This window comes from Diabrotica virgifera, chromosome 8 (genome assembly GCF_917563875.1).
Source record: "Diabrotica virgifera virgifera chromosome 8, PGI_DIABVI_V3a".
Classification (NCBI taxonomy): Eukaryota; Metazoa; Arthropoda; class Insecta; order Coleoptera; family Chrysomelidae; genus Diabrotica; species Diabrotica virgifera.
In genome coordinates this window covers 51,732,497-51,797,904 of record NC_065450.1, presented here as the reverse complement: position 1 = coordinate 51,797,904, position 65,408 = coordinate 51,732,497, and the positions used below count along the sequence as shown (strand labels likewise).

At 33.5% G+C, this 65,408-nt stretch overlaps 1 protein-coding gene across 1 annotated transcript; it reads right to left on the bottom strand.

The window, feature by feature from the left end:
• Nucleotides 1–15,727: 15,727 nt before the first annotated feature.
• LOC114339805 (DDB1- and CUL4-associated factor 8) lies at nucleotides 15,728–63,351 on the bottom strand. The gene is made up of 8 exons (XM_050657779.1): nucleotides 63,219–63,351; nucleotides 57,168–57,420; nucleotides 50,114–50,681; nucleotides 47,693–47,868; nucleotides 40,016–40,184; nucleotides 35,270–35,569; nucleotides 27,736–27,969; nucleotides 15,728–15,946 (listed from the first exon to the last, which is right to left on the bottom strand). Exons 2-8 carry the CDS (start codon nucleotides 57,401–57,403, stop codon nucleotides 15,809–15,811), a joined length of 1,821 nt encoding a protein of 606 aa, XP_050513736.1. The 5' UTR covers nucleotides 57,404–57,420; nucleotides 63,219–63,351; the 3' UTR covers nucleotides 15,728–15,808.
• Between the last annotated feature and the right edge of the window lie 2,057 nt (nucleotides 63,352–65,408).

The window sequence follows — 65,408 nt, the reverse complement described above, 5'->3', positions numbered from 1 at the left end:
AAACAATCTCCACTGAGAAAAGAGGACATAGAACCAATTCTATCCATACACTGAGAGACAATCAAGGCCATATGATAATCGACGATAAAGAACTAACAGAAGAATGGAAAGGGTATTTCAGGGATCTTCTAAACATCATACAGGAAGAACAGCACAAAGAAGAGATCTATATAACAGCAGACATGTCCGTCGAAAATCCCTCTTTGGAGAAACCCGAAAGACCTTAAATAATCTGAAAAATCACAAAAGGTTTTAATGCAACCAGATCCACAATAGATCAACTATTCACGCTGAGACAGCTTCTAGAAAAGGGATGGGAGTATAACAGACCCATACACAATCTCTTCATAGGCTTTCGACAGGCATATGACAGCGTAGAAAGAAGCCAAGTATGGAATGCCATGGCGGAATTCTCAATACCAAAGAAACTCATTCGGATGAGTAAAGTCTGTATGGAGGGTGGAATATTAAAAGTACGTGTAAATAATAAACTGTCTGGCAGCTTCGAAATCAACAGTGGACTCAAACAGGGTGATGCGTTATCTCCACTACTTATTAACCTTGTATTAGAGAAAGCCATGCGGTCGGCCGAAATAAAAAAAAACAATATCGGTTCAAGGTCCCAAGTTATTACTAGCATACGCAGATGACATTGATCTCGTTGGAGACTCCATCCTATCCACAAAAGCCATTTTCAGCAAGGTGGAATGAGCAACAAGCGAAGTAGGGCTGAGGATTAATGAAGAGAAGACGACATATATGTGTATAAATAGAACGACACGAAGAGGCAGGATAGGACAAAATGTGACGGTCAACACCTTCAATTTCGAAAGAGTACAACGTTTTAAGTATCTGGGGGCCGTAATCACAGCTGACAACGATGTTACTGAAGAAATAAAAGACAGAATCCAATCAGCAAATCGTTGTTTATTCGCACTGGAAAAATCAAAAAATTTTACAAGAAGTTCCAAGATCAAAATCTATAAATCCATCGTCAGACCTGTACTAACATATGGTTGCGAAACGTGGACCATGACCAAATCAAACGAAGAAAAGCTCAGACGTTTTGAACGAAAAATACTTAGAAAAATTTTCGGACCTCACCACGACATTAACACAAACCAGTATAGAATCAGAACCAACTTCGAATTAAAATAACTACAATGACACCGATATTGTCCAAGAAATTAAATCACAGCGACTAAGATGGGCAGGCCACTTGCACAGACTTCATAACGAGAGACTTGTAAGACTGGTATGGGAGGAGATTCCTACAGGCAAAAGACCACTCGGGCGTCCCAGAATGCGATGGAGAGATAACATCCAAGTAGATCTCCAAAAAATGAACATCCCATTTCCCTAGGTTGATGGAAGACCAAACAAATTGAAAGAAAGTTGTACAGTCAGCCAGGACCCACCCAGGGTTGTAGCGCTACGTGATGATGATGATTAAATTAAAGGACGTTATTCACTTATTGTACGTCATATTGGACGACGAAAGAGCAAAAAATAATATCTCAACAGAGGAAGAAGTCATCAAAGCAATACAAAAATCTGACTGTAGTATAAGTAGGCTAGTAGAACTAATTTGGAAGCAGGTAAAATTACCTGAAAACTGAAACGTAAGGATAATTATTGTACCTATTCACAAGAAATAAGACCAGTTTCTGATAACTACAGAGGCATTACATTGCTAAGCGTGATCTACAAAATATTGGCCTACATTCTTTACGATCGACAGTCGGGATATTGTGAAAGCTTAATAGGCAAATACCAGTGTGGGTTTCGCAAAAAATGTCAACTAGATAGAGAGAATGATGAGGTAGATGGTATATGTGTGTAGGGAGCGTAGCGCAAAAAAAGTTCATTACCAAAAGTTGCAGCTGTTTGGGATCCAAATTTCGAAAATGTACGTTTCATATATAGTCTGGGCAGATTATCGGAGAATAGGCCATTTTTGGGAAAAGATATTTACCAGCAATTTTATTACTGGAATCGAATCTTATGATTATAATTATTAATAATATAGGTATGCAAAGTCCGCAGATGGTGTGCTACTTTTTTTATAAACAAAATGGCGCCCGAAAATCGTGTTTTTTTCAATTTTTGCTCTATAACTGCAAAGATTTTAACATTACACTAAAAAACCCAAATAAAAATTCACCGTAATTAAATTCTGCATAGAGACATGTTTTTCCCGATTTACTTCGACAAATATTTTGCCCAGAAAATGCGGGTTTTTCCAACAAAATCTTTAATTTTCAACTAAAATTTTAGATAAGTAATTATTGTTTATCAATAATAAAATAACTTGGTAATATAAAAGCTCTTTTCGTATAGATTATAATTCCAGAAGCCGATGGAAATTAAATGAAAAATTTAGCAACAACTGAATTGTTAATTAAAAATTTACGGTCGCTATAATAACCACAATAATTATGATACATAAGAATGACTATGATTTTTGTATAAAAAGACACCGTAAAAAACGGTATTGGAAAAAAAGCGGCAGGACGCTTCTTTTAAAAGAAAAAGAATGTGTGTGTACTTTGTACGCACGTAAGAAGTTATTCTTCTATTATATAATTTTAACGAAGTAAATATACTTAACAGGTTATTTGTATTCTATTTAAATATTAAACTAACTTTCTTATCTACCACTTTCAAAATTTTTTATTAAAACAACCAAAAATAAAAAAAAAATGAATCGTCCAGGATTGGAACCCGGGACCTTTCGATCTTTGACCGAACGCTCAACAACTAGACCACCGAGTCTCCTGTTATTGACACGTAAGTTTCGGATATAATTACACAACACGGTGACAAATAGATTGAGTGGTATCGCGATAAAAATGTTATACCTACATATTTTATTATCTTACTACAGAAGAAGAGAAATTCAAAGACACAAAAATTATAATAAATAATACATTTACTAAAAACACTAATATATTCTTTTAATGACTTATTTGCGCTGATACAGATACTATCTTGAAAGATTAGAAACGAACTACATACTGTGTGAGCATGCGCGTAGATTTATGAAAAATTTTACTCTCAATCGTGCCTAAAGAAGAATAACTTCAAAAACGTTTAAATGTTATGAGTGGTTCCTGAGATACAACCGGTCAAAGTTGACCGGCAAGATATAAACAATAGGATCATAATTTTCGAACTATCACCTTTTTATTTCGGTCTTCTTTCTCCACACCAATTTTCATGTCTTTAAAATACTCATAACATATATTATTATAATAAAAACTTTCGATATTACGAGGGAAAATTGCACAAAATAGCAAAATTCCAATCAAAAATTAGGTTGGAGAAAATGTAATCTCAAAGTTCAAAATCGGTATACGTTAAAAAAAATGCATTAACTCGGCTTCCCATGGAGTAATTTTTTTCATTATTTTTTTGTTTGCAAGTAACTCGAGTAGAGTCATCTAACTAACGCATTAATAAATGTCAAACTTGCTTTTGTTTTGTTATAATAGATTTATTTATTTATTATAACAAAAATGTTTAATTTGTTTAAATAAAGATTGTTTAAATAATTATACAGCTTGCAAATGAGAATATTTGTGTTTTTAACGTTAAAAAGGTACACTTGTAGTAAATTTATCTAAAAAGAGTCTACAACTGGAAAAAATATGTAGTTTTCTTTTCTTATAAATAAATTAATCTATTATAACAAAACAAAAGCAAGTTTGACATTTAATAATGGTTAGATGGCTCTACTCGAGTTACTTGGGAACAAAAAACAGAATGAAGAAAATTGCTCCATAGGAAGCCGAGAAAATGCATTTTTTTAAAGTATACCGATTTTGAACTTTCAGATTACATTTTCTCCAAGCTAACTTTTGATTTAGACAAGGCGAAAACGGCGGGTTCGTGGGAAAAACTCCCATGAGATTTTTTTGCGTCATCACATTGGTGAGACATCCTAGAATTAGGTTCAAGAAGTCGCCCAAGCAAAAAGTGGTCCAAATTTTTTTGAACAATTTTTTTTTGTTCAAATTGCAAAAACCAATATTTTTGGCCCGAACAATTTTTTTTAGATTTTTTGGACCATTCTGGACCAAAAAGATCTGTTATAGTTTTTCTCTAAAGTTGATCGTTTTCGAGTTATAGGCAATTTAAAATTGAAAAAAAAAACGAAAAATGGCATTTTCAAGGCTTAATAAATCGCTTAAAAGTTATTATTATGAATGTCAGAAAGTGACTAAATCAAAGTTTAAAGCCCCTGCTACAAGATCCTGAACAAATTTTTGTCATTAATTTATTACTAAGCTATTATTTTTAAGTAATAATAATGAGCGGTAAGATCGTATTGACGCGGCTGTAAATGTGAGTGCGAGTAAGATGCATGATTGGACTGCCGGAATGGCATCTCTTTCGCACTCAAAATTGACGGCCACCTAGTACGTGCATGGCGCTCATTATTATTACGTAAAAATAACAGCTTAGTAATAAAATAATGACAGAAATTTCTTCAGGATCTTGTAGGGGGGGCTTTAAACTTTGATTTAGTCACTTTCTGATTTTCATGATAATAACTTTTAACTGAGTTATTAAGCCTTGAAAATCGCCATTTTTCGTTTTTTTTTTCAATTTTAAATTGCTTATATCTCTAAAACGATCAAATTTAGAGAAAAATTATAAGAGATATTTTTTGTCCAGAATGGTCAAAAACCCTAAAAAAATTTGTCCGGGCCGAAAATATTGATTTTTCCAATTTGAACAAATAAAAATTATTCAAAAAAATTTGGACCACTTTTAGCGTGGGTGACTTCTTGAACCTTATTCTGGGATATCTCACGAATGTGATTATGCAAAAAATGTCATGGGAATATTTTTTCCAATGAACCCGCCGTTTTCGCCTTGTCCAATTGGAATATTTTTCACATTGGAATTTTTCACTCGTAATATCGATAGTTTTTATTATAATAATATATGTTATGAGTATTTTAAAGATAGGAAAATTTGTGTAGTAAAAGAGGACAAAAATAAAAAGGTGAAGGTTTGAAAATTATGATCCTATTGTTTATATCTTTGCCATACATGTCGGTCAAATTTGACCGGTTGTATCTCAGGAACCACTCATCGCAATTAAACTTTTGTTCTTTTAAAAGAAGTGTCCTGTCGCTTTTTTTCAATACCGTTTTCATGATTTAATTTAATTTAATATTTCCCGAGATATTCTATTTGTTTATAAGCCAAAAAATTGTTTATAATTTTAAAATATTCCTGAGGCCGCTTAAATAGTCCAATTTCAATTCTGTAAAGTACATTAGATAGGTACAGTGTCTTTTTATACAAAAATCATAGTTATTCTTATGTATCATAATTATTGTGGTTATTATAGCGACCGTAAAATTTTAATTAACAATTCAATTGTTGCTAAACTGTTCATTCAATTTACATCGGCTTATGGAATTATAATCTATACGAAAAGAGCTTTTATATTACCAAGTTATTTAATTATTGATAAACAATTACTTATCTAAAATTTTAGTTGAACATTCAAGATTTTGTTGGAAAAACCCGCGTCTTCCGGGCAAAATTTTTGTCAAAGTAAATCGGGAAAAACACGTCTTTATGCAGAATTTAATTACGGTGAATTTATATTTGGGTGTTTTTCGAAGGGGGGGGGGCGCTAGAAAGGTATTGTGTCAGCGAGAGTTAATCTCGCTACGCCACTGTTTGGGATTACAATTTAGGTAAATAAATGTAGTCGTTACAATATATTAGACTTTATTTCAACCAATTATTAGGCTTTGTACAAAATAACTAGCAATCTAAGGTATTTACAAATAATGTAACATAATCAATTCAACGGCTCACTTCAAACAGAAATCAACTTGTGTTACACCAGTTTGTTGCTTTAAAATGGGTAACATTTTCACTGACTATGACGCTACGAATACGAGCATCACAAGTGCGAAGAAAATAACTGACCACGATCGTCAGTGGCAGTGAAACTGTCAAAAATATACTATGTTTACTACAAAAACACGCTTATTCATTCAAGATTTCTAACTTCAGAGCATTGCCATAACATTAGAATATGACTTTTCATTATGGATATGTTTCTTGTACAGCGAGAAGTTATACATCATTACTTGTCAAAGATATTTCTATTTGTTCGTGTTTACTGTACAAATAATATCTATAATTCTTTATTCTAGTTAATGATGTAAATCGCTTTTCATTACTTGCCGAAATATATCAATTAACAACAATATTATAGTGGATAATTGATAAAAGAGATCATTTAATATTTTAAGACTAAAAATGACAGATACATGAACTGAATAGTATTTAATACGAATAAAATATTGTATTGGTGTTATGAATCACCTTAGCATAGGTGTAAGTAAGTTAGCAAGTCAGACTAGTAATGGATCTTAATATAAATTTAACAATTTAAATAAATCATTCCCATGACTTCTTCCCGCTAAGTGACGAATTTCAAAATCATAGGTCTGTAGTTTCTCCAGCCACCGAGCTATCTGGCCTTCAGGTGTCTTGAAATTGAGAATCCATTGCAAGGCAGAATGGTCAGTTCTTATCAAGAATTTTCTGCCATAGAGGAACGAATGGTAGTGTTCTACTGCTTTGACGACTGCCAATAACTCCTTTCTGGTGACACAGTAGTTTCTTTCTGCTTTTCCCAGAGTTTTGCAGAAGTATCCTATGACGCATTCGTCGCCCTCTTGTACTTGGGAAAGCACTGCCCCGATGCCATTTTGAGAAGCACCTGTATCAAGCACGAAAAGACCCTGTTCTGTTCGTTTTGTGCCGAGTGCCCTAGTGTAATATGACGGAAAGCTTTTATCAATTTCTTTTGTTACATTTGTTCTGCCCTTACTTTTAAAACGTTGTGGTTTAAATTTTATGTTCCGAAATTATTGCAAGCATTCGTAATTAATTTCCTTGCAAAATTTGCAATATTTATTTATCTACCAGTCATATCTACAAGGTCATATGGTTATGACAAATGTAGTTAGAAAGATTGTTTTTCGGAATCAATATTTTTTCGTTGGAAAATAAATCAGAAATTAAGAATGGCGGAGAGTCGACTACTCATAAAACGTCCTAGTCTCCTAGTTCCTCCTCCAAATTGTGCAATTTGCTTGGGTTCATTCTCAAATAAATGTGTATCTGATACTTGTTTACATCAATTCTGTTTCAAATGTCTTTTGGATGGTCAAAGATAAAAGTAGAATGTCCTCGTCTTCTCTTGGGCGCCAGTCAATTAGTTTTCTGGTCCATCTTGAGTCTTTCAGTCGAGCTATGTGACCTGCGCAATTCCATTTCAGCTTGGCTATACGTTCAACGACATCAGTGATACCTGTTCTTTTCTTTAAGTCTTGGTTCCTTATTTTGTCTTTTTTTGTCACGCCGAGAATCGATCTTTCCATGTGCCTTTGTGCTACTCACATTTTTATGCGAGTGGCAAAAATGCGCAGTGGCAAAAATGCTAATGGCCTTACTGCTGAGGAAATACATGTTGAGGAAATTAGGGAATATAATACTTTTTACCAAATGCTCTGCCACCAACGAGACATCACTTTCATTTTAGGACAACATTTCAGGCAAGCACCATTAACTCACAATAAACTAGGAGTTTAAATGCTACTAGGAGCAATCCAGAATCATAATTTACAATATATACATTTTGGAAATCATGATTTGGGATTTACAATGTATATACATTGTAAATTATGATTCGGGAGTGCTCCTAGTCTATTGCGAGTTAATGGTGCTTCCCTGAAATGTTGTCCTAAAATGAAAGTGATGTCTGGTGGGTGGCAGAGCATTTGGTAAAAAAGTATTATATTCCCTAACTTCCTCAACATGTATTTCCTCGGCAGTAAGGTCATTAGCAAGAATGTCCACCACATGTTCATCATATTCGCCATTGTTTTTAAGGTTATGAAGTATTCTGGTAAATGGCTGCTTGCAAAGAGGACATTCTGCTTTTATCTTTGACCATTCCAAAAGACATTTGAAACAGAATTGATATGAACCCAAGCAAATTGAACAATTTGGAGGAGGACTTGAGGAACTAGGACGTTTTATGAGCAGTCGACTCTCCGCCATTCATAATTTCTGATTTATTTTCCACCGAAAAAATATTGGTTCCGAAAAACAATCTTTCTAATTACATTTGTCATAACCATATGACCTTGTAGATATGACTGGTAGATAAATAAATATTGCAAATTTTGCAAGGAAATTAATTACGAATGCTTGTAATAATTTCGGAACATAAAATTTAAACTACAACGTTTTAAAAGCAAGGGCAGAACAAATGTAACAAAAGAAATTGATAAAAGCTTTCCGCCATATTACACTAGGGCACTCGGCAGAAAACGAACAGAACAGAGTCTTTTCGTGCTTGATACAGATGTTTCTCAAAATGGCATCGGGGCGGTGCTTTCTCAAGTACAAGAGGGCGAGGAACGCGTCATAGGATACTTCAGCAAAACTCTGGGAAAAGCAGAAAGAAACTACTGTGTCACCAGAAAGGAGTTATTGGCAGTTGTCAACGCAGTAGAACACTACCATTCGTTCCTCTATGGCAGAAAATTCTTATAAGAACCGACCATTCTGCCTTGCAATGGCTTCTCAATTTCAAGACACCTGAAGGCCAGATAGCTCGGTGGCTGGAGAAACTACAGAACTATGATTTTGAAATTCGTCACCGAGCGGGAAGAAGTTATGGGAATGATTAATTGTTAAATTTATATTAAGATCCATTACTAGTCTGACTTACTAACTTACTAAGGTGATTCATAACACCAATACAATATTTTATTCGTATTAAATACTATTCAGTTCATGCATCTGTCATCTTTAGTCTTAAAATATTAAATGATTTCTTTTATCGATTATCTACTATAATATTGTTGTTAATTAATATATTTCGGCAAGTAATGAGAAGCGATTTACATCATTAACTAGAATAAAGAATTATATCGCATGCGCACTATGCAAGGTATATTTACTATTAATATTAATAATTAGTTATTAATATTAATTAATAGTAAATATACCTTGTATATTTATCTATTAACGGTATTATTTATATTAGGTGTTAGGAGTTGTCAGCGACAAGTTGTCAAGGCTCTGCGAACGCAATTAATAACAAAGAAAAATATTTCTGACAAGTAGTGATGCCTAACTTTTCACTATACTCTTGTTCTCATGATCATTTTTCAGTGCGTCACAGTTTTTCGATTTCTCTCTAATGCATTAAGTTAGATGAGACGGAAAAAGCGGTAGCTCCGTGATTAAACACAAAAATAATGCAGCATTACAATGGTTATATACATAAGATGTCTATTCCTAACCTACGTTTGATTCGTTGATATTTAGAATGCGCGTTTTTTCTAGCCAATCAAATACACGTATTACGAACATTTGACGAAAACTTCGTTCATTTTGGCCATTTTTTAGAAGTGTCAAAGAGTCAAGTGACGGTTATTATGGTCAGTATTTTGTGTACCTGTCATTTTGAAATTTCGAATTCGACTTCCCTTGTGTTTCACAACGTCTTTGTGCATTTTTTTGTGTTTTGGTTTAGAATTTAGTTCGTTAAAAGTTAGTCATTGGCGTGAGGAGACTAGAGACATTTGAGATGTACCGAAGAGTGCTAAATATCTCATGAGTAGATAGAATAGCCAACGTGGAGGTAATGAGACTTACGCATAAGGAACGAGAAGAACTAACAAATAAGAAGAAAACTGAGATATATGGGACATGTGATGAGAGATGTATATCTAATACTCCAGGTCATTATGCAAGAAAAAGATCTATAGTAAGGAGACGTAACTCATGGCTGAAGAACCTTAGGAACTGGTTTGGATGTAATAACAATGAATTATTTAGAGCCGCGGTTTCAGAAATAAAGATCGCTCTGATGACTGCCAACTTTTGAAGCGGAGACAGCACCTAGAGAAGGAGATAAAAACACAATTAATGGATAGTTTTGTGTCATTTTTTAATGTTTCCATATTTATAAATTTAATTAACAATATTGTTTACTTTTTAATTTTATTCCCCTTTATAAAAAATACCTACATGTTAACATATTGTGTAAAAATCAAATATACTAAATTACTAATTAGTTTAATTCCACCAGCTTTTCACCTATGGCTAAGTACGATTCTAGCATCTGTCAGATTCGTCAATAATTACATGAAATAAGTCTCGACACACCCAATACAGTATATGACGTCATAATTAATGACACACTGAAAAATGATCATGAGAACAAGAATACAAGAAACATGGCCATGCTGAAAAGTTATATTCTAATGTTTTGACAATGCTCTGACGTCAGAAATCTTGAATGACGTAAGCGTATTTTTTTAGCAAAAATAGTAATATTAAGCACCAAAATTATCTTTTATTATGATTTGGTCTCTTTTGATCTATTTCGTGCACCTTAGAAGATTAAAAGTTATAGATCTATCGTACAATGCAAGAACTATGGTAGCATAAAGAACAAAACAGCATTCTACTCCAAAAAATGATGTACTCTAAGCTATAGAGTATGGAGTAGAAGAAAATACATTAGAAGTAATAAACAACATCACAGAATAACTCGAATAGTAACTAACAAAATAATAAATAATTTAAAAAAATGTTATATATTTCAGTTGTTTTCAGCGGTATTGGAAAATTCTGTTAATGAAATTAATTGAACTACTGTTCACAGAGAGTATGACTTAGAAGGGGATGAAATGTAAAAGCAGTGCCGATAACCATAAAAAACATTAAAATGAACGAGTATGAATGAAAGAAAAAAAGGAATGAAACAAGGGTAATCTCCAGTAGAAAAAAAACATGAAATACATAATGTACGGAAAGATGATTGAACCACATTTAGCACTTGAAATTTCTATGAACAATTATAACAAAAAAATGTGAATAAGATGAACGAAAATAAATTAATAAATTAAATGTGTTAAAAATTGATTTAAGTAATGAAAAAAATCCCAACAAAAATATCAAAGTAATCGAACACATCGAAAAATGAACAGAAATAGCAAAACTACGCGATCTCTGGGTGATGACTTGTTCCTCTTTTGTTAGTACACGTATTACTAAAACCCTACGTTACGTCAGCTTGTATGGAACATGGAGTCATTACTACACATTTGAAATCAAACAGTGGTAGAAGCTGGCTAACTCTAAAGAACATGAGGATTAAAAGACTAAAAATGTGAAATTAACGCTATGAATAGCCGTAATTCCAGCTATTATTAGCTGTAACATCCACCGTATTCGCCCGATTTGGCCCCTCCTCACTTTTATCTATTCTCAAAACTGAAAATCTGCATCACTACTCGGAGCTTTTCTTATAACCAAAAATCCGTTGCATGTGTAGAGGGAATAACAGCTGGACGAAATATATTGATATAAAAGATTGAAAGATATTGAAGAAAAAAACTTCTTTGAAAGCATAAACTGTTGTTTTCACTTTCGGACCAAAAGCTTTTCAGAACATCAACATATTATTTATAATTGCTAAATGTGAACATAACAGACAAAATCCAATGTCACCTAATGGTAATACTCAGTGAAATAGAAAACGATAAAATCTGTTACAGAATAGAGCAGATGCAAACATACAGGGTGGGGCATTAGTGGAACAAGGCCCAATTACTCGTTTGTCATAAGAGATACGAAAAAAAGTTATTTAGGTAAAAGTTGGGGCACACATAGTACCATAATCTAAAAATATTTTCAAATATACAGGGGAGTCCGTATTGACAGGGTGACACAAACTTATGTTTTTTTAAATGGAACACCCTGTATATTTTTACATTTTTGTATTCTCCTCAATGTTTCCTTTCTTAAAATATAGGGTTTTGTAATATTATACGGGGTATTAAATTTTCTATTTACGTTCAAACGATTTTTAATATAGTCTACTATTGTTAAACACTAACAGTATAGCGAAATGTTTAATTTTAGTATACAGGGTGGGTCGAAACTCGGAATGAGTATTTTCTGAGATTTCTTAAATGGAACACCCTGTATTTTAGTATTTTAATGAAATGATATTTTATGATACTTTTTTATTTCTTAAGCATTCCCTCTACCTAAGTGCTTTAATTTGTAAGTTATTCGTGATTCTTTAAGCCAAACATTAATTACAACAAAAATTACGTGAAATTTTATCACTTGGCCGTGAAAATATCCAATCAAAAATAATTTTTCGAAATAAAAATACATAATAATCTAGCCTGATCCTTAATTTATTAATATTGGAGAGATATCCAAATACAATCGTAGTTAATGTTGTTGGTGCGTAAAATATTAGTCAAACATACAAAATTCTCAATAGTTGGCTATGACACAAAATGTGCTTAAACATTTGACATTATACTATTTATATAGTTCCAGTTGATTTGTTACCATTACTAATATGAGTTTTTCTAATGAGGAACTGACTAAAATGGCTTTGTGCTAGGAGAGTATAACAAAAATGAGCAACTTGCAATAAAAATTTATCATCAGCAATTCCCTGAGAGACTACAACCAAGAAGAGAAACTTTTGAAAGTATACTAAAACGGTCTCAACAGACTAGATACTTACATTGCAAGAACGGTTGTACTAATATGCAGATCCTCAGTGACACTAAGGATTACATTTATTTCCTGTTTTCTTCATTTACAATAGTTTTTGTTCAATCAGATTTATCATAATCTAAGTGTCCAGTACGTTGAAACCGTTCTAGTTTATTTTCAAACGTTTCTCTTCTTGGTTGTCGTCTATCAGGGAATTTCTGATGAAAAATTCTTATTGCTGGTAGCACATTTTGGTTATACTGCACTAGCACAAAAACATCAGTTCCTCATTAGAAAACTTCACATTAGTAATGGTAACAAAGCAACTGGAACTATAAAAATAGTATAATATCAAATGTTTAAGCAAATTTAGTGTTATAGCGGACTAGGTAGAATATTGTATGTTTTTATTAATATTTTGCGCACCAGCAATCTTAACTACAAATTTATTTGGATATCTCATCCAATATTAATAAATTAAGGATCAGGCTAGATTATGATATATGTCTTTTCGAAAAATTATTTTTAATTGAATATTTTCACGGCCACGTAATAAAATTTCACGTAATTTTTGTTGCAATTAATGTTTGCACGAATAACTCACAAATTAAATCACTTAGGTATAGGAAATGCTTAAGAAATAAAAAAGTATCATAAAATATCATTGCATTGCAATACTAAAATACAGGGTGTTCCATTTAAGAAAACTCAGAAAATACTCATTCCGAGTTTCGACCCACCCTGTATACAAAAATTACACATTTCGCTATACTGTTAATGTTTAAGAATAATAGACTATATTTGACGAAAATTTGATGTCAAATCACTACAATTCTACAGGGTGTAAATATTGCTACAAAATTAACAAAAAACGTAATTGTCTTTTAAACTACCCCGTATAATATTACAAAACCCTATATTTTAAGAAAGGAAACATTGAGGAGAATCCAAAAATGTAAAAATATACAGGTTCATTTAAAAAAACATAGGTTTGTGTCACCCTGTCAATACGGACGGCCCCGTATATTTGAAAATATTTTTAAATTATGATACTATCTGTGCCCCAACTTTTACCTAAATAACTTTTTTTCGTATCTCTTATGACAAACGAGTAATTGAACTTTGTCACACTAATGCCCCACTCTGTATAGATATAACAAAAACAGAAATGATATGGAAATACAATGAAAACAAGACATTCAGAACACGCCCCTATGGCTCAGCCGTCATTGAACGTTAAGAAGTTAGGTAGCGAATTCTGGGGATATAGTCACGAAGGACTATGACGATTATTTTTTACTAACTAATACGAAATTTAAGATACAACGCAAACTCGACCTAGTTGACTGGCATGTGTTAATGAGCCTTTATTTTCAAAGGTTCTCTAGTACAAGTGTACAGAAATATCTCAAACAGTGAAGGTCGCTGAGGTAGCAAATCAACGAGAGGCGACTTCAGTTGAAGGTGTTGGTGGAAAGAGTAAACATCCATTTAAAATGCATTGTACACGAAATCAGTGATCTATTTCGAGCTAGTGAATAGAATAAGCTGGGTCAATGTAGTCGCCACTATCTCTAGAAGATAGGCGCCTTTAGAAGAGGATACACTGTTACTTATTACATCTAATATTTCGATTCATAATAAAAGTGTAAAAGCATTATAGAATTGGTATTAGTCCATGTGGTGAGACCGTTCCCGCCTGGAAAAATTTCTGATTCGGTTTCTTTGTGGATTCCTATTCAAAAATGTCCCCTTTAAACAAATCTGAAGGGTGCCGGGTGGAATTTTTGGGCAGAAATTGTTTAAACAATTTTTTTAAACACATACAAAAGATCACGTTTTTTTGCTACGGAACATATATTTTTAAGTTTTGTGGGTCATTCTAAACAAGAAAGGTATCTTGTAAATTTTCTCAAAAATTGACAGTTTTCCAGTTATAGGCGATTTAAAATCTGAAAAATGCTAAAATACTGATTTTCGATGCCTAAAAACTCATATTTAAATTAGTATTTTTGAGGTTTCCAGATACTTGAGTGAATTGAAGTTTAAACATTCAGCTTTAAGATTCTGAAAAGTGATTGCGTCTAACTTTAATTTAAACCGTTGTTTTTAATTGTTAAATATGCATGTCCATCCGATTTTATTGCCGGTGCGGCGCGCTCTTTCAAAAATCTCCAATTATTATCCTCCGAAAAATTTTTTTTCTAGCTTCTTTGGGATATTCTAAGTAAAATAAGTTTCTTGGCATTTTTCTCAAAAGTTAATAGTTTTAAAGTTATAAGCGATTTAAAATCCAAAAATGCGTTTTTTGGCATTTTTCTGATTTTAAATCGCTTATAACTTATATAAAATTATTAACTTTTGAGAAAAATGTTAAGAAACTTATTTTATTTAGAATATCCCAAAGAATCTAGGAAAAATATTTTTCGGAGAAAAATAGCAGATTTTTGAAATAGAGGACGCCGCACCGGCAAAAAAAATCGGATAAACACGCATATTTACCAATTAAAAACAACGGTATAAATTAAGGTTAGACGAGATCACTCTTCAGAATATTTAAGCTGAATGTTTAATCCTCAATATAAGTATATGGCAACCTCAAAAATATTAATTTAAATATGAGTTTTTAGGCCTCGAAAATGCGTATTTTCGCATTTTTCAGATTTTAAATCGCCTACAACTCGACCACTATCAATTTGTAAGAAAAATTACGAGATACCTGTCTTGTTTAGAATGACCCAAAAAAAAAAAGGTGATCTTTTGTATTTGTTTAAAAAAATTGTTTAAACAATTTCTGCCCAAAAATTCGGCCCGGCACCCTTCAGATTTGTTTAAAGAGGACATTTTTGAATGGGAATCCACAAAGAAACCGAATCAGAAATTTTTTCAGACGGGAGCGGTCTCACCATCAATTTTACTGTGAAACAAAAAATAAAAAACCGAAAACCTTTGAAATCCGATTGATCTGACAACGTCGCCTAACTTAAGTTTTTGATCGTTCTGACCTTGGCGGTTGCAGATATTTCTGTCGACCTGTACTTCCACAAATCACATAATCATAAAATTTTGGTAGAAGAAATGTTTTTGGATAATTGGAATCTAATTAACGTAATTACCGATTTCAATTATGCTCTAAATGTTTTAAAACTAAACTATAAAGTATATTTTTATACATATTACTTTTGCATTAATTAATATACATTGGTTTACTATGTATCCATTATGACGGAGAACATCCCGTAGGTATGTCGTCGCTGCCAAAATCGCTGGAACTGGAACTCATCGATGCCGAAGCGTCGTCAACGTCGAACACTATGGATCTGATTGAAATATCGGATGGTCCGATGGGAAAATCACGCTAAAAAATAAAAAATATAATGCTTCAAAGTTATTTCTCTATCTTCCGAATTTGTCTAAAGGTCGAATTTTCGATTTATCGATTTTATTTAAATCCCACTTCTGACATAAATGTTACGTTTATTTTTTCTTTAAGGTGATACAATAGCGATCAACAGGTAGCAACAAACACGGTCCAAGATTGCGAAAGTTCTGCCGAACTTTCAAAAGGGTCAATCCATGCCAAGTGGTCCAATATAAATTAAGTTGGTTGCTTGACTATTTTTAATATTTTTTATTTTTCTACCTTATAAACTTCAGTCCATAGAGACTACAGAATTCCAGTTATTTTATTTTTAAAAAATTTAGTTTGCCGATGACGGCCATTTTTGTTAAAGCGTATCGATCATTTTCACGGAAAACATGGCTTCGCTCTTTAGCCAGTATTTTCACTGAGATTTGTCCTAGAAAAATAAATAAAAAACCAAGCTTTTTAGAAAAGTATGCTCTAAAAAAACGGCCTATAGCATTATTTAATTTCAAACTACCCATAAGGCCTTAAATAAACCTCAAAATTTGAAAAGGTAAACTGATAAAATTCCATTTTCAGCATTTTTTTAACAGCATAAGGCAAGCCGATAATGGTTTGTAATTTTTTTCTGCAAAAGACATACGTACATACTTTAAGTAAAACAAGTTTGAGCTTTGAGACTTGAGTAAATTTTTTCAAAAAAAATCTCAAAAATGTAATTTTTTGAAAAATCTCAAAGTTTGACCCCTTATATCTCTGATGGGCACCGATGAAAAAATTTGAAATTTGGCTGAATGTTAGCCCCTAGCAAGTAGAATAAGGAGTACAATTTTGGAGTTGCAGACTTACCTCATATAGGAGTTACAGGCCTTGAAAAAATAAAATAGGCCTTGAAAAAATTCAAATAAATTGACTAATGAAATAAAAAAGAATGTGTGTGTACTTTGTACGCACGTAAGAAGTTATACTTCTATTATATAATTTCAACGAAATAAATATACTTAACAGTTACAATACAAAAAATTAACAATAATTACCAAAAATTAACCAAAACTTAACAATGCCAAATATTAAAAAAAAAAAAGAAAAAAGTATGAATCGTCCGGGATTTGAACCCGCGATCTCGCGGTCTCTCGATCTCTGGTCCAATGCTCTACCAACCAGGCCATCAAGGCGCATGTTACAGACGTTTCAGATATACATAATTACACATCACGGTGACAAGTGAAATATAAAAATAGATGTTTTATTATTTTACGCCCAAGGAAGACAAATTCAAAGACACAAAATTATAATAAATAATACATTTACTAAAAAACACTAATATATTATTTTAATGGCTTATTTGCGCTGATACATAATTTGAAAGATTAGCAACTAAACGTCATACTGTCTGTGTGCGCATGCGCGCAGATTTATGAAAAATTTTACTCTCAATCGCGCCTAAAGAAGTATAACTTCAAAAATTAATCTATTTTCACCAGATTTCACAATGAATACAAATTTATACAGGGTGGGTCAAAGAAAAGAGTTCACCTTGATATTTGGCAGTTATTATATTTTAAGGGAATGCCGAAACATGTAGATTTTTATTTTTAAATTACATTTTTTTATATATATTTCATACGTCTCCATGACGTGTCATCGTCAGTGACGTCATCCACCTGGGCGTGATGACGTAATCGATTATTGTTTTAAAGGTGATAGGGGTCGTATGTTATCTCATTTGAAAGAGTGTTCAATTCTCTGTTCAGTAGTATAAACAATAATATAATTAAAAATGAATAACCATTTTCAATTTCGTTGCAAAACGAAAACACAGCCGAACCATATTCTAGTCCAATCAGAGAGTGCTGCAAGCACCCCTACCGGTTTCGAAACTTATTAGTCTCTCATCAGGAGGCACATATGCTGCTCTCCCTGATTCAACCAAAACAAACCCCAGCGTGCAGTCCCGGATTGCAACGATGGATTGCAACGATAATATAATTATTTATACAGAGTGACTAAAAAATAATTTTTGAATTAAATTAATTGACACAAAAAGTAGAATGTATGTAATTTATTTAACTGAAAATACATTTTATGGCTGTCATAAAATAGAAAAAAATATTATTTGGCAAATAAACATTGCTTTTCGCTTAAATTAAATGTTCAAACTGTCACGAGGTAGGTGGCAAGCTGTTTGTGATTTAATTTAAGCGAAAAGAAATGTTTTTGTGAAATTTTGTGAACATTTTTTCTATTTTCTGATAGCAGTACAATGTATTTTTAGTTGCCACAAGACCCCTATTCCCATTTCAAAAATAATCGATTACGTCATCACGTTCTGATGGATGACGTCACGTAGTATGAAATATATCCCAAAAAATTGCAATATAATAAAAATAAAAATGGACCTATTTCAGCATTTCCTTAAAATCTAATAGGTAACTATTGCCAAATATCGAGGTGGACTCTTTTCTTTGGCCCATCCTGTAAAAATTTGTATCCATTGTGAAATCTGGTGAAAATGCATTAATTTTTATTTGATTAGACAGTTTATTTGAAATTTAATTACCCTGCCCGCAAACGCTCAAATTTTGACCATTTTGATTTTTGACCATTTTTTCAAGCCTGTAACTCCTATATGACGTAAGTCTGCAACTCCAAAATTGTACTCCTTATTCTACTTGCTAGGGGCTAACATTCAGCCAAATTTCAAATTGTTCCACCAGTGCCCATCAGAGATATAAGGGGTCAAACTTTGAGATTATTCAAAATTACATTTTTGAGATTTTTCTTGAAAAAATTTACTCAAGGCTCAAAGCTCAAACTTTTTTTATTTAAAGAATGTACGTATGTCTTTTCCAGAAAAAAATTACAAACCATTATCGGCTTGCCTTATGCTGTTAAAAAAATGCTGAAACTGGAATTTTATCAGTTTACCTTTTCAAACTTTGAGGTTCATTGCCTTAAGGGTAGTTTGAAATTAAATAATGCTCCAGGCAATTTTTTAGAGCATACTTTTCTAAAAAGTTTGGTTTTTGATCTATTGTTCTAGGACAAACCTCACTAAAAATATTGGCTAAAGAGCGAAGCCATGTTTTCCGTGCAAATGATTGACACGCTTTAACAAAAATGGCCGTCATCGGCAATCTAAATTTTTTATAAATAAAATTAATGTAATTTTGTACTCTCTATAGACTGAAGTTTAAAAGGTAGAAAAATAAAAAATATTAAAAATAGTCAAGCAACCACCTTTGGACCACTTGGCTTGGATTGACCCAAAAATGAGGCAACAGTGCGTCGGTAATTCGACACTGACAATGACGTTTATACTATCAAAAACAATAATTTTTATAAACATAGGAGCGAAATTTTGCCAAGTCAGTGACGTTCGATTTCTTGTTATAAAAAAAAACGATTTTTAGTAGTTCCAATGTGACACAAAATCTAGGCACGGGATAAAAAAGTTTATTTGAAGAAAGTGTATTTTTTTGTCTTTCCTAATGGCCGTACAGGCTCCTTTTTGCAATATTTTATTTAGTTATAGAGTAATTTCCACATACTAATATATTTCTGAAATTGGGCTCTGTACCGCCATTCTTTATTATATTGCTAATAAGTGTGCCAAATATCTCGACAAAATATTCAAAATTACAGCCGCAATCTTGGAACGCGTTTGTTGCTACCTGTTGATCGCTACTGTTTCCTCTTAAGACAAAATAGCGGCAGCAACTTTGTTTTTCAACGAAGCTATTTTATCGTCAAGAGAAGACATCTCAGAAGTGAGATCTCATCTTAGAGATTTCCAAAGATGTTAGCAGAAACTTTGCTTTTCAGAGAAGTAATAAGTTAGCAATAATATGGTTCCATGAAATCGCATTACTTGCCCGGCTGAATTACTGGCAATTAGAGAAACACTAAAATATAATAAAACTGTAGGTCCAAAGATGTCTGTATTCCTTTTTTAACCCTTTTTTCTATTCGATAGTTCGAATATAGACCTCTCCCATTTCCTTCCGCGTGCTTCTGTGTTCCATGTCAGAAGTTTCCATGCTGGTCCTGCAATACTTTTAATATCATGACTCCACCGCATGTTCTTCGGTATGTTCTGCCTGTTATGGACGTAAACATAGTCCGCGACCTCCAACACGCACATCCATGTATCTTCGGTATGTCCGTACCCTTAGCTTGCTACCCTTGCCAATCACTCTCAACATTTTATCCGGGCTTGGGACCGACTGTGGTAACCACAGAGCTACTCGTTCCATCCCGCAATTACCCCAGGCAAGATATCTCTAGAAGTCTAGAACGTAAAAACCGCCAATTTACAAATCATCGTTAATTTTTTTTAGATGCACTAAATGTATTTATACGTAATACCTTTCTCCAAGAAATTAACAAACCACCTTAAAAATGGGTCATTTTGATGTCTCGAATTTCCTAAACCTGTTGTCCGATTTAAGTGATTTTTGAAGATATTCTTCGTTAGCGGCGAATCGATTGAGGGTAAAATTTGATTGATCCCCGCGCATGCGCACACCGACAGTATGGTATTAGTGGTTATACGGGCTCTGATTGGGTGCTGAAATTTTGAAATGATCTGCCAATAATTGTTCAATATGGAGATTATCGGTAAACAAAAATATTGTATATTAGTTTTTATTGATAGTCCTGTCGCCAGGGGGGGTACAACGGCCTCCTTAATTCAGATGGACTTACCCAAGTTTTTTTTATATATTTTGACCCGCAGAATACGAATTTTTTGGGTAACAGTTAATCCGGATGTCGATAAGATTGTTATAGACAAAGAACTTGAGGAATTACATAACAGCGATTTCTCGCAAAACAAAACATCTTTTTGTATTTTTTGGGTCATTTCAAGCAAAAAATATGCCTACAAGTTTTTTCGTAAAATGCATAGTTTTCGAGATAACCGCGGTTGAAATTTCAAAAAATCGAAAAATTGTAATTTTTAACCCGAATAACTTTTGATTAAAAAATAAAGTAGCAATTCTGCTTACCGCATTTGAAAGTTTAAGTCAAATTATATCGGTTTTGATTATTTGCATTGCTAAAAATTTATTATTTTATTGTTAAACAAAGCTATAAACACCTAGTATGTGAGTGATGTTTTCAATGATGTCTCATGTCAAATCGAACGAGTAGGTAGAGTAGCTACAAGTGCAAGCGAGGCAATTTCTACGTAGCATGCGTTAAAACGCATGTATTAGGCACGGGAAACACTATGTGTTTATAGATTAGTTTAACAATAAAAAAATTAATTTTTAGCATTGCAAATAATCAAAACCGGTATAATTTGACTTAAACTTTCAAATGCGGTAAGCATAATTGCTACTTTATTTTTTAATCAAACGTAATTCAGGTTCAAAAATTGCAATTTTTCGATTTTTTGAAAGTTCAACCGCGGTTATCTCGAAAACTATGCATTCTACGAAAAAACTTGTAGGAATATTTTTTGCTTAAAATGACCCAAAAAATACAAAAAGATGTTTTGTTTTGCGAGAAATCGCTGTTATGTAATTCCTCAAGTTCTTTGTCTATAACAATCTTATCGACATCCGGATCAACTGTTACCCAAAAAATTCGTATTCTACGGGTCAAAATATATAAAAAAAACTTGGGTAAGTCCATCTGAATTAAGGAGGCCGTTGTACCCCCCCTGGCGACAGGACTATGATGTGTGGACAGAAATAAAATCAAATTTATAATTATAGTGACTTTTTAAATAGTTTTGAAAAGCCGCAGGTACGTAATTCTAAACGTTTCAGTTGGAAATACCTAATAGTTTCAATACCTATCTATTTGGAAAATGTAAACAAAATAATGTAGTTACCTATTAGTAGGCAATGCTTTAATTTACATAATTTGATTACGAACAAACTTTCTACAAATCTTCATCTCATATATTGTTTTCTTACTCTATATTTTGTTGTATTTTATTTCGACAAAAATCAAACTAATAATTTTATTAAATTCATATAAACGTTTAAACGTGTAAACGTTTAGTTTGTGTATATTCCCACATGACGTACACGCGAATGTGGTCTAGTTTGAAATACCGTCAGCTTTCGTACGGCGCGGTAGACGTGAAGTGGGTTCGAGCCCCAAGCCCCAAGTTATTATTTTTTTTTTATAGATTTTATGATTGTAAGTATATTATTATATAATTTTTGAAGATATTCTTCTTTTTTGAAAGTGGCAGATAAGAAAGTTAGTTTGATTTTTAAATAAAGTAAGTACAAATAACCTTTTAAGTATATTTACTTCGTTTAAATTACCTATTATATAATAGAAGAATATCTTCTTACGTGCGTACAAAGTACACACACATTCTTTTTTTTTTTAATATGTTATAGCCTTATTCTTTAACAATATCGCTGTAATAATATTTTTGCTAGACAGGTAAATTGTCATTGTATACCGGGTGTACCCATCAAACTGTGATTTTTTCTAAAAGTTCGCGTGACCCTGTGGAATAATACCCTGTGGGGGAGCACGGAAGGAGCCTCCACGCAAGTAATATTATAAGAACAAAATGTCACTGGCGCTCCCTGGAAACGCCCCTCGGGCGGCCAATCCTTCCACCACTGGATCCGAAGAAACAAACGAGAATCAACGGCTCTTCTCAGAGCCTACATTGACAATGATGACCATAAACATTGAGGGTATTACTTGTAATAAACAAGAAATTTTGTCTGAACTGTGTAAAACCCAGAAGTGTGATATATTATGTATACAAGAAACTCACCGTGACATATCAGAACATAGACCTAGCGTTGAGGGAATGCAGCTTATCATTGAACATCCAAGTGCAAAACACGGAAGCGCCATCTTCGTAAGGAGAGATATTGATGTAACATCAGCTGAAAAAACATGCTACAACGACATTGAAATTCTGACCGTCGAAATAGGAGCCTGCACAGTGACATCTGTGTATAAACCACCCGGGAGAGACTTTGTTTTGTCCCCTCCAAAAAATTTCGCTTCTCAAAAAATCAGATTTATCCTCGGGGATTTTAATAGTCATAATGTTCATTGGGACTACGCTTCAACTGATAAAAATGGAGATCTTGTGGAATCGTGGGCTGAACAAAACAACCTGGCATTGCTGCATGACCCAAAACTGCCCTATTCGTTCCAGAGCAAAGTGTGGAAGAAAGGTTACAACCCTGATCTCACCTTCATCAGCATGTCTTTAGAGGACCGTTGCGTTAGAAAGGTATATAAGCCTATAGGTATATAAGCCTATACCAAAGACACAACATATGCCCGTGGGAATAACCGTATATAGCGCTATAAAAGCTCCCAAAATCACTTTCAAACGAAGGTTTAATTTCAAAAAAGCGAACTGGGAAAAATATACTGATGAATTGAAAACACAAGTGAAAAACAGTCCCGATCCCCAAAAACTATGATGCGTTCATCAAACTTGTAAAACGAACCTCATGTTAACATATACCCAGAGGATGTCAACAACATTACATATCTGGTCTGAATAACGAAGCAAAAGACATTATGACAAAGTACACCGAAGAATATAGTAAAGACCCATTCAGCGAAGTTACGGCAGAGATAGGGGAGAGACTGCAGCAAATACTAAACGCCTCCAGACAAGAACGGTGGAGCGAGACATTAAGTAAAATGGATATGACGCACAGTAGTAAGCAGGCTTGGAATATGATAAAAAAACTTAATGGTGATCCTACAGAGATGAAAGAGCCATGTGCAATAACGCCAAATCAGATAGCCCACCAACTGCTTCTGAATGGCAAAGCAAACCATCGTTGCAAAACGCCAAAGATCATAAGAACTCAAGACCAGGAAACAACTCTCTTGCGAAACCCATTTACCACAGAAGAGCTCAAAAATGGTATTGACTGTATGAAAAATGGAAAATCACCTGGGGTGGACGAAATCCTAACAGAGCAGATAAAACACTTCGGGGAAAAAGCGAGACAATGGGTGCTCGATCTATTTAACATCTGTCGCTCTACCTAGCAGATTCCAAAACTGTGGCGTAAATCAAAAGTAGTAGCCCTTCTGAAACCTGGGAAAGACCCTGAACTACCGGGTAGCTACCGTCCGATATCTCTGCTATGTCATTTGTATAAATTGTATGAACGCCTCATTTTGAACTGCATCCAGGAAAAATTAGATGCAAAACTAATCCCACAACAAGCAGGCTTCAGACCAGGTAAATCATGCACAGGCAAGTGCTGAACCTAACAGAGTACATAGAGGAGGGATTTGAACAGAAAGAGATAGTGGGAGTAGCCTTGATAGACCTCACAGCGGCCTATGATACTATAAAACACAGAACCTAGCTAACTAAAATCTATAACACTGTGCTTGACTATGACCTGGTAAATATCATCAGATCACTATTGTGTAATAGACGCTTCTACGTTGTACTAAATGGAAGAAGAGCAGATGGAGAACCCAAAAAAATGGCCTACCTCAAGGAAGCGTTCTGGCGCCGTCCCTATTTAACATCTACACCAACGACCAACCAATGCACCCTCAGACTGAGAGTTTTGTTTACGCTGACGACCTTGGTATCGCCGTAAAGGGGAAAACACACAAGTGGAGTCGACAATGGAAGAGGCTTTAAACATGATGTCAACTTACTACAAACAAAACTCATTAAAACCAAACCCTACAAAAACCCAAGTATGTGCATTCCATCTCAACAACCATCTGGCGCATGTAAAACTGAATGTTTCTTGGGAAGGACAACGCTTGGAACATACTGATAGGCCCAAATATCTTGGAGTGATACTAGACCGGTCACTAACGTATAAATTCCACTGTCAGAGCACAAGACAGTGAAACGCTTTCCACAAGACAGCTTTACGAGAAACAACCTTCTCCGGAAACTTGTAGGGAGCAAGTGGGGTGCAAACCCTCAGGTCTTAAAGTCAACAGCTGAGGTCTTATGTTTCTCAACAGGGGAATATGCTTGTCCCGTTTGGGGTAGATCTAGACAAGCCCAACAAGTCACCACAGCGTTAAATGAAACATGTAGAATAATGACCGGTTGCATGAAGCCTACCCCTCTACCATTACTGTACCGGGCAGCTGGATTCGCATCACCAGACGACCGTAGGTGCGCCTCACAATATGTGGAGAAGTTCAGGCAAACTTTCGATGAAAGGCACCAATTATACAGGTTTGACGAACCGCCAGGAATCAGCCGACTTAAATCAAGGAAAAGGTTTATGAGATATGTCAGCGTCGAACCACCCGAAGTGTTCCTCCTACATCCAGAACGACCTAATGGAATGAACCTGGACTGGAGAACCTGGCGGACACTCAACCGCATACGCACAGGTGTTGCCCCTGTAAAACAGAACCTCATTAAATGGGGCATCAAGACAGATAACGACACACTTTGTGAATGTGGGGAAATACAGAACGTGGAGCACCTGAGAGTATGCAGACTTTGCCCATCACAGTGCACCCTCGATGATTTATGGCTCGCAAATACAAAGGGTGTAGACGTGGCCCGATATTGGACAGAAAAACTGTAGTCGGGTACAGACACGAAAAGAAAGTGTGGAATATTCTAGCATCTAGCAACTACAGCCTCATGTTTTCTTAACATTCTGTTTTTTCATTTATTCGCTTATGTTGGATAATAAAAAAGTTAGGTACTTTAACAACTAGCCTTGTTTTTCGTCAATACAGGGTGTTTTTAAATACGTAATTTCAGTATTTTATAAATGCTAGAATATTCCACAGGGTGACGCAAACTTTGAGAAAAAATCACAGTTTGATTGGTACACCCGGTATACAATGACAATTTACCTTTCTAGCAACAATTATTATCACAGCGATATTGTTAAAGAATAAGGCTATAACACATTAAAAAAAAAAGAATGTGTATGTACTTTGTACGCACGTAAGAAGTTATACTTCTGTTATACAGGGTGTTTCATTAATAATTGTCCATAGAGTAACTGGAGAAACCTTAGCACAAAATACGAAGATTTGACCTAAAACACTTAAATAAAATGTGGTTCCTTACTGAGTTACAGGGTGTTTTATCTAAAAATTTAAAAACTATTTTTGCTCAGCACTTCAAAACTGTTCGACGTATCCTTTTCATACTTGGCAGAAAGTGGGACTACTATACACCCTACTAAATTATGATAAACAAATGTTTCTAGCTACTACCAGAGGCGTACGACAGGGGATAGTGAATGTTTGACCCTTCTCAAATTCTACGCCACTGGAGGAATTACTAGTTTAGTGGCATTTTTAGATTCTCCAATACTTTCTACGTAAATAATATACTGTTCATTGGTAACGATAAAGTTATTAGTTTTCGAGATATTTGAAGTTAAATATGAAACGGCACAGTTATTTTGATTAATTTATGATATGATTCATATGATTAAATTTTTAAAATTATTTGTACCCAGTACTTTAAAACTATTTCGCGTATCCCTATCATACTTGGCAGAAAGTGTAGGCACTGTACACCCTGCAAAATTATGATAAATAAACGTTTCTATCTACTACCAGAGGCGTACGACAGGGGATAGTGGCTGGTTGACCCTTCCCAAATTCTATGCAAATGACGAAATTGCTCTTTTAGTGTACTTTTTTGATTTTCCAATACTTTTTATGTAAATAATATACTCTTCATTCGTAACGATAAAATAATTAGTTTTCGAGATATTTGAAATTAAAAATGAAGCGACACAATACATTAATCAAAATAACCGTGCAGTTTCATTTTTAACTTCAAAGATCTCGAAAACTAATGACTGTATCGTTACGAATGAAGAGTATATTATTTTCATAGAAAGTATTGAAGAATCCAAAAATTGAACTAAAATAGCATTCCGCCAGTGGCGTAGAATTTGGAAAGGGTCAACCATTCACTTTCCCCCGTCGTACGCCTCTGGTAATAGCCAGAAACGTTTGTTTAACGTAATTTAGTACTTTGTACAGTACCTATACTTTCTGCCAAGTATGAAAAGGATACGTAGAATAGTTTTAAAATGCTGAGCAAAAATAATTTTTAAATTTTTAGATAAAACACCCTGTAACTCAGTAAGGAACCACATTTTATTTAAGTGTTTTAGGTTAAATCTTCGTATTTTGTGCTAAGGTTTCTCCAGTTACTATATGAACAATTATTAATGAAACACCCTGTATAATTTCAACGAAATAAATATACTAAACAGTTTATTTGTATTTTATTTAAATACTAAACTAATTTTAATACGTACCTGTCACTTTAAAAAATTTTTATTAAAGCAATACCAAAAAAAGAATATGAATTGTCCGGATTCGAACCCGGGACCTCTCGATCTGTGGTAGAATGCTCTACCAACGAAGCTATCATCGCTCTGTTTACGTGACATCCCGGACATAATTACAAATCACGGTGACAAATAGATCAAGTAAAGTATAAATATGTTATAATAGATACTTATTATCTTACTCTCGAGGAAAACGACTCCAAAGACACAAAAATTATAACAAATAATATATTTACTAAAAACACTAATATATTATTTTCATACCTTATTTGCGCTGATACATACATAACTAGAAAGATTACAAACGAACTCCATACTGTCTGTCTGCGCATGCGTCCAGAATAATATAAATTCACCCTCAATCTCAATCGCGCCTAAAGAAGTATAACTTCAAAAATCACTTAAATCGGACAACAGGTTTAGAACATTAAAAACGACCAATTTTTAAGGTGGTGCGTTAGTTTCTTGGAGAAGTGTAGTAATTATTCAAAAACTTACCCTATTAGAAGTTCTTAAATGCCTCCAAAGCATCCACAGCATCTGACTTTCATTGATATCTGGCGGCATTCTTGACGTCCAATTCAACCTATTCTTATTGTTGGACTTAATAACATCCCCTAATCCTTTCATTTCGTTGTCCGTTTCACATGAAGGTACCCACACTTTTATATCCCAGTCGAGGCCACTGGTACAAATGAAAGGCACTTGTGGATGCGGTTCGAGACAATTTACCTAAAGAAATATTATAATAATGTTAGCTACTTATTGAGACTCCTCCCCTACGCCGAACAAATAGTGGGAGGATATCAGTGCGGTTTCCGTCCTAATAAATCAACAACAGACCAGATATTTACAATAAGGCAGATCCTTAAAAGAACCCTAGAGTTCGGCGTCGACACCCACCACATATTTGTGGACTTCAAAGCCGCATACGACTCAGTTAATCGAGGTACACTTCTACTTGCTATGGTAGAATTTCAAATACCACTTCTTCTTGTCCAATTAACTGAACTCACTCACAGGAGCAGAGAGCATGGTAAAAATCCAAAACGATTTCTCAAGACCCTTCCATTGCAAAAATGGACTAAGACAGGGTGATGGACTATCGTGTCTCTTATTTAACATGGCATTAGAAAAAATAATTCTCGAGTCCCAGATTAATACGAATGGTACTACATATCTTTAACAAATCAGTACAAATTACACAAGAGATCTAAAGCTAGAGCTAAGAGTAAGGTTGGCTAGGTGCTACGTTTTCTCGACTCTGTTTTACGGAATGGAAGCTTGGACCTTGAATGCGGCATCAATGAAAAAACTAGCATCATTTGAGTTGTGGGTATATAGAAGAATTTTGAAAATATCATGGAGAGAACACGTCACAAACAAAGAGGTTCTGAGAAAGATGAATAAAGAAATGGAAGTCTTAAATACAATCAAAACCAGAAAATTGGAATATCTCGGACATGTGGAGAGAGATACAACTAGCTTTAATTGATTATGCAGAGAAAGATTCAAGGAAAGAGAAGCATAGGAAGACGCAGAATATCGAGAATGAGCAACCTGAGAGAATGGTACGGATGTACATCAAATGAACTTTTCAGAGCAGCCGTCTCCAAAGTCCGAATAGCTATGATGATTGCCGACCTCCGTCGCGGAGATGGCACTTGAAGAAAAAGAGACAAATTGTCTCTGCACCCATCTGCTTTCCGGATGAAACATTTTTTTATTAAATTTCATACATCGACAAATATTTCTAGCATGGGTTGCCTATCAAAATCGTGTCATAGCTATCCTTAAAGGGGAGCCGTAAGGGTTGAAATCAATATTTCAAGCACATTTTTTTAAAGTATGGTAGAATTATTTTATTTTTAAATTAAATAGCATATTCAGTACAATTCGTAGATTATTCAAGAAAAAATTCAAGGAAAAATATTGAAAAATAAGCCAACGGTGGCAAATTTTTAAAGACACCTGAAAAACAATAAATTTTGTGGTGGACATCAGAACTCATCATTGTATCATGGTAAACAAAAAATTCAAAAAGAGTTTATTAGCTTATGAGTTTTTCGAGGTAAGGCTGTCGAGTTTTTTAGTTTTATCGACTTTTGACTTTTTGATATCACTCAGAAGTCAAAACAACGATTTTTTTTGCAAAAAAGGGTGAAAATCAACATATTTATTATTGTTAAAAATAAAACAAAAAAAACTCGACAGCGTTACCTCAAGGAATGTCTAAAGAAAATATATACAAAATTCCAGGTGGGTTGGTCAAGTAGTTTTTGAGTTACAATGTCTACAGCCTTTGAAAAAAGCAGTTTTGTGAAAAACGCGTTTAAAGTATGTATTTTCAACTTTTATTTTCTTTTTTTTCTGTCAAATCGTTAAGTGATGCACACCGTAATATGTTTTTAAATCCCGGAGTAATTTACAAAAGAAAATGAAAACAGCTGTTGACCGTTTCTCACTAAGCTCAAGCGCGCTGACGCGAACTTTCTGAGTCGAAAGTAGGGAGGTAGGGAGATAGTGTTGAATATCCCTACCTTTAGTCAATCCCTACTATTTAGTCAACATCGTGAAGGGCCTTAAGCTGCAGTACTTGGGGCATATAATGAGAAATCAAGACAGATACGAGCTACTCCAATGCATTTTACAAGGTAAAATTGAAGGAAAAAGGGCCCCAGGACGAAAAAGAATATCCTGGCTTGCTAACCTGAGAGCATGGTATAGAAAGACCTCAACACAACTATTCCGTATAGCAACTAACAAAGTCATCATAGCCAGAATGATCGCCAACGTTCGGTATGGACAGGCACCCTAAGAAGAAGAAGATCCCTACCTTCGACTCGCTTTGCAGCAGGTTCGTGCCAGCACGCTTGAATATAGTGAACACCGGTCAACAGCTGTTCTCATTTTCTTTTGTAAATTACTCCGCGATTCAAAAAGATGTTCCTGTGTGCATCATTTTACGATTTGACAGACAACAAAGAAATTGAAATAAAAGTTGACAATACTTTAAACGCGTTTTCCTCAAAACTGCTTTTTTCAAAGGCTGTAGACATTGTAGAGATAGTGCAAACACTCCTGACCATGGAGCTGCGCGAAGGCGGAGTCAACATGTCAAAATTCACGGAAAGGCAGAAAGGTTCTATTGTAGATACAGTGCGTTTCGCATGGAAGTGGGGACTAAACCAAATTTCGCCTACTGCGCCGTGGTCAGGAGTGTTTGCACTATCTCTAACTCAAAAGCTACTTGACCAAACCACCTGGAGTTTTGTATATATTTCCTTTAGACATTCCTTGAGGTAACGCTGTCGAAATATTTTTTGTTTTATGCTTATTTTTGGCTTAACAATAATAAAAATGTTGACTTTCGCCCTTTTTTGCAAAAAAAAATCGTCGTTTTGACTTCTGAGTGATATCAAAAAGTCAAAAGTCGATAAAACTAAAAAAAAAACTCGACAGCTTTACCTCGAAAAACTCATAAGCTAATAAAATCTTTTTGAATTTTTTGTTTACCATGATCCAATGATGAGTTCTGATGTCCACCGCAAAATTCATTATATGTTGAGGTCTAACAATAAAACACTGAAAACGTTTGTTTTCTATACTTCCACAAAATTTATTACAACTATGTGACTACAGCTGTTTCGGCAGAGTGCCTTTCTGACTACAGCTGTTTCGGCAGAGTGCCTTTCTCAAGTGATATAGTTTACAATGTGTTTGCCTTTTTAAGTCTTTAACTGAAGAGGTTCAGGAGTGGGGAGCTGTTTGTCTCGAGTTGGTCATTCAGAATTATATCTGTATTTTTTAATTTATTAATTTCCATAGATTCTAAAAAAGATAGCTTAAGGCCTTTATTTTGAATGTGCAGAATTTGAAACTCTTCATTGAAAGAATGATTATGATCTAGTAGGTGAAGTGCGTATGTAGAAGTGTCTGTTTTTCTATTGTTGAAAGTCCTTTTGTGTTCTGCTATCCGTTTGTCAAAGATTCTGCCAGTTTGACCGATGTAAGTTTTCGGACAGTCACCACAAGTTAGTTTGTACACACCACTCTGTAGTTGCTTTCTCTTTCGGCTTTTATTGTTCTTAATATATTTGCTTACGTTGTTGTTAGTTCTGAAAGCTGATGTTATTCCTTTCTTTTTTATGTATCTGGCTATTGTTGTTGTTATCTTGCCAGTATATGTGAGAGAGCAGAAGGTACTGGGTTCTTTCTGTGGTGGTGGATACACTAATTTCAGGGCTTTCTTATGGAGTTTTTATTTTAAAATTTTGTTAACTGTCTGTTCATTATAGCCATTGTTTACTGCTATTTGATTAATAATATTTAGTTCTATCTCGAAGTTATTTTTTGTCATGGGAATTTCTGTCAGTCTATGTATCATGCTATGGTAGGCTGCTAATTTGTGTTGTGTAGGATGGGATGATGAATTGTGTATAGTTGTCTCAGTATGGGTAGGTTTATGATATACGGAGAACTCATGTTTGTTGTGTAGTCTGGTAATCGTTATATCTAGAAAATTTATGGAATTATTCTGTTCTGTTTCTATTGTAAACTCAATATTACTATGAAGTGAATTAATGTATGATAGAAATTGGTCAAGTTGTCTGTTAGTTCCTGTAAAGCATACTAGTATATCATCCACGTATCTCCGCCAATATAAGAACTGTTTAAATACGGGATGTTTAGAAATTGTTGTTTCAAGTTGATTCATAAATTGGTAGAAACAACAATTTCTAAACATCCCGTATTTAAACAGTTCTTATATTGGTGGAGATACGTGGAGGATATACTAGTGTGCTTTACAGGAACTAACAGACAACTTGACCAATTTCTATCATACATTAATTCACTTCATAGTAATATTGAGTTTACAATAGAAACAGAACAGAATAATTCCATAAATTTTCTAGATGTAACGATTACCAGACTACACAACAAACGTGAGTTCTCCGTATGTCATAAACCTACCCATACTGACACAACTATACACAATTCATCACCCCATCCTACACAACACAAATTAGCAGCCTACCATAGCATGATACATAGACTGACAGAAATTCCCATGACAAAAAATAACTTCGAGATAGAACTAAACATTATTAAACAAATAGCAGTAAACAATGGCTATAACGAACAAACAGGTAACAAAATTTTAAACCAAAAACTCCATAAGAAAGCCCTGAAATTAGTGTCTCCACCACCACAGAAAGAACCCAGTACCTTCTGCTCTCTCACATATACTGGCAAGATAACAACAAAAATAGCCAGATACATAAAAAAGAAAGGAATAACATCAGCTTTCAGAACTAACAACAACTTAAGCAACTATATTAAGAACAATAAAAGCCGAAAGAGAAAGCAACTACAGAGTGGTGTGTACAAACTAACTTGTGGTGACGGTCCGAAAACTTACATCGGTCAAACTGGCAGAACCTTTGACAAACGGATAGCAGAACACAAAAGGGCTTTCAACAATAGAAAAACAGACACTTCTACATACGCACTTCACCTTCTAGATCATAATCATTCTTTCAATGAAGAGTTTCAAATTCTGCATATTCAAAATAAAGGCCTTAAACTATCTTTTTTAGAATCTATGAAAATTAATAAATTGAAAAATACAGATATAATTCTGAATGACCAACTCGAGACAAATAGCTCCCCACTCCTCAACGTCTTCAGTTAAAGACTTAAAAAGGCAAACACATTGTAAACTATATCACTTGAGAAAGGCACTCTGCCGAAACAGCTGTAGTCACATAGTTGTAATAAATTTTGTGAAAGTATAGAAAACAAACGTTTTCAGTGTTTTATTGTTAGATAGAAGTAACGGTCGAATCCATCAATTATATGTTGAGGTGTATTTTAAAAATTTGCCACCGTTGGCAATATTTTTCCTTGAATAATCTATGAATTGTACTGAATATGCCCATGTAATTTTAAAATAAAATAATTGTACCATACTTTCAAAAAAAATGTGCTTGAAATATTGATTTTAACCCCTACGGCCGCCCCTTAAGGATAGCTATGACACGATTCTGATAGGCAACCCATACTATAAATATTTGTATAAAATTAACATGAAGTAAAACTCCCTAGTGTAGTTGGTATATTTAATAAAAATTCTAAAAATTTTTAAAAATCCAAACGGATTACGTTCAAAACGTTTTCGGACTTATCAGTCCATCATCAGTGAACCTAAAAGTAAGTAATCTCACTTAGTAAAATTGAAAAGGGTGAAATTTTGAATGTTAAAAATTGAAAAGTGTGGTTACGATTACTTACTCTCTGTCCTTGCTAAATAGCCACAATCCCAAACACTGGTCAAGATGTATGTTCTAACTACATGGTAAAATTTGTTAAACAATTTGGCTTACATTGGAAGCCAACGTATTAGTACTAGGTACATGATGCTCTACTCCATTAATTAAGAGATTTTTTATTATGAATAGGTCTACATTGAACTACGTTTAGTCTGTCAATGATTTAGAAGGAAGTTGAAATACTTCAAATGTCAGTCAAATTGACATCCAGGAAAGGGAATTTTTAAGGTATTAACCAAGGTCAAGATCCAATGTGGTTACGGAAATTTAAGTTTAAGATTGTGTTGGAATTTTAATTTTTAATATTAGAATTTAAATTTACTATTTTTTAAAAAATATTACAACCATTACTATAAACTTGACTATAAAATTAAATTTGATCGAAATTATTGTCATAATAAAATATGGTAATGAAAACAGAATGTAAGATTGAATTATTGGTTAATGAAAGTTAAAAATTTTTGTATATAGCCTTGGGGGTGAAAGTTAAAACGTTGAAGAGATACAGAAGTTGGTTAGTGTGTATAGAAATGTAAATTTGTTAACTGTAATGTTGGTTGTATAAGTCTAGTATGGTATTGATTCTGTATGAAATTAACTATTTAAAAAATTGGTGAGAATTGAGGTAACTGATATAAGATTGTTAGGTGAAAATATAAATAATTGACGGAATGTGAAAATGTGTTAGTTATAGTCAAAAATATAGGAAATATTATAACATTATGCATAGAAAAGAAAATGGAATTATTTGAATTGTTAAATTAAAACGAAGTTGATAAATATGTAAATGAACAAAAGATTCAAAAGAAGTGTGTCAGCAGGATGCACAAGACACAAACTGTGTTTGGAAAAAATTAAAAGTTAAACATAGTAAAATGAGAATAAAGTTGTAAAGTTAAATATTAGAGTGGCTAGAAAGTTAAATGTAGCAGATTAAAATTTTGAATTTGTAAGAAAAAATAAAATGAAAATAAAAAGAAAAATAAAAATAAAAAGGAAAGAGGACCTGTATGAAAAAGAAGAATTAAATGAATAGCGAAGTAAAACATTTTGGAAAAGACCAACGAACGAAGTAAAGACCCAAGCGGCAAATAGACAAATAGATAAGGTCAATGATTTATGAAGGGAAAAGTAGGGTGAGAAAATGGTAAAGGGTGAATTAGTTGTGTTGATGTTACTGGGGGTTGTAGAGTAAATGATTAGTATAAAAGGAGATTTTGGAAATAGAAGGAAGTGAAGTATGAAAAAAGGTTAAGTTAAAGGTTTTATGGGTGAAGTCAGGAAAGTTACTAAGTGTGAAGGATAAATTGAAAAAACAAGGAATTTAGGAAAAAAGTTAACGGTGAATGGGAGTAAAATTGCGATTAAGGGAGGTTTGTCTATTCACACAATTGGGACTGGACCTCAAGTCTCGGATAATCTCCAACTCCTCATACAAGTCCAATCGGAGTGTGTTTTTCTGCTGTATATTGTGCACCAACTGGACACCCTCAGGAATCTTAAGTTCATGTCTATTGACTTTAAGGTGGTGTGAGAAAGAGGAAGTAGTATCCCTCTTTATTTTTTTTTTTATAAATATTTGTGTATGAAATTTAACAAGAAAAAATTATTTCATCCGGAAAGCAGATGGGTGCTGGTCGACCTATATTCGGATCTTAAACTATATTGTTAAAGTCATTTTTGGGATATACCACACTTACCACTCCACTATCATCTGCCAACAACCACTGAACAATAGATTCCGTATTCTTATCCCAGAAATAAAGGTTTCCACAGTCCGACCCGCTGACGATAAATTCTGAACGAGGTCCAAAGAAGTTGACTCCTTTGATCGTTGCTCCGTTCCGGTGGCCTTTGTACTGATGAAGGAAGGTGCCTGGTTCGCCGTCGCAATCGAAGAGATAGATGTCGTCATCGTTATAGCTACCAAGGATTTGTGATCCGTCGTGGTTATAGACGGCGCAAGTTACGTGATATCCGGTGAAGCTGCATGAGTTGCCCTAAAAAATAGATCAGAGGTAAAGTACAAGTTAAAAAAGTTGCACAGTAGTATTAGCCCAGTAAATGAACGGGAAATTCGGCGATACCGTGTAATTTTCAGGGGCAACTCCGAATTGCATGAAAATTTGGATTTAGGTTCTACTTACCCTTCACTTCAAAGTTGAAATTGTGCCGTTGGTTGCTTTTACTTGGGGGGTGACAGTCACCCCTTCTCGGGGGGTGAAAAAACATACGTTCAAGATAAGACCGAAAATAGATAAATTGACTGATTTTAAGCAACTTTTGTTCTATAGAGTTTTTTACGTAAGTTAATACTTTTCGAGTTATTTGCCATTGAAAATGTTGATTTTTCGACAAAAAAACTACGTTTTCAGACAGTTTTTCGCAAATAACTCAAAAAGTAAATATTTTATCGAAAAAAATATCCTTAGCAAAAGTGTAGTATATAAAAACCCAAAAAAATGGTTTATCAGTAAAGTCTATCAATCAAATAAAAACAAAATTGTAGCTCATGAAAAACACGTTCTTTCGTGAAAAAAATCGAATATTTCAAGGCGAAATCACCGAAAAATTAAGCACTTTTCGGGAAAAACCCATTTAAACGTTTTTAAAGTGTTTATAAAAAGCTTTGTTTTAATTGTTAACAAAAGTTTTAGCAATAAAAATAAGCAAGTTACGCTCAAAATAAAGTTGGCCCTCTTTTTTTTTGTAAAAAATCATGAAAATCTCGCCGTGTTTAGCTCCCCAAATGAAATTAATCGCTACCGCTTTACAAACAATTTACTTACCTATCTATTTTTTATATGATCTGTCAGTCTCACCGGTTTAAAGTGTTTATTTTTGAAAGGGTTATAATTGAGAAAGCTTGAATGGGTCACTAGTCACTAATCACGAGTGTATGTAAATTTTGAACAGCCATATCTCAACCAATTTTTGTCTTACGGAGAAACAAAATGAAACTAGCATATTTATAATAGCAAAACCTACATTTTTTTACTCTTTAAGATTTTTCTTATAACTAATACTTTTTAAGTCATTTTGAAAAAATGAAATTTTTCAAATATTTTTAGAAAAAATTTTTTTTACTATAAAACCAAATGTTTTTAAAAGTAAGCACTTCAAACCAATCAAACTTACAGATCATATCAACAATACACATACAGTTAAAATAGATGGTAAAGCCAAACGATTAATTTCATTTAGGGTGCTAAATAGAGGGAGGTTTTCACGATTTTTTTTACAAAAGGGGCCAACTTTTTTTTTCAGTGTAACTCGTTTATTTTTGATGCTGTAAACTTTTGCAAAAAACAAATAATAAGCTTTTTTTCGATACTTTTAAAATGTTAATAAGGTTTTCCCGAAAAACGCTTCTTTCTTCGGTGATTTCGCGTTGAATTATTCGATTTGGAATTAGACGAATAAGAACGTATTTTTCATAAGCTACAACTTTGCTTCTACTCAATTTATAGACTTTACTGGTACACCATTTTTTTCGTTTTTTTTATAGGCTACACTTTTGTTAAAAATATTTTTTTCGTAAAAATATTTACTTTTTGAGTTATTTGGGAAGGACGGTCTGAAAACGTAGTTATTTTGTCGAAAAATCAACATTTTAAGTCGCGAATAACTCGAAAAGTATTGACTTACGTAAAAAACTTTATAGGACAAAAGATGCGTAAAATAAGTCAATTTATCCATTTCCGGCCTTATTTTAAACACGCGTTTTTCACCCCCCCCCCCCCCCCCCCCACACCCTGGAGGTGGGGTGGATGGTAACTTTAAAATCTTAAATTTGAACCCACATTTTTTATTGCAGATTTGAATACCTCATAAAAAAGTAAGTAACATTTATTCGAGACATTTTTTAGATTTGTTGATAGATGGCGCTCATAAATCGTATTTTTCCAATTACAGCGCCATCTATCAACAGTTCTAAAAAATTTCCTGAATAAATATTCCTTATTTTTTTATGAGTAATCTAAATCTGCAATAAAAATCCTATTAGGGATTTTAAAGTTCCTCCCACCCCACTTCCATGCGATGGAGTGGGGGGGTCGTGTTTAGTGTTATTCGATAGGTTTTTGAAAGATATTAAACACGTGTTTTTTGGGTTTTCATTTGGAACTGTATTTCTCGAGATATTAGACCGTTTCTATAATTTATTTTGTGTATCAGGATAAATCTTTTTTAAACGCCATCTATCCACAATTCGAAAACATGTCTCGGATAAAAGTTACTTATTTTTACGTAAGGAATCCAAATCAGCAATAAAAAATGGGGATTAGTATTTAAGATTTTAAAGTTACTCCCACCCCACTCGTGGAGTGTTTGGTATAACTGGATAGATTTTTGAAAAATATTGAAAATGTATTTTTCAGTTTTTCGATCGGATGTTCATTTCGCGAAATATTCGACCGTACCGCAACTTTTGAGACACCCTGTATAATAATATATAATATATAAATAATCCGACTGATGATGCGCAGTAAAAGATCGCAGTAGACGGAACTCACTATCTCACTCGTTCGTATACACTCCAGTACATGTACATATTGTCTCGTGCTCGTACTTACAGTAGACTTTCAATGCGTCCGGCAAGGTGAAAAAACTATTGAAACTGTCCAGCAATGGGTGACATGATATCTTATATTATTCTATATAAAATATGAAAAAATTAAGCTTTATACTTTAACGAAAGTAATATAATATTTTACACACCTTTGCTACCTGTTACCTGCTCAAGTAACCACGATCCAAACTCCGTACTCGCTGATCTTTTTTACCTGTGTTGGTGACATGTGCAGAGAAACTTTCAGCTTTTATTAAATATGGAATGCCTAGCGGCCACGGGCTCTTGCTCTATTCCAACTATTTCGTAACAATACTTTCGTGACGATCGCCTCAGCATTTCACTATAGAGACTTACTTTACTTTTTCGTGTCTGGATCCGACTACAGTTTTTCTGCCCAATGTCGGGCTACGTCTACACCCTTTGTATTTGCGAGCCATAAATCATCGAGGGTACACTGTGATGGGCAAAGTCTGCATACTCTCAGATGCTCCACGCTCTGTATTTCCCCACATTCACAAAGTGCGTCGTTATCTGTCTTGATGCCCCATTTAATAAGGTTCTGTTTTACAGGGGCAACACCTGTGCGTATTCGGTTGAGTGTCCGCCAGGTTCTCCAGTCCAGGTTCATTCCATTAGGTCATTCTGGATGTAGGGGGAACAGTTCGGGTGGTTCGACGCTGACATTTCTCATAAACCTTTTCCTTGATTTAAGTCGGCTGATTCCTGGCGGTTCGTCAAACCCGTATAATTGGTGCCTTTCATCGAAAGTTTGCCTGAACTTCTCCACATATTGTGAGGCGCATCTACGGTCGTCTGGTAATGCGAATCCAGCTGCCCGGTACAGTAATGGTAGAGGGGTAGGCTTCATACAACCGGTAATTATTCTACATGTTTCATTTAACGCCGTGGCGACTTGTTGGGCTCGTCTAGATCTACCCCAGACGGGACAAGCATATTCCCCTGTTGAGAAACAGTAGGCCTCAGCTGTTGATTTAAGACCTGGGGGTTTGCACCCCACTTGCTCCCTACAAGTTTCCGGAGAAGGTTCACTATAGAGAAAAATTAATATAACGTCACTAAAGAAGAAGCTTCGCTTCAAAAAGTGACATTTGCTTTTATAAATGTTCATCATCTGATGCAAAGGATAATTGCACATGTTATACACTATATTCATTAATGGTGAATTGGCAAAACCAAGTGAATAGATGTCATCAAATGACAGATTGATGTAACTTCAACAATACGACCGCTAACAACTGTCAAAGTGAGGAACTCCTTGTTGGAAGCATAGACAACAAAAGACTAGGCAAGGTATGGTTCGCTCTGTGAATAGAGGTGTAAGGTCAATATCAAGGATGTCATTGGCCAATATTCACTTTAAGTGGTCTAGCCATCTTTGTCTGTCACCTGTGCGGCACCGATTGGTAAAAAATAATAGATAGACCACCAATCGACCGCCCGCGCGTTACACTATTTTGCTCAGTATGCCTTGTCTTATTATGTCTATGATTGGAAGACCCTGTATATGTATCACTTACATCTACATGCATACATACATCCAAAGAATCAAATATTGACCATATCAAAGCTTTTCTGTTTCGCATACAAGGCGTCCCGACCGAATAAATAAAAATTTTCAAACCAAAATGAATAAAAACAATCTTTACTCCTCTCCAAAAACTTCCCTTGTCAGACATATACAAAATTTCAAACAAACATGAAGTTTGTAGAATTCCCTGAACACATCCTCCACGATTTTGCATAGGTTAAACCAACCGAAGACTTAAAAAAGAAACAACGACATCAAGAAATGTTATAATGGTCTCTCTAAATTTAGTAATATGTATACTGTAACTTCGAAATAGATACTTACCCTCTCTTTAAATGGATGATATGTATGTAAGGGCTCGTCACTTTTTCTTTGATCGTATACTCTAATTAATTCATCCCTACCACCAACGCAAAACTCTAATGTTCTTAAAGGATTACTATGTATAGTATATAGTGCTATATCTTTATCATCTTCCTTAACGGTGACTAACCTACAATATACACAAAAAATATGTATGAAAAATTGATAATCGAGGTAAGAGAATGGTCTAATAATAGGGTATAGTTAGACCCAAACCCAGACATCTAAAGTGAAAGTTTTCCTCCAACACCAAATTGTTCTATATGGTCCACATAATGTTCAGAAAAAAGTCACACCATTTTGAGCGTCGGGTTTGGGGGGCGAGGGGGGACAAATCTGCAAATTGGTAGTTTTTTACGTTTTTCGTCAATATTTCTAAAACTAAGCGGTTTAGCATGAACAAACTTGTATACAAAAATGTTCTACATTAAATTTGAAATAAAAAAGGCCCTATGCATAACCCTTCTAAAATGAACGGTTCCAAAGTTACAGAGGTAGTATATTATAATTGGTTTAAAAAAAAGCCTAACCCAGACATCCAAAGTAAAAGTTTTTCTTTAACACCAAATTGTTCTATATGGTTCACATATTGTTCAGTAAAAAGTTACACCATTTTGAGCGTCCGGTTTGGGGGGGAGATGGGGGAGAAGTCGGTATATTAGTAGTTTTTTTTGCGTTTTTAGTCAATATTTCTAAAACTATGCTTTAGCGTAAGGAATGTTCCATAGAAAAATGTTCTACATAAAATTTAAAACAAAAAAGGTTCTATACATAATTGTTATAAAATCAACGGTTCCAGAGTTACGGAGGGTGAAAAGTGAAGGTTTTCGATACTTTTTATATTTACCGATTTCTCCCCCCTCTCCCCCCAAACCCGACGCTCGATTATGTAAACCCCCAAACTGATTATGTGGACCATATAGAACAATTTGGTGTTGGAGGATAACTTTCACTTTGGATGTCTGGGTTTTTGGTATAGTTATATCATAATTATTGCCCAAAGAATATAAAAAGTATCGAAAACGACTTTTCACCCTCCGTAACTCTGGAACCGTTGATTTTATAACAATTATGTATAGAACATTTTTTGTTTTTAATTTCATGTAGAACATTTTTGTATATAACAATGATTACGATAAAGCATAGTTTTAGAAATATTGACGAAAAACGTAAAAAAACTACTAATTTACCGGCTTCTCTCCCATCTCCCTCCCAAACCGGACGCTCAAAATGGTGTAACTTTTTACTGAACAATATGTGGATCACATAGAACATTTTGGTGTTGGAGGAAAACTTTTACTTTGGATGTTTGGGTTAGGCCTTTTTTTGGACCAGTTATACTATACTACCTCCGTAACTTTGGAACCATTAGAAAGATTATGCATAGGGCCTTTTTTATTTCAAATTTAATGTAGAACAATTTTGTATAGAGGGTTGTTCATGCTAAACCGCATAGTTTTAGAAATATTGGCGAAAAACTAAAAAAACTACGAATTTACCGATTTCTCCCCCCTCTTCCCCCCAAACCCGACGCTCAAAATGGTGTGACTTTTTTCTGGACATTGTGTGAACCATATAGAACAATTTGGTGGTGAAGGATAACTTTCACTTTGGATGTCTGGGTTATGCCATCTTTTGGATAAACTATACTATACTATAACCAAAAATCTATATAATACATTATTATTTACAGTGGCGGCCGGTCAGGGTCGGCAGTGCCGACCCACACATTTATAGATATAGATTTTTTTTAATATTTAATTTAATCAGAGTTGATGTCATTTGTATCTGTGAAATAAAAAACATCTGTCAGATAATACAGACTGAATTTTATTCATGGTTTTTAAAAGGATTCGGCCAATCCGAGCGTTAAGTGATCCCTGCGCATAAGAGACTTTTCAAAAAATTAATGATCCGAGCCATTCATCTGACTGTTTTCGGCAAGTTGACCCCAGCTCATCTCGAGCTTGACGATTTACACTTAAAACTCAACGAAATACGAGTCGAAGAGCAACCAAACGTATATTTCTCTCCGTAGGCATTAAGCGACAGGTACGGCACATTTAAATCTGCCGATGTTTCATTTGGAAGCATCGGCAGAAATTGTAAAAAATAATCGGCGTCGTTTTACGTCGTTTAATTGATATTGTAATTTATTTAAGTTGCCAGGAATTATCATTTACGGGACATGATGAATCTGAGCATTCGTTAAATCAAAGTAATTATAGAGAACTAATAAAATTGTTTAAGAAATACGATTTGAAATTTTCCAATTTTTTTTCTGATTCGAAGATATTTAGCAGCGTGTCTAAAACAGTACAGAATGAACTAATATAATCAATTAGTTACATTTTGAATAACGTTATTGAATCTGAGATTCTGAAAACCATTTGCTTTTCGCTAGAAGTAGATGAAACTTCTGATTATCATGTCATTCACAACTATCAATTATTGTTCGATACGCGTTACGTGGTAATATTTATGAAAGGTTTTTGGGTTTTACAAACGTCAGTAAAAGCAATAAGGCAGAATATATTTTTGGTGTTTTAAAGGACAGATCAGATTAAAATTTTTGGATATCAAAAATAAATTTTTAAGGCAAATTTACGACGGCTGCGGCGATGAATTGATGGTCTTCAAGCAAAAGTTAAAACTATTGCATCACAAGCTTTATTTACTCACTGTCATGCGCATAGAATGAATACAGTTTTGCAGGATTCGTGTAAAAAAATTAAAGAAAATCGTCTTTTCTTGTCATTTTAGCTCGCCTAAACGGACTACTGTTTTAGAACAATTTGTTTCGAAAAAAATGCAAACATTTTGTCAGATGCGATGAAATTTTAAATCTCGGTTAGTCTTCACTGTAGCAGATTTTCGTGAACAGCTTTTTGAAGTTTTTTATTTTATTATCGAAGGCGACGATTTTGAAAGCGGTGATATCTCGATCCGTGAAGCAATCGGTTTGAGAACTTTATTAATTGATTACTCTTTTAATATTCTTTTAAATATTTTTAAGAAAGTGTTTGCCCAAACCCATTTGATATTCACTGTTGTTCAAAATCAGTTAATTGTCATTATTTATTCCAAAAATAAAATAAGAAAGCTAGTGCAAAATCGCAGAGATTTTCGTAATGATGGAAGTTTCCAATATATACGCAGTGACGTTTTGGGTTCGCTTGATATTTTCGAACCACCCCAAAAAAGACAAAGGCATGATACATATCTCGAAAAACGAGTATATTTTGAAATTTTGGATACCTGCTATTATGCAAATAGATACTCGTTTTTCGAATTTTGAAGATTTGCAAATTTTTGACCTCTAATTTAAAAGTTACCTTCGCCAAAAAATTTCCAATATATTTATTTACAAGTTACTTAAAAATTATGCTGATCCAAATATTTTCGGAAAGAGGGATAAGTTACAAATATGTATAATTTTATATAGTAAGTACTGCAATTCACTACAACAAACTGTTGATAAATTCTCTTATTACCACTAACTTCTGCCTTAAATGAACGGGATTTCTCTTGTCTCAAAATAATTAAAACGTATTGTCGAAACACTATGATACAAGAGAGAATGTCAAGTAAACCAAACAAAAAAAAACAAAAAATCTCCTATGATGATTTAAGCCTTTTAATTAGATGGTATACCTATATGAGAAAAAAAATCTTGCCGACCCTGTCTCTAAGGCCACGAGCCGCCACTGATCATTTAATAGACGTATTACTCCTATAGTTGAATTAGTTTGGATGAAATTTTCTATTAACATATGTCCTAAAAGTTTTTGAAGTTATACTTCCGTAGGAGTGATTGGGAAAAATGTTGTAAGTGAATTTTTATAAAAACGACAGTATGAACTACGAGCACACAGACAGTATGAAGTTAGTTGCTAAATATTTCAAGTTACGTATGTATCAGTGCAAATAAAGTGTGAAAAAAATATTGGTGTTTTTAGTAAATATATTTATTACAATTTTTGTGTCTTCGGATTTGTCTTCGTCGGGAATAGGATAATAAGTATTAAAATATGATGAAAAAAAAAATATTAAAAAGCAATCTGAATATTATTTGTACGATCTTTCAAAATAATTCATTTTGGTATCAATTTTACGACCATAACACACTGACTTATAACCGTAGTCAAGCAGTGTTTAGCGCGATTAAGTTTTGGATAGGTGACCGCTTAGGAACACATCATGTTGTTGTCGTGCTTTACTTTTTTTTGGCATTGTTCTAATAAAATTTTTTGGAAAGTAGTAAGTATTAAAATTATACAGTGTGTCGCATTTAAGATGAATATAGCCCTATACTTCGGCTATTAAAATAAATACAGATTTGAAGTTTTGCACAGTCATACAGGTTGAAGTTTCACATTTTTTGTGATTTTTATAAACAATAAATTCGAACCAATTAAACGATGGTTTGATGAATTCAAAGGCGGTCGTACCAAAACCAATGATGCCGAGCGATCTGGAAGGCTAAATGAGGCAGTTATTCCCGAAAACATCGAATAAACACTAAAAATTATTGTGGAAAACTGCAAAGAGAAGTTGCAATGGAGAGCTGACACTATAACCTCTGTATTTTGGGACCGCAAGGAATTATTTCCATTGACTATTTGAAACATGGAGAAACAATTAACACCGACTACTACATTGGTTTATTGGAGTGGTTAAAGGCCGAAATCATAAATACAAGGCCTCAGTTGTTGAAGAAAACATTGTGGTTTCGCCAAGACAACGCACTGTGTCACAAGCCGATAAAAAAGATGGCAGAAATACATTAATTGAGCTTTCAATGGCTTCCGCACCCACCGTACAGTCCAGGGGTCTTATTTTCGAGTTCATTCGAGCATATTTCGCATACGAAATTAGAAGAATTTCGCTCGAAATCCAGTTTCTTGTATTTTCTAATACTTCGTGTACGAATTTTTTCGTATACGATGGCTCGAATGGGTATGAACCATTCGAATTTGGATGCTCGTATACGAATTGTTTTGTTATTGTCATTTCAAGGTCATTTCAGTTGTCATTGATAGTTTTAATCGTTGTTGTATATACAATATTTTTACATTGCACTTTCTTTTTCAATGACAATGACTGGTTTAAAATAATTTTTTAATGGAAAGAAAAGACATACTGTACGATAATGCATTGAATATATAACCTAACCTAACTTTATGTACGTATTCTAGCATTGGGTCTAAGCTCTAAGCTTGACATATGACACCGTTGCCATATCCACAAATTTTTCATACTATCCCATTATATACAGTTATTTAACAAATAGTTTTGAAACACCCAAAAAAGTAAAGTTTTGAAAGGTAAATAGTAAAATATCAGTGTAAATTCTCAATTTTTTCATACTATCACAGTGCATAAACGTGCATTTAAAAAAACGTTTCGAAACACCAAAAATCTATTAAAATATCAGTGTAAATACTGGATACAAAAATAATAATAAACAGAATAGTGGACTTTGCAAACCGATATTACTAATATTATGCAAGCTTAAGATTCGATTCCAGCTAATATTTTGGCTATTTTTTTAATGATGTGATTATACCACTGATTGAAATTATACAAGAAATAAACAATAAAAGTATGGCAACACTGTGACTCTTCAGATGAAGGTTAAGCCCAATGTTGTTCGAATTTGCAGTGTTACCGGTGCAAATTCTTCTGGTATACGTATAACATTTCGAAGGACGTTCAAAAATACAGATTCAGATTCGTATACGAAATTTTTCATTCGAGTTAACTCGTATGCGAACAAATTCGATTGAATTCGAAAATACGACCCCAGATCTGGGCCTAGATTCCGTGCAGTGTAGATTTCTACACGTAGCTGTCTACTGTAGCTATCTATTCTCAAAGGCGATAGTAGCTTTTGTTGGCATTCTATGCACGTATCGACAACGTTTCGGAAAGTTTCGGCAATATACTAGTCAAACGAAAAACGTTTATGGAAATCTGGTGACATTTAGTATTTGATGTTTAACACAGTAAAAACAGCTGTTACAGCGTTGCCACATTTTATGTAGGAAATCTACTGCATGTTTAGCTAAAATCTACTAAACCAAAAACTAAAATAGATAAAATTAACTTATTTAAAACAACAGCTAACTTAACTAGAAATTAATATAATGTGAATGTTTGTAAAAAAAATCAAACTTTTTTACATTTCAAATGGGAAACAAAATGACTCATGTACTTTGAATTAATTTTTACCAGTTTCATATTTAATATTTTTATATATTTTGTCATCCATTGATTTTAACATCTGCTTGTCTGGATCAAATTGGGTATAATTCCCAACCTCATTCATACCTTCTTTGGCAAATAATCTTGAAAATACATTTTTATTCAAAAGTTTATTGCGATCATCAGTTTTAATACGGTTAAAAACGGAAAAAATTATTTCGAATTTTACATTAGAAACGGGTAAACGCAGCATTTTTTGCAAAGTTACATTGTTTAGATATTTTAGTTTTCCGTCGTTAGCTTTTAATAGCCTCACCGAATGCCAGAACTCTTCAATATTACCCGAAATACTACTTGCACTGCTGCTTGAAACAAACAATTTTTGTATGTATACCCAGACTCCAGTTTCATTTCTCTGGATTCATTATCTACGTACTACGCCCTGAATCTTATTTTCGGTAATGACAAAAGTCTGAAAGTTAATTTAAAAATGTGGTAAATACTATTAAAAAGCTAATTTCATTTTAGTCATAACAAAATGTTGATATATTATACCAAAAATCTACTAAAAAATATTGCCTACTGAATTTAAAACAAAATATCAAAAATCTATCCAAAAAGTAGAAATCTACTGAATGTGGCAACGCTGAGCTCTTAGGGGCCGTTCAAGTATTACGTAACGCAGGCTGGGGGAGGGGGGTAAAAATCTTCAAAAATTGCGTTACGCAATAGTTAAACGCCCATTAGAGTGCGTTACGTGGGGGGAGAGGGGGTCAAAAATCTTCAAAAATCGCGTTACGTAATACTTGAACGCTCCCTTACTTGGAGTAGAACACAAAATACCTTCTTTCTTTGTCACGTGGCAATTATGATAGAAAACGATACGTCTCGACACCTCGCTTTCTGGCGAACGCTTCGAAGCGAATAATTTGATGCACGGAATACCAGTCGTATACAAACGAGGCGATTGACAGATTTCTACACGTCGCGTCCTGGAATCCCAGTTCTGGTCCCCAGAGACTATCGACTTTTTTCTGATCTAAAAAAAATGCTCCTTGGCAAGATATATCGCTCCGATGAGGAAGTAATCGCAGAAACTGAAACTTATTTTGAAGATAAATCGTTTTACAAGGGCGGCATCGAAAAATTAGAAAAGCGTTGGATTGATTGTAGATTATCTTGACGAATAAAGAATAATTTTTGCAAAAAAAATGTTTTACTAGTTATGTGGTAAAACAACAATTTGTGAAAGAAGCACACATTCGTGGAAAGGTTTTTGAATTAATAAAAAAAAGTCAAAATTAACTGAACTTTCTTGACGACATACTAATAACTAATTCAACTGTAGAATACCAATTTTGATAATAGCAATTTAAAAAAGTACAATAAAATTGTTTGCTAATGTTTAATATTATTATAAATATTATCTACCTCTCCTGTTTACTTTTCCTAACGTCATGGCTATATACAATACCGTCTTCACCGGCACTAAGAACTATGTGAGGTTGTTCTGCAATAACAGATATTTTGTGACAAGGTCCACGGTGACATCCTAATTTTCTATTTTCCCGTAAGCCTTCCTCTTGAGAAACTTGGGCAATTCTCACCTAAACAATATAAACGCAATGATTTACTCTACTCTACTTGTTAATTTTGATACATGGTTAGTTCAATTCCAAGATAAGCTCGTCGGCAACAGTGTCAGAGTCGTGATTGGTAGTTTTCTGTAAAGAGGCCGAAATCATCGGACCGAACTCAGACCGAAAAACATTAGGTACATAAAATCCACAAGGAAAAAAGTTTTCCTGTAGTTGGCTGTATACCATGTAACACAAAAAACTGTAAAATTCTTTATAAAAGGTATATATTTAAAATCCTTGAAAAGGGCTACATCACAATCACAACTAGTTTTCGACTGGTTTACCAGTCATCATCAGTGCTTACGTGAAGTTTACATGCTAACCACCAAGATATAATTTAACAAAAATATGAGGGTCAAAGCCCTGTAAAAGTAATCCGTCAAGGAAACATCAGTTGAAAATGCTAACTTAAGCGTGGATGTTTGAAATATTTTTACTAATATGCCCCAGGTAACATCTGAGCTGTGATTTGACTTGTTCACATGGTGGAAGTGTGGCAGCAAGTGACAATGAAATGGGATTCCCACTTCCACCATGTGAACAAGTCAAATCACAGGTCAGATGTTACCTGGGGCACATTAGTAACATCTGAGTTGTGATTTGACTTGATCACATGGTGGAAGTGTGGCAGCAAGTGACAATGAAATGGGAATTTCCCAAGTTGCTAATTAGGAGGTGATTTTCCTGATTTTTTTTTTGCCAAAACAAAACTTAACAACTGTATTTTGAGCGTAACTTGCTTACATTTTATGCCAGAATATTGTTTTATAAATACAGACATAAAGCTTTTTAAACTCTTTAAAAAAGTTGTAGTGAGTTTTCTCCAAAAGTGCTACAATATTTGGATATTTTAAGTTGAAATATTCTATTTGGAATTTGGCGAATATGAACCTATTTTTCTTTAGTTATAACTCTAACTTCTACTAGGTCTAGAGACTTCAAGCATACACAATTTTTTCATTTTTTACAGGCTATATTTTCGCTACGAACGTTTTTTTTTCGACACAATACTTACTTTTTGAGTTATTTGCGAAAAACCGTCTAAAAACGTGTTTGTTTTGTTGAAAAAGGAACATATTCACTCGCAAATAACTCGTAAAGTATTGACTTAGTGAAAAAACTGTAAAGAAAAGTGGCTTAAAAATAGTCAGTTTATCGAATTCCGGACTTATTTTGAACGTATGTTTTTCACCCATGAGAAGGAGTGAAACTCACCCCCAGGGCAAAAGCACACATCGGCACAACATCACTTTTTTCTTTGACATGTTAACTATGCTTATGCCAAATTTCAGGTCAATTCAAACGGTTCTTTAAAATTTACAGCAAAAACCGTCAAATAATGTAATGTACTATAGGAAATGGTTCAAGAAACGAAGTCTACCCTATATCCTATGCCACGTTTATCTTGGGGGTGGTTTCCACCCCTTCTCGGGGGGTGGAAATCAAAATAACCACGGAAGTGGCTAGAGAACCTAAATCTAAGCGAAATTTTTTTTGAAAACAATACTTTTTGAGTTATTCGTGTTTGAAAATTTGCCATTTTCATTCAAAAATGACATCTTTTCGTTTTGCGAATATCTTAAAAACTATGCATCTAACGAAAAAAACCTATATAACACATTTTTGTAGCTTATAAAAAACAAAGAGATTCGTTTCTTCATAAATCTTCTAATTATAATACAAAAAGAGATATTATGGTAGGTGAAAAGAAAATTTTTTGGTGCATGCTCAAATCGATGTATTCAACTTGAAGTAACAGAGAAATGGTCGATTTTAGGGTTATAATGCTAACAATACCTTTTGTAGTGCTTGAAAAGACCTTTAAAATGAACACTATTAAATGTCGATTACATTAAAACTAAGCGAAATATGGTGTAAAAAAATTGATGATTAATGTATTTTAACAAAAAATGAGAAGTATATTTAGCCCCTCATTTACCAGAATTTAAATAATGATTATTAATATTTTGTATTTCGATAACAACTTCCGAAGTCGAAGTCAAAACGTCAATAAATTTCATTTTTAACCTAAATTGTGGCTTATTTCCCAATAAAATAGTATATAGCTGAGGAATGCTTTTGTTTTGACGGAGCTTATCTTGGAAACGAACACAGCATAGTAACTTCGGCTAGATGGCTCTAGTACGCCTCGTATTTGGAAAGTCCTCATCAATTGCTACATGAAAATCAAAATAAGAAAAAAATTACTCACCTGTCCATCCCTTGCACAGGAAGCTATATGCATATCGCCAGATAAATTTAAAAATTTCGTTTGGAAGACATTTCCTTTATGTTTCGAATCGTATTTTAACATTGATTTCCCTAATTTCCAGTCCCACAGTACAACCTGCAGATCATCCGAACCACTAGCCAACAATTGTCCGTTCGGATGAAAATTTAAACTATTAACACAGCCGTCATGTCCTTCTAATTTATACATTAACTCTAACCTCTGTACACTATGTAAAGAACCGTAACAACGCTTTTGGAACAGATCAGAACTTTGCATCTTCGAATTGGCACCTAATTGTCTATTATTGATTTCTGGTACGATGAACCATCCGTGCTTCGGTTTCTCCTTTTTTAATATTGATAATACTGCCAGATCTCCGGAATCGTCGGAGTCTGCTTCGGTGTCGAAGCAGACGATAGTTGAATTTGAGCTGCTGGTACTGGATCTTGCGGGATTTACATCATCTAAGTTATCCTCCTCATCTTCCGAATGTTCCTCGTGTAGAGCGGAGTCTTCATCGTCGCCTTGATAATCATCTTCGTTGGAACTAAAACAATATAAACATAACTTAAATGTTTTACCTGTCCAAGTTAAAATATCGTATTTATGGCAATCTACAGCACAAACTAAACCAATAGGGGAGTGCATATAGATTTTCACTTCGGAAAAATTCAATCAGGAGTCCCACAAGGTAGTATATTGGGTCCACTTCTTTATGTACTGTACACATCCGATTTACCAACCTCTCCACAAACCACCGTTGGAACTTTCGCTGATGACACAGCAATATTTGCAACTGAAGAGGATCCAAGAGCTGCAGTATTAAAACTTCAAGAACACCTAGACCAAATTGGACAGTGGTTAAAGAAATGGAAGATAAAAGCTAATGAAACTAAGTCAACACATATAACTTTCACACTAAGGAAAGACCAATGCCCAAATATTAGCCTTAATTAAGTCAACATACCACAACAGAACATCGTCAAATACCTGGGGCTTCATCTTGATTCTAAATTAAACTGGAAACAACACATTTTAAAGAAGAAGAAACAAATTGAGTTGAGAGTGAAATAAATTAATTGGCTTATAGGTAGAAACTCTCGACTCTCAATTGAGAACAAACTGCTGATTTATAAAACAGTAATCAAACCTATATGGACGTACGGTATATAACTATGGAGTTGTGCCAGGAAATCAAACACAAAAATTATCCAAAGAACTCAATCAAAAATTCTACGCACCATCGCAAATGCCCCGTGGTACATTTCCAACCAAACCCTTTATACAGACCTAAACATCCCGTTAATCAGCACAGTAATTCAAGAAAGAGCCAACAGACACCACGAGAAATTGGAAGGCCACCCCAACCAATTAATATTACCATTACTGCAGCCACTAAACGCGAAGATTATGGCCTATAGATCTTCGCTGAAACTGAGGTGAAACCGATGGGTGATGTACCTCATAACGCCATTTTAGTGTACAATATTACATTGATATAAGTTATTGTACTTGTTATCAAATTAACTCATAGAATATGTAATTCTGATTGTTAATAAATGCTTACAAAAAAAAACTTCGGAAAAAATCAAACAAGATAGAACTTTTTGTAATTTCATTAAGAAATGTTTAATAAACAACATATCAAAAAGTTCTACTCGAGAAGTGGGTGCTTCATTTTTTATTAAACAAATGAACTACGAAATTAGATGTTTTTTAAATAACTCCGAAAATATATATTTTAGAAAAAAACTGACTTGACCATTAAAAAATTCAGAAAATTTTACAAAAAAACCTTATATAAAGAATTCTCTAAAATTAAATCTGTATCTTCTATAATTTTTTATTTATAACGCTAAAGTCACCCTTCTCACAAACATTGGCGCACTGTAAACTAACGTTCGGCGAGGTGCACGGTTGAGTTATTTTAATGTAATTCTTTAACTAATGAATCAAATGAAATCTTACAAATTGAACATGAAGGAAGAATAATTAAGCTATCTTATGGTTATAATAGAAAGAAATAAAATGTATGGGCATAAGTACGGTGTGGGCGGAAAGTGAGCCTTACATGAATTTTGTTTAAAAATGATTTAAAAATGTGTAACTAATACAATTTTTCTTTAAAAAATCTCAATTTTGCACAACTTACCTTTGAAGCATCTTACTAAATGTTTCATTCAAAAAAAATCTCAAAAATTTAATTCAAATGATATCACGTCTCAAAAAATGGAATTTTTGAAATCTTCGTAGTTTTATAGAATTACCACCATTTTAAGACGGTATTACTCAAGTTTAAACAGATCTATTACAATTTTATAAGTGATTTTTTAAAGCTTAGGATGTAATCTTTAAAATGCACTGAATTATTTTACTTTAGAAATGAAATAAACTATTTCTTTTTAAGAAAATTAAGAAAGATAACAAAAATGTAATACAAAAACCGAAAATTACCAGCTAAAAAAATGTTTACACAAAGTGATCAAAACTTTTTTCTGTAAAACTTACCTAAAATACATTTAATAATAAGCCTCAACAATAATAAATGTTCAGCAAAAAAAAAATTTTTAGCTCTTATACAGTATGTCTGCGTAACTTGGAACCTATTGATAACTTTTGTATTATCAGTTTTACGAAAAAAAGTTATTCTTTATAAAATACTCTGCATCGTATATAATCTAAGATGCAATCATCAAATATCAAATTGAATTAATGTTATACGAGGTATGTCAAAAAATATGAATTTCACTCAAGAGTAAAGTGCCTTTACATTTCACAATATCGAAAATTGTTATTAAGAAAAGTTGTTTGGAATTAAAAAATTTGTTTTAGTGTCCAATTACATCCTTATAATTAATATAACTTTTTTTCGTAAAAGTAATAATAAAATAGTTATCATAATTGTAATAAAATGATGAGGATACGTGATTTGAGAAAAAATTGAATTTTTTTTTTTCGATTAGAATGTTTTTGTATATTTAGACATAGTTTCTAATTTCAAACAACTTTTCATAATATCATTTTTTGATATTCTGGAATATAAAGGTACTTTACTCTTTAACGAAATTCACATTTTTGACAGAACTCGAATGAAATTGATAAAATTTGATATCTGATGGTTTAGTTTTAGATTTTTGACTATCCAGAGCATTTTATTAAGAATAACTTTTTTTCGTAAAATTTATAATAAAAAAGTTTTCCATGTGGTTTATAGCTACGCAGACACACTGTATAAGAGCTTCTGTATAAGAACTTTCAAATTGCAATGCCATATTCGGATTCAGCATAATCAAAAACAAAATAGAAACATATTTGATCAAAGTAAAATGATGAATTTAACGATATTTTTAAAATCATTTATACAAAACAATTGTTATTGTTTAAACAATTAGTGACCAAATCTGCTAGTAGAACTTTTTACTTTAACATGTATATAAACTAACAAAAGAAGTTTTAGAAAAATATAAGCTTGTTTGAATTTTTCCGAAGCAATGCATGTATTCGTTCTAATTGCACTCCCCTACAACGCATACCAAAAATGTTCCCCTGTACATTCGTCAACTCATTGCTGAAAACACCGTGCGAGAAAAACCGGGCATAGATCTAGAAACAATATACAATATGGTGCAAATGTATGGAATAAATTCGTAATTTCGGAAGACGACGACTTTGAAGAAAAATCCTGAAACAGGTCGATTTGTATTTTTAAATTATGATTTTTTAACACATACATCATAATAGTGACATCATCCATCTGAGCCTGATGACGTAATCGATGATTTCTTTAAATGAGAATAGAGGTCATGTGCTAGCTCATTTGAAAGGTTATTCAATTATCTATATAGTAATATAAACATTAGCATAATTATTTATACAGTATCCAAAACAAATTTTGTTTAATTCAATTGGCACAAAAAGTGTCAAAAAATTCAAAATACATTTTACTGCTGACAAAAGACAGAAAAAAAATTATTTGACAAATAAACATTGTTTTTCAATGATTATTTGTTCAATTATTATTTATTCAAAACAATGATTATTTATAAAATAAACATTTTTGTCTGTTTTCTGAGAGCAGTAAAATGTTTTTTGAAATAAATAAATTACATACATTCTTCTTTTTGTGTCAATTAATTTATTTCAAAAAAAAAAATTTGCTACGCTCTGAACATTACTGAATAGATATTTGAATAACCTTTCAAATGAGCTATCACATGACCCTTATTCTCATTTTAAAAAATCATCGATTACTGTCGATGTCCACTGGATGACGTCACTAGTAGGATATATATGCCAAAAATCATAATTTAAAAATACAAATCGACCTGTTTCAGGATTTTTTCCTAAAGTCGCCGACTTACAAAATAACGAATTTATTCCTTTTATTTCCACCATACTGTATGATTTTTGGTCCATTCAACAAATTAAACATGAAATCCCACAGAAAGCAATTTTGCAAGAAGAATTTGTTGATCCACACCATCAAATGCTTTATTAAAATCAGTATATATAGCATCCACCTGTTTTCGACCCTCGATTTGCTTTATAAGCTCAGACTGATAGCAAACTGAATTAGTAGCTGTGAATTTTTTGCACAAAAATATGCCGAGATTCAGATAAGCCCAGTGCACAAGCACAATAACCGTTTAGCTATCAAACTATTCGCGGTGTGCAAGTACTTGGAGGGGATACGAGAAACGATCGTGCGAGAATAGCGGAGAAATATTGCAACTTTCTAAAATAATTCATAGTGTCAATTGAAATTGTCAAATTGACGTATATTTCATACCTACTGTCACTTAAGAAGAAAAATTATATATTGCTCCACAATATTGATATGATATGCAATTATTATATAAAAGTAAATGTAATTAATTGTATTTTGCTTGCAGTACTGCATTTTAATAACTAATTTTATTTACTACATACAATTGTTTACGTTTTAATAACATAACCTGAATCTTATTTTTTCTTCTTATTATTTTTTTGGACTATGGCCTTGACAATTATCCAGTAACCAGGACTAATATAATTGGCCAATATAATTAAAAGTGCGAATAATGTTGCTGAGCGTAGAAACCAGGTGTCGCTTTGCCGAACTTGCACGGTCCCAACAGAACAATTTAGGTATTGCATTGCAGACTAAATACATTTACTTTTCAATAATTTTCTTTTATCTTTTCGATAATTTTCAATGTTTTCTTTGGTACAAGAACTCTCCTTCCAAACATCAGGAAATAAAGATGACTGTATCATCTATTAAACAAAGTATGTAATGGCACATGGTAACAGTGCAAAAACACTTTTTTAAAAGAAAACACCATCAGGCCCGGGGATTACCTTATTTGGAAGAGAACTAAGTTATACAATCAAAAATATCAATAGGAGTAATTTCAAAGACATTTGTGCCAACATTGTTATTGATGGGGATATTTGGAATCTGAAGGTTATTAATACCAGGAGTATAGCCAGTTTGAAAGAAGTCCTTGAACAAATTAGCAATTTATTGCCCATTATAAACAGATTGATCCCTGTAAAACATAGCATTTAGTAAACTGTGACTGGAATGTTTATCATTAACATATTTCCAAAAGATTTAGTATTACTTTTCAACTCAGTATCTATATAGTTCTTCTCAGGGCCCTTCTTTCAGTGCGTTATTAATTTTGATGTCATATATGATTTTAAGAATGTGAATGATATTTTAGTTACTTAAATTTGACAGAATCGTAATAGGTCAAATATGAAAAGTTTATTGCATTCTAACACTTTTATCGCAATTTGGTATAAAAACAAATCAATAGTTATTTATTGTATTTATAAGTTTTATTTTTTGATTTCTATAGTCGCATATATTGTATAGTATGGTTCTTTTCATGAGCATTTTTCAGTGCGTCACAAATGATAGAAAAAAAGGTTAGTCCGTGATAAATACACATTTATGACATTTATTCTAACATGACATTTTAGTTAAATCTGTTTTAACATGTGTTTATTGCATTTATAAAATGGTATTTTCTTTGATTTGTATAGTCTTATAAATTGTACAGATTAAATTTTTTTTATATAGAATAATATAATATTATTTAATATTATATTATTAGCGCCATTATTAACAACTAGAGTAAATGTTATAAATGCCACCGACGAAATGTAATCAGCGACGTGCGTTTTTTTGTGTCACATACGATTTAATGCGTTAGAGAGAAATCGAAAAACTGTGACGCACTGAAAAATGCTCATGAAAAGAACTCTATAGATATAAATAATAGGTAAATAATTTTTTCCGATTATAGCGCCATCTATCAACAACTACAATAAGTGTAATACATGTGTATAATCACGGACATACTGCTTTTTTCGTCACATCCAAATTAATGCGTTACAAAGAAATCGAAAAACTGTGACACTGAAAGAAGGCTCTGAGAAGAACTATACCTGTAACATATTGACTAAAGCATAACCTGACAAACATTTGCATTTTGTCCTAAGAAAAGATAATTTACTATAATTGGCATCGGTTCGATATTTCATATACATACAATATTGGTTTACTGTGGAATCACTTAAACGAGAATTTTACTGTCATCATTGCATGTAGTTGTCTTTTTAAAGACAAATCACATGTTATGATTTTTATGACATTTCTTAAGTTAAAGGTGATTTCATGTAATCAAATGAACTATCTTCCAATAAAGTGGTCCCAGGAATGCAACTCGTAAATATTGGTAATATCATTTTAAATTCGTCTATTTTAAAATGTGTAATATATGTATGTCTGAATTGTCAATATAGATGAGTCAGATTAAATTAAATTATTAGAACTTTTTACCAAGCAACATAAACAAAATCTGTTTACTTTATTAATATTTTGTATTTGCATAAAGATTTCCGAAATGGAAGGCGAAACTTCAATAAATGTAATTGCCAACTTAAATTGTGGCTTATTTCCCAAGTAAAATACTAAGTTGCATAAGATGCCACAAAAAAAAATAGATTCAGAACAAAATTATTTAGATGCAAAATATGTTACCTTCTATTCTCTTGATTTTCCGTGCTGCTGGTATGATTTCTATAATTACGATTTTTAGAATTCCTAGATCTGGGAAATCCGCTATCTGTACTAGTACTAGCAGTTTCTTGCTCAGTATTACTACAAGTACTAGAAGATTCTTCTACAACTTCTCCTTCTGTTTTTAATCTTTTTGAGTTTCCTGGGGTACTTGCAGGTTTTTTCCTATTTTCATCATCAGATATATTGTCATCCATGGTGTAAATCTGTGATTCTAAAAATAAAGTACAGTATTATTTGAATTGTCAGTGTTGCCGACTCATTTAGTGTTCATTGACTTAGAGAAGGCCTATGAAACAGTACCCTTAAAAAGACTGATTGAAATATTCATGAAGGCAGGCCTAAGTAATGCATACATCAACGCTACAACGTACATGTACGCAAATGCAAAAAGTGGAGGTAAATTGAGAATAAAATGTCAGACGTAGTTCCTGTCACAAAAGGCTCAACTCAACTGGAGAAGAAAATGCAAAGGGATGGGAATAAGGCTTGGAAACAGATACATAACAAATCTGTTCTTTGCAGATGATCAAGTGATTATGGCAAATGATGAGGAAGACATGGATTATATGATTTGAAAGTTACTGAAGAATACGAAAGTTGGAGACTCACCGTCAACTTCTACAAAACGGAATATTATAGAATATAGAATAAAGGATGAAGAAAGAGACTCACAACTCTAGATTAGAGATATAAAAAATTAGAGATATGCTTCTTTCATGAGCATTTTTCAGTGCGTCACAAATGATAGAAAAAAAGGTAAGTCCGTGATAATATACATTTTAGTGACATGACATTTTAGTTAAATCTGACAGTTGTCAAATTTTATTTGCAATTTGGCATAAAAACAAATCAATTTTGTTTATTGCATTTATAAAATGGTATGTTCTTTGATTTGTATAGTCTTTTAAATTGTTCAGATTATATTCGTAGATATATTATATAATTCGCAAATTATTTTATTTTCAATTATAGCGACATCTACTGACAACTAGAATAAATGTTATAAATGTCACCGACGAAATGTAATCACCGACGTGCGTTTTTTCTGTCACATACAATTTAATGCGTTAGAAAGAAATCGAAAACTGTGACGCACTGAAAGATCCTCATGAGAAAAAGCATATAAAAAATGTGGGAATTTGAATACCTCGGGACAGTGATAGCAAAGGAAAGGACATTGAGACTTGATCACATCTCAAATGAAGAAATGAGAAGAACAGGAAGTATTTGCAATACAATACATACAATAGAATCCAGACTTTTCTGTGTCTGTTGTTAGGTGTTGATGCCATCATTTTGGTTTTGTCTTTATTTATTTGTAGGCCCATATGTTATGAGACATTTCTTCTAGCTTGTCTATTGTACTAGCAATTAAGTCTATACTAAAAGCCGTTGCCAGTTTGCCCCGAGAAGCACATCCAGACCAGTGATTTCTCAGTCTATCGCCAAACTACCACGCACCTACCACTGTGCTGACATAAGCGGCATCACTGAGTGTCCTAAGACCAACACTGCATTCTAACTGTGGCTTCTAATTTAGATTATCTACATAGACCATACTTTGTGAGGATTTGTTAAAGATATTTCCTTTGTTTTCTAATATGGTGTCTCTAAGATTGTCTTTTCCAAGAATAGGTTGAAAAGGCTTAGTATACACTCTTTGCAGATAACACTACAGTAGATTTTGCACCTGATAATATTGAGGACATGCTGGAGGGGGCATAGCACAGAACTGAGCAATGATTTGCTGCAAATAGGTTGGTTCTGAACAACAATAAAACTAAACAAGTGATTTTCACAATGAGATATCGGCGGCGGAAAGGCAGGACCTCGTAACTGAAAAATTTATATAAAATGAGTTACTTCGGTTTTCACTTTAGAATAAGAGTATCAGCACCTATTAAACAGCGGTTACAGCTGGGAAAATTTCCGGAAGGCTTCCAGAAGGCTTTCCCAGCTCTAACCGCTGTTTAATAGGTGCCGATACACTTATTCTAAAGCGAAAACCGAAGTAACTCATTTTATATAAATTTTTCAGTTACGAGGTCTTGCCTTTTCACTGTCGATATGAGGGTGGTATGAATGACGGAGTTGGTGAGATATTAATAACTTGTGCAAAAAACGAAATAGAAGTCTCTTTATTTTGAGAAACTTTTCAAAATGCCTGAAAATGTCTTTTAGTCTCACTGAACACTATATGTACTAAGTATCAATCCATATTCCACTCACATCTTTCATACTCATACTCTATCCTTTTCTGGTGTCATGTAGCTGACACTCACAGAGTATTTGGTCTGTAGAGAAAGGCTGTGAGAGTTCTTCCTAGTACAGGATTTAGGGAGGCCTACCATCAGGTTTATGAAAGACTGTAAATTCTTATGATTGCCAACCTTCGTCGTGAAGATGGCACATAAAGAAGAAGTAAAGTCTTACTGTACATCATAGAAAACCTTAGATTCATGAAGAGGAAGATCAATCTTTATAGAAGTCACGAAGAGCAGCATTGTAACGATATTAGGCACAAGAAGAATATGATACCAGCATATTGGCATTTGAAAAGTGTCAAATTGAACAATAAAAGATATTTGGCTATAAAATGTTTTAATGTTGTGGGTGAGAATATCAGAAAAAGAATTCTACCTGAAAAGGAATTTGAAAATAACATTATTATATATTATTATTAAATAAAAAACATATTTAGAAACTTTTACACACAATGTATGACATACATACATAAAAAATATGCGTGTACCTCACTAAAAACAATCTATACAAAAATGTGGCTGATTTTCACAATTTTCACAATATCTGTCGTCTTTTTTCATTTTGTTCTTGGCATATTCTCGCCCATGTCTTTCAGAATTTTTTTTTGTAGTAGTTCTTGCACATTTTTCTTCTGCTATATTTATTTCACTCTTTCTTCATTTTAATGTGTCTTTCTTCACCATGTCGTGTTATGTGTTTCTCACTGCAGTAGGACCAACAGTGTGTAGAGGCATCGAAGTGCTTCAACGGACTGCATTGGTCTGATGGGACCATGGTTTTTTTAAAGTATTTCGTAAATAAACATTAATTTTGACGAAATAATCAAACGGAAGACTTTTTGTACAGAAAACTACAGTATGATAACATTGGCCCATAGAGGAGCATATACAAACATATGGCTGGCAGGAAATGTGTTAACACTGCGCACGAGATTTTACAGATTTTCTAGAGCCTTGCTGCATGGAAACATTCAATTGAACATGTAAAATACCTCACTTTTCAAGAAACATCTGACAATCATTTGCGTTTGGCCGATATCTAAACAGTGGTTATTTTACCAATTAAAGATAAGACTTAATAGGGACAGAGGGAATAATTATTAATACAAACCTCTTGCGTAGGTGTAACTTGATAAAAATAGATTAGTAAGTGGTTCATTTTGTCAACCACGATGCAACATGTAGCAAAAATTTGGTGGTTCAAATTTCAATCCAGTGTGCCGAGAAGAGTTAATTGAGGTTTTGTACATATTTGACAAAATATAAGATTTTATATTTTTTACATGAATAAACAATATTGAGATTGACCAAGAACTCAAGACAAAACTACTCTGCTGCTTACTTGTTTGGTCTTGCCTGTCAACCTTGCTACATTTGTGTAACTTTTTAGTTACATATCGATGGCTTAGTGTGAAAACCTCGTATCTCGTTAAATTACAATTTTAGAGGAGAGGCAAAAAAACTGATTTTCTGCATAATATAACCTAAAAACAAAAATTACTGTTACGTATTTTTAATTCAAGCACATTGAGACAAATATCTCATATAGGCCCAGAGCTAAAAGTGTTAAATGTTGCTATTAAATTGGAAATACAAATATTACCTATGAAAAACACGTAAATATCCTTGCAGTATATAGAGCGTTTGCCCTAGTAACTATGATAAACTCGTATATCTTGATATATGTGTTTTTCATCTAAAATGAGGTTGTGTTTATTATTATGTACGAGGTTTTTATTTTTCATAGCTTATTGCACACCTCCAAATACTAGGTTGATACAGTACAAATCTTTTGATTTAAGGTTCATAAAATGTTTCTATATACCGGACTACCTTTTATTGTTCACAAGAAACATTTCTATAAGTCGAATCTCTCAAACAAACACTCCAAATTAAGTACCAAATTCTTGGTTATAAATATACGTGGTATTCACACTAAATCAAAAGAGCAATTGATATACGTGGTTTCTTTTTTCGGCTGTAGAAAATAGTCTAGTGCAGGGGTTCCCAACATTCTAGCAACTGCGTACCACCTGAAATAGTTTGAAGATTTTGGCGTACCACCAAACACAGAGGGAGGGGCATACATGCAAAAATGGAAAGAAGCTCCCTCCGATCCTATTTTTTTAGAAATATGTCTACTAATTATTTCTAATTTTAATTCTTCTCAGTGTATGTGCACAATGTGTACTTTCGGTATTCCTTTATTTTTGCTGCTAGCCCTGTCAATTTGATTTCAAGTAGTTTGCAAAACAAAAACTCTTCTATAACTTCTTCATAAAAATCAAATCATACAAATGCGAGTAGCTGTGCTATGCTTGTATCTACTTGAAGTGCAAAATATGTGCATTCTTGAAGTTTTAAACAAAGTTGTTCTTCAATATTGGAAGACATATCAGTAATTCGCCTTTTCACTGTGTTGTTTAACAATGGCATTTTTTAAATTGCTTTGACTGCCTTTTTTCCTAACACTGTTTGGGCCATTTCCACAGCGGCCGGTAGTAAAAGGGTCTCTCAATTGTGTAAGGCTTTTCATCCTTTGAAATTGTACATCTAGCAAAGTAGGATGCCTAAACAATTCGATCAGCTTACCACATCACAGTGCTTTGTGTATTGGTGACATATCAGCATAGAATGATTCATGCTTTGGCTCGAAAATATTTCGAAACAAGAAACACATTGATGAATAGAATTGTCACTATTTTCTCTGCCAGACTTCAGTATAAAACCATACTGTAAGTAGCTTTTGTGGTATTTCTGATTAGCCTGCGGTTTAGGTTTTTTAACACTATCCTTTGAAGTCACAGGGTTCGCCAAAAACTGCTTCATAGAATATGGAAGCACAACAACTGCACTGGCACTTTCGTAGACAGAGGCCCAGCGTAATCGCTTGTTTCACATATGTGACACGTACCACCTGAAATCTTCCCGCATACCACCAGTGGTACGAGTACCACCCGTTGGGAACCCCTGGTCTAGTGTATTTGGATTTTTTCTAACAGTTGTAAATCGTGAGATACAAGGTTTTCAAACTAAAACCACCAAAATGTCATTTTCAAAAAAAAATGAGATACGAGGTTTTCACTCTAAGCTAATGATATACAAACTAATTGTTGAAATTGTATAACAAGAAATATCTAGAACTTTAGTAGAATGAATAACTATAAAACACTGTGAACATACTGTTAAATTAATATACATAGTGTAAGTAAAACATGTCTAATCTACTTCTCTAGTAGAACAGTAATTATTATAAGGGAGTGTAAACATATTGATATTGATATATTTGTCCTACATCCAAAAACATATGACAACTTTATACTAATCTGTATTTATTGGGAACATAAAGTTATACTATGGCCCCATGCGTATTGTAAATATTAGAGTTTTTAATTTTGTTGGTATTTTATTATTTGGTCATTGTTTTGAAATAATGAAGGTAAAATACTACTTAACAATAGTGTTTAGATTTTTTCATACATTTAAAGTAAAGGAGCAAATAATAGATTAATAGCTTCTTTTCAAAACATTCGTATTATTAGATTAATGTACATAACGGGTATTAATTATGGAATGTTAAAAAAGTGGCGAATGGACATAGGTATCATTGTGGTTATAGGATTCTGGGAATCTAAAAATAAAATAAATGGCGTAGTATTTAGATTATGTTATAAAGCCAATCGTTAGTTATATAGGCAGTTAAAATATACTGTTGATTAGTAAAATATTATTTATATAAATATACCTGATAATCTTTTCTTCCAAATAAAATATTTATTTTTCTATTTTTATTACTGACATATGAGCAGCGAGCACAACGAAAACGAATGATTAATGATTGATGAAAGAACTACAATAATCGATTTGGTTTTTTTCGATTAATCGAATAATCGGGTCAGTAATTTATTTGGTCCACTATAAATAACGATTATGAATTTTGGCGGTTAATATATCAATTAATATATTTTGAAATGGAACAAATTTTCAATAGAATTAGTTGTTTCTCCTTATCGACGGTCTATAAACATTAAAAGTCAAATAACTAAAAAATACGAGCAGTTGGACTTCGTATAAGTCCTAAGTTTTCACCCCTTTCACCCAACGTGACCGGAAGTGGATATTTAAACTTCGCATAATTTGCGTCGATTAATATACAAACATCATGATACAAACCACTAATTTTAACTAATTTTTTCCAAACTTCCAATCATAAATTTTTAATTGGAAACAATATCAAAACCGGACCTAAAAAATATTCGATAGATATAATAATACATAGATTATAGGCCAGCAGGTCCGAAAAATAGCGTAACGCTGAGCAGTTCGGGTCGGTGGTCTATCTATCTCTCTACCGGCGCTTAGCTTTCTCTCTCTGCTAGCATATGATGACCGCCGCCTCTGTGTCTGTGTCGTTCTATTACTCCCACCTCTTGGTAGATACGCTCACACTCGCACGACAGACAAAGATAGCTAGACCACTGTACGTAATTGATATTGGCGTTACATCCCGATGCATTGAGTGGCATATCCCTCTATGGTTATAGCCTGGTCTATTGTTAACATGTCTCTGGATATATCACATGTAGTATTTCTGAGACTATATTGTGTGGCACTTCCGGTTACAACTTTTTAGGCGCAAGTGATATAAAAACCGGAATATACTTTTTCTCGTCATACTAAGGCGTGTCGAATAATATATCGCTTGTACTATTTCAGCGACTTAGGTTATGTACATTCTAGCGAATGTATATATCGATGCCTCAAAAGCCAATCGGTGTAAGTCAATTAATGTTTATAATGAGATAAGAAGATGTTTGTGAAAGTAGTTGCAAAAAAATAAGAAGTCATTAAAAATAAATAAACCGGCTTTATTTATCATAATATAAGTATTATATTCATAAATACAAACAAGGGAATTATAATATTATTATATATAATAATATGTTTTACCATTGTTTGTGTTATACAATGGTTTTACATCTCATACGTCATTTTTAGGGAGAATTTGACTTACACCGTTTGACTTCTGAAGCATTCATATATATAAAAGCTTGTAGCAGGCCGTCTCAGGCCCATAGCTTAGTAATTCTCTTCCATCTCCCTCTGTCTCTAGCCTCTATCCTCCAATTTTCTATCTTCTTTTCTTGTAGGTCTTCCGCAACTGCTTCCCTCCATCTTCTTCTCGGTCTGTCTCTTTTCCTCTTATCTTCCGGTGTTCTTCATGCTATGTTCTTTACCTCTCTACTGTTTCCATTCTAGCAAGATGACCTAGCCACTGCAATCTTCTAACTTTAACAAAATCGCTTATTCTCCCTTCGCCGAACATTTCATAAATGTCAGCATTTATTCTTCGCTCCCATCCTATATGTCTGTCAACTTTCCTCCAAAAATTCTTCTCTATATTCGTCGTTCCCACATTTCAATTTTCTGTTGTAGTTTCTTTGTTAACACCCATATCTCGCACCCATACGTCAATAGTAGGTCGCAGGATAGTTTGATACAGCCTTATTTATTTTGTATTTCTCGATACCTCTTTGGATTTTATTATTCTTTGCAAACTGCCCGCATACTTGATGTTTCCTTTTGCTATTCGTGGATCTATTTCCTTTTCTTCTTCGCAGTTATTTGTCACAAGAACTCCCAGATACATGTAATCCTCCACCTCTTCAATTTCTAGAATTTCTCTCCCTAATTTAATTTCCATATTTAGTTTTCTGTTTTTCTTTTGCTTATTCTTCAGCTCCATGTATTTTGTTTTGTTTATATTCATCTGTAACCCCATATCTCCTGCGGCCTCTAGAAGATTCTTAGCTATTTTTTCTAATTCTTTTCTACTCCTAACCAAAATTACATCATAAACATAGGCTAGACACTGGCGACTCTTATTAAATATTGTTCTTGCTCTATTCATATTGCTGTCTCTTATTATCTTTTC

What these genes read in the sequence shown, in the direction of transcription:
- LOC114339805 (XM_050657779.1), bottom strand. Translation starts at nt 57,403, where the DNA reads ATGGATGACAATATATCTGATGATGAAAATAGGAAAAAACCTGCAAGT. An exon ending in CCTGTGCAAGGGATGGACAG is followed by an intron (nt 47,869 to 50,113) that starts GTGAGTAATTTT and finishes TATATTGTTTAG; the next exon opens with GTGAGAATTGCCCAAGTTTC. An exon ending in ATTTAAGAACTTCTAATAGG is followed by an intron (nt 15,947 to 27,735) that starts GTAAGTTTTTGA and finishes TTTATTTTTTAG; the next exon opens with CGTGATTTTCCCATCGGACC.